Source organism: Haliotis cracherodii, unplaced genomic scaffold, assembly GCF_022045235.1.
Source record: "Haliotis cracherodii isolate W230 unplaced genomic scaffold, xgHalCrac1.p SCAF_13, whole genome shotgun sequence".
Lineage (NCBI taxonomy): Eukaryota > Metazoa > Mollusca > Gastropoda > Lepetellida > Haliotidae > Haliotis > Haliotis cracherodii.
In genome coordinates, this window is record NW_027266268.1 from 21,735,845 (window position 1) to 21,789,815 (window position 53,971).

The 53,971-nt window shown below is 41.1% G+C and overlaps 2 protein-coding genes across 2 annotated transcripts; one reads left to right on the forward strand and one right to left on the reverse strand.

Moving 5' to 3' along the window:
* Window positions 1-294: 294 nt before the first annotated feature.
* Window positions 295-8,016, reverse strand: LOC139459052 (polypeptide N-acetylgalactosaminyltransferase 13-like). The gene is made up of 4 exons (XM_071240494.1): window positions 7,930-8,016; window positions 4,647-4,943; window positions 3,417-4,112; window positions 295-1,225 (listed from the first exon to the last, which is right to left on the reverse strand). The coding sequence occupies exons 1-4, from the start codon at window positions 7,941-7,943 to the stop codon at window positions 295-297; spliced, it is 1,938 nt and encodes a 645-aa protein (XP_071096595.1). The 5' UTR covers window positions 7,944-8,016.
* Window positions 8,017-15,184: 7,168 nt separating this feature from the next.
* On the forward strand, window positions 15,185-28,224 carry LOC139459053 (beta-lactamase domain-containing protein 2-like). Its single transcript, XM_071240495.1, has 8 exons — window positions 15,185-15,459; window positions 18,990-19,181; window positions 20,111-20,210; window positions 20,776-20,884; window positions 21,542-21,664; window positions 22,965-23,149; window positions 24,401-24,661; window positions 26,279-28,224. The coding sequence occupies exons 1-8, from the start codon at window positions 15,317-15,319 to the stop codon at window positions 26,465-26,467; spliced, it is 1,302 nt and encodes a 433-aa protein (XP_071096596.1). The 5' UTR covers window positions 15,185-15,316; the 3' UTR covers window positions 26,468-28,224.
* Window positions 28,225-53,971: the final 25,747 nt, after the last annotated feature.

Sequence of the window (53,971 nt, forward strand, 5' to 3'; positions counted from 1 at the left end):
CATCGAGCTTCGACGTATACCTTGAGTAATACAGAGAGCGATCTTTCACTAAATGAGACGTGCTTGAATTCTTATCAACTTTCGTAACCGTTGCGTTAATGGTTAGAAATAGAAATCCAAGGAAAGAGTTTGGCATATGACATATATCAAGGAAACAGATGATTTAAGAGGCTAAAGTTGCCTATTGACAAACTACTGGATCACTGCAACGGCACCGACGTTGCAATAGAAACACTGTATTAAACAACTAACGCAAGTTTGATGATTAGTGGATTTACTTGTTGTCATATATGTTCAGTACACAAAATGATACATAAAATGCCACTTTTGATATTGATAATCTGTTTTACATTTGATCAACTGAACCACCTGTTCTGTCTTGTGCACGTGCGTCACAGAGGTCACGTGTGTGGCACACAACGTCCCGCTGGCATCAGTGTAGGTCAGCTGACTCTCCGAGTTGACCTCCCATTTCGGCCAAGACATGCCTTGAACCATACAAGGACACTCCATCAGTTTCAACAACTTCGAACTTTCATCATATCCAACACATGATCCATCATACAGCATCCGACCCATTACATCTATAGTAAACGTGTTCTCTGGAAGAATCCTAAACCTAAAACACAACGGCGTTACTCCAATGTATCCATCGTCCATGACATAGAAGCATCCTCGCGTCTGATGATTTGTCACCTCCCCAAAGAAGCGAGCATCCCGCGTTGGAATCTTTATCTCTGGCATGATGTGTTTCAGAAACCAACTGAAGTCTTTACACTTAAGGTCACGCCTCAGTTGACGTCGTTCCTCGATAGACGCCATTTCCGCTTTAGTGAACACGGGTAACTGGCCATTGAGGTGTCTAGATGTCGCGTAAACAATTTCTTTATATTCGTCCATCCAGACCTCCGCAACTCGGAGAAGATTCCTGGAAAGAATGTATCCCTTACCCTTTGGGCCATAGCTGTATTTATTGCTCTTGAAAAGGTGACCTACTTTCGAACACGGGATCGTCTCCACTCTGCCTCCACTCGTCCATACCTTGAAGGACAAATCAAAATGCTCCCCACCCCATATTTGGAGTCCTGGATCAAATCCACCAATCGAATTGAAATATTTTTTATTTACAGCTATGGCACAGCCAACCAGAACAGGGGTCGGAATTGGGTCAGTTCGTGAGGTCTGCATCTGATGAACGTATGGTGGAATAAACATCCAGGCATATCTGCAAGTGTAAAACAGAACAGTGTTACGAGCAAATGCAGTGAAAACATTAAAGGTTAGTATCGAAAAACACCGACAACGTGGTCTGGTGGTACAGCGCAGGCCTGGAGTTTGTGATGTCGGGGATTCAATCACCGCCCGCGTCATACCAAAAAGACGTTAAATAATATATGGTACTTGTCACCCTGTCTGGCGCTCGGCATATAGGGGTCAAAACAAAGACTGGTCGGCTCGGAGTCAGTATACTGGGTGAGGTATTCATGTTAAACTGCGGCATGGTATCTCAATGGGCTAGCACTATAGAATCGGCATTAATCCCACACATGCACGTCGCTATGTAAGTGCAATAATGTTGGACGTGACGTAAAACCCCAATTAACCTCACCTGCATCGAAGAAATAAAAGCGATACACCCTTCCCGTTATCAAGGTGAGGTGAAATGGGGTTTAACGTCGCGTCCAAGATTATTGCACTTATGTAGCGACGTTCATCCACGTGTATGTGTGTGTGTGTGTCTGTGTGTCTGTGTGGATGCTTGTACTAGTCCGGACTGATGCCGTTTTATAGTGCTAGCACACTGAGATATCATGCCGCAGTTTAACATGAATATCCAACTCAGACACTCCGAGCCGACCGGTTCTTGTTTTAGCCCCTTTATGCCGAGCGCCTGACAGGGTAACAACAAGTACCATCTTTTAACGTCTTTTGGTATGACGTGGCTGGGGATCGAACCCCGGACCTTCCGCTCTCCGGGCGGACGCTCTACCATTAGACCACTGAAACCACTCAATTATTTTGTCATACATATCTGTGATAATCTACTCGTTTTACTATCTATTGTCGACAAATTGTATGTAGTCAATCAATTATAATTTACGGTTATTGCTCCAGTTACTATATGGCTAACATACTGTCGATGTGACTTTAAATTGTAAATCACATGCTCACTCATGGTGCAAGGACACGCAATATTATTCAGGGATTTGCGTCGCCTTAGGGTGCATGGTTAACCAAGCGATTGTGAGTTGGTCAGGATGTATTTCTACGCCATTTTTAGCAATATTTAATCAATACAAAATATATTAATTAAAGAGGAACAAATCCGTTTGGTTAACTGAATCATCATGAGAGTGAGTGAGTTTGGTTTTACGCCGCTTTTAGCAATATTCTAGCAATATCAAGGCGGGGGACACCAGAAATGGGCTTCACACATTGTATCCATGTCGAGAATATGGAACCCGGGTCTTCGGCGTGACGAGCGAACGCTTTAACCACTAGGCTACCCGACCGCCCCGAATCATCATGAACATACCATTGTCAGCTACATGTACATTATGGAGAGTCCCGTGAAGAACCGGGTTAGAATAGGTCTCCTGCAACCGATGATTGTGGTAAAGGGCGACAATGTTTGTCGGAAGAGGCAACTAACGGGAAAGGGTGGTCAGACTGGGTGACTTTGTTGATGCAAGTCATCGCATCCCAATTGCGTTTGCCGATGCTCATGGTGTCAATCATTGGGTTGTCTGGTCCAGACTCGATAATATATAGACCGCCGTCAAATAGCTGGAATATTCCTGAGAACGGCGTTAAACAACAAACAAACCAAACAAGTAAGGAGAGTGAGTGAGTTAGGTTTAACCGCTTTGAAAATCATTGCAGTTATATCACAGCGTGTAAGCGCAATGTGGGAGGAAAGCCAGACGTGATGCAGGTCTCAAACGATTAGCACGTTGGTGAAACCAATAAGCACCGGTATGATGCTGACAGACGTAGAAATATACTACTCAAAAGAAGTTAAAGATCATCTGATTCTTTCATACTACTATAGTTAATCTCTCATGTCATGACAGATTAACTTTACCATTATAAAAGAATCGGGTGATGCTTAACTTCTTTTGAGTAGTATATAATAGAGGCGAACCGTGATTCGAACCAACAATCTTAGGTTTCTGGCGTGCCCAAGGGACGCAAACTCGCAACAGCGAATTGTGGCGCCTTAGACGAATGGGACATGAATGCACCCTGTACATGAATATGTTACTGCTGTGACGCTTTAAGCAACACGCCTTGGTGTGATACATAATGCTATACATCAAACCATCATGTTCGTGATGCACTGTAACAGATATAATTTTGTGTGCTAAAATATAGCATTTATAAGTAAAACAGACTGGTGTAAAGATCCTTCTTACCTCATGTCCCAACCAAACCCTCCTCTAAAGACAACATGACCACCAGTCTCTATATCAAACGTGTCGCCGTCGATGGTGGGCACATCCGGTTGCACAACGATAGCTGATTGGCTGTTGATTCTGTCCAAAAGAGGCTCCGACCAACCAGTGCACACCTCCATATGGGCGTCAAGGAAGACAACCACGTCTCCCCTGGCAATTTCAGCGCCATGCAACCTTGACATTACAAGCCCCTCTCGACCATTGTTGCGCAAAATCTTAATTCGTGGGTCAAGAATCCGAAAATAATTTTCTAAATCTTGACCTAAATAAGAAAACGTACTATTATCGTCGACCAAAATAATGTCTTTCAGCAGCTGATTAGGAGTGCGCAACAATATCGCAAACACGTGACGCACGAGAGTAGACAGGGCCTCGTTATGGACTGGCGTTACCACGGAAACTGTCGGTAGAGCGGAGTAGTTGAATGCGGCGTCCTTACACTGCTGTGGTCTTTTGTCTGGAATGTCCCTAGTGAAGGCAACTTCCTCGCTGCGGGTGATGTTGAAGCCGTAATAGTCCTCTCCGGGACGCGAGTGAGAGCGCATGATATTTTGGATAGCGACGTCAAGGCGAGCCATCTTCTTGGGACCGATGAGAAATTTCTCAAATGACGTTGTCTGCGTTGAAGGTTTGAAGTGGAGATTGATTCCTTTCCTGAATTGTAACACATGCAAGAATTACACAAGGCCTCACCAACAAAACTCGTTTACCTTATATCTTTCAGCCGACAATTTCGTCTTTCTCAAAGCCTGTTTTGCCGATTTCAGCGACGTCGACCCCAACCCATACAGAGGCTAATTCATAATGGAAGACCGGTTTAATTACCCTCAACGACTAGTGGTAGAGAGAATGTTGTTTTCAGGCACTGACATTCCTGCAACCGCAGGCGGTCTTTAAATATACGTGTCGAGAATTACCAACAATTCTTATGTTTCAAATGATTATTATTTGCAGTTTTAAGCATCTTAACACTGTGTCTAAAGTTTTAGAAAATATTGTTAAATTAACACTGGACAGTTAAGTAGGCGTCTCGTCCACGAACCTTACTCAATGACAGGCGTTATTGAGTCGAGAGTTTTAAATTGATTATTTAATAATTGGAATATTGAGGTTGAACCCACGACGGGGATGAAACGAAGCAAATGAACATAAGGCGTTTGTTGTCTATTTATCAATGAAAATGCAAACCTATCAACATCCATTCTTAACTGTTTCAAGTCATGTCCTGTGCGAGACGAAAGCAATGGTTTGGGTAAAGGATCTGGTGAAGGATGTCTCCCAGATCTCGTGGATCCCACCACATTCTCTCTTCTCTTCGCAGCCCGGCCATCTTCTTCCAATGGCCCGTATATGCCTGTCAGAACGAAGAGGAGCAGAATGGTGTGGATGAAGAACCAGATCACCACAGCTAGTGTCCACAGCATCACCTTCTTCCTCTGACCCATCTTCAGTGCACCGTGATAGTTACTGGTGCAGCTCTGGTACCTGGGATGGGTTGAAACGATTCGCATTTTAGTTGGTTGGTTGGTTTGTTGTTTAACGCCGCACTCAGCAATAGTCCAGCTATGTGACGGCGGTCTGTAAATAGTCGAGTCTGGGCCAGACAATCCAGTGATTAATATCATGAGCATCGATCCACGCAATTGGGATCGATGACATGCATCAACCAAGTCAGCGAACCTGACCACCCGATCCCGTTAGTCGCCTTTTACGACAAGCATAGTCGCCTCTTACGGCAAGCAGGGGTTGCTGAAGACCTATTCCTCCCCGAAATCTTCACGGGTCGATTCGCATTTTAACTGAATTCATTGTCCATTTTTTTTCATTCTGTACTCAATACAACACAAAATAGAGATTATAGCAATTTAACTCACCTGGTTTTAGATTATATATCTTTGATCTATGATCTTTCATCTCCTGATACAAGACATCACAATAAAGACTTCAGCCCCTTAGCATGTGTTTGTTTACTGTGTATGTATTAAGACATACACTAAACTGCTTATCGCTGCACTAAGTAATATTCCAGCTATATGGTGTGTAAGAAACAAATTACTGCACTCGTGCCTGAGTACCATTGATCTTAATATAAATATATGTTATCTGACCGACATTCTTTTAGAGAGGGACTGATTATTTAATATGTATGGGGGAGCGGTGAGGGCATGAAAAAAATGTTTTAAAAATGGGGGGTTAAATTCAGTCTAGACACCCAAATATCACCCCTACGACCCACACAACCATAATATTTAACCAATACCCAAACCATCTGTACGTCACTATATGCCCTCATTTGAGCTGACTTATTCTCCATCTTTTGGGTAAGCTGTATCGCGTGTGTGTGTGTGTGTGTGTGTGTGTGTGTGTGTGTGTGTGTGTGTGTGTGTGTGTGTGTGTGCGTACGTGCGTGTATGCGTGCGTGCGTGTGTTGTGTGTGTGTGGACTTCAGAGGTGTTTAGCGAACGAGGACATATCGGTCTAAGGGAGGTAACTCCTATATGGGTGACTCACCCAAACTACAAATTATCAGAGCACGGTTCGTGTCTGTGGTTTTTAGGCTAAATGGGGCGGTAGTGAATGGGCTGTGCAGTCGCGAGGTGTTAATGACTCACTGAGAGGTATCCTATGGAGCAGCTATACTTGATTGAGGGACAAAATGTGTGAGTTCTTTTGCCATTTTTCTTCGGGCGACCCGAGACATATTCCGCGAAAAAAGACAAATGAGGACAAATGTTTTGTTTTTTAACAATGCCCCTTTGGCATTAATTCTACAAAATAACGACGTGGGTCTTCCCATATTTTCCATGTGGGGAATAGAATCAGATTCTCCTGCTTGCTAATCCAAAACTTGAACTTAAACTTAACCCCTCATCCTGCCCTCATCCGTATGCATCTGTCAGTAGCCAATGAGGCTGTCAAAACACTATTTAAGTTACTTCTGCTGCCAATTAGAATTTCCGAGCGTACGATTGTTTATTTGTTTGTTTGTTGTTTAACGCCGCACGCAGCAATATTCCAGCTATATGACGGTGGTCTGTAAATAATCGAGTATGGACCAGACAATCCAATGATTGACATCATGAGCATCGATCTACACAATTGGGCTACGATGACATGCATCAACCATGTCAGCGAGCCTGACCACTCGATCCCGTTAGTCGCCTCTTACGACAAGCACAGTCACCTCTTACGACAATCGTGGGTTGCTGAAGACCTAATCTGACCCGGATCTTCACGAGGCCGGGGCGTAAAGTATCCCAGGTAACCCATGCTTGAAATAAATGTCGAAAACAATGAGAATCGAGAGGCCGACAACAGTGATAATCATCTTCCCGAGACAAGGGAGTAAACTGACTTTGAAGTCTAGTTTCCACCCTTGCCGAACAAGGCTGGAATCTCTGGACACGATCGTAGCGGCACTGGTGGTTATTAAGAGATACGTCCCTTCTATGTCCCTCCTATTGACCAATGAGACTCCACCTCTCATATCACTTACATTTGCTTTAAACACAACGAAGGGCCTCGTCAAGACGATTTGAAAGATAATCAAAATCCATATTGTAAGAAAATGGGTCTCACTTCGCGAAATGCATCAACTCACGTGAGCACCTTGATTAAAACATGAAGTTTATGAACCGGATGTCGATTTCGTTGAGCGATTTTTATTGGACTATGCATAGACTCGTTTGTCCACCCGAAAGATAACTCCATAATTCCAGCCTAGTTCGGCAAGGGTTGAAACTGGACCTTTATTGACAGTCAACTACCTTGCCTCGAGAAGATGGTGACAATCGCTGGCCACAATGGATCTGGGTGAGTATGTACCCTCGTACCACAGACTGATTTACAGGCTGATGTTACACCATCCCTGATTATTCAGTGCATCATATAGCAATTCTATTATGATACTTTTAACGCACTGAATAAAAGAGGATGCCCTTAAAGAAGGCCGATTACACATACCCAGCATGGACGAAAGACGAACTGTGTGTGTAAGCAAGGATTATATCCTACCTAAATATTATCCGGGGGAAGTTTTACTCTAGAGCAAAGTATCAATAGGATTATACACACTGGTATGGGTTCAAATTCACCAGGGAGAATTATCCTGACACCAGAGAATTTCATCCCCGGGATAAAAAATAGGGTAGGATAATATTCATTCTTACATATGCCCCCTCAAAAATATATTTGATTAAAAAGATCGAGCGGCAATGCATACATATACAACTTTTGTATACGGGCGGAAGTATTTCCCTATTCTGTAGGCTCTGTAATCAGCGAACATAACATCACCACAAATAAGACCCAACATACCAAAATTTCAATATCAAATGACATTGTCATTGATATTGTAACTCTCGACAGTGCAATATTTGATACTGGCTTTGTCAACTACGCAACATGATAATACCAGATAATAAACTCGAATAACTATAAATGACATACTTAGTGATAAATACATACATACCAGTATGCGGGCATACGTCAGTGCTACAGGCTGATACTTGTTGTCAGTGGAGAGGTCGCCACATCCATGTCGACAAGGACGTCCGAGATTACTCACCACGTGGACCAGCAGATGTCACTGTGACCCAACTTATCTGCGTGATCATCGAAAGAGAAAGGTGTGAATTTCAATCTGTCCTCGAGTGTCGCAACACCCACGTGCTGCACTTGATACACGAGATAAATCACCCTCGAGTGTTGTATCACTGGCTCGTGAATCGGGACAGTAACTTTGATTAAACCATAGGACCCAAAGCCATGTTTTCATTGTAAATAGTCAATGTACGTCACTCACGCCCGTCTAACATTTCGCCCGTAATACAAAAGGCCTGGTGTTAATGTGATTTTGTGACTCAGTCCCAGAACAACCAATTCTTGAAATCATTCAAAACGTAATTGGTGACAGATATAGGGGAGTGCATGTAACAGGTTGGGTTTAGAGCTAGATGTTGTCTTTCAAATACTGGACGGCGTTCAAGTCAAAGTTCATACAAACCCTGCCTACACAGTCATAGAGTGCATACAATAAATATAGGGCAGTGCATGAAACAGGTATAGGGAAGTGCTTGTAACAGGTATAGGGGAGTGCATGTAACAGGTATAGGGGAATGCATGTAACAGGTATAGGGGAGTACATGTAACAGGTATAGGGAAGTACATGTAACAGTTATAGGGGAGTACATGTAACAGGTATAGGGAAGTACATGTAACAGGTATAGGGGAGTGCATATAACAGGTATAGGGGAGTGCATGTAACAGGTATAGGGGAGTGCATGTAACAGGTATAGGGGAGTGCATTTAACAGGTTTAGGGGAGTGCATGTAACAGGTATAGGGGAGTGCATGCCACAGATATAGGGGAGTGCATGTTACAGGTATAGGGGAGTGTGTAACAGGTATAGGGGAGTATGTAACAGGTATAGGGGAGTGTAACAGGTATAGGGCTGCATGTAATAGGTATAGGGGAGAATGTAACAGGTATAGGGGAGTGTGTAACAGGTATAGGGGAGTATGTAACAGGTATAGGGGAGTGTTTAACAGGTATAGGGGAGAATGTAACAGGTATAGGGGAGTGTGTAACAGGTATAGGGGAGAATGTAACAGGTATAGGGGAGTGTGTAACAGGTATAGGGGAGTATGTAACAGGTATAGGGGAGTGTTTAACAGGTATAGGGGAGAATGTAACAGGTATAGGGGAGTGTGTAACAGGTATAGGGGAGAATGTAACAGGTATAGGGGAGTGTGTAACAGGTATAGGGGAGTATGTAACAGGTATAGGGGAGAATGTAACAGGTATAGGGGAGTGTGTAACAGGTATAGGGGAGTATGTAACAGGTATAGGGGAGAATGTAACAGGTATAGGGGAGTGTGTAACAGGTATAGGGGAGTATGTAACAGGTATAGGGGAGAATGTAACATGTATAGGGGAGTGTGTAACAGGTATAGGGGAGTGTGTAACAGGTATAGGGGTGCATGTAACAGGTATAGGGGAGTGTGTAACAGGTATAGGGGAGAATGTAACATGTATAGGGGTGCATGTAACATGTATAGGGGAGTGTGTAACAGGTATAGGGGAGTATGTAACAGGTATAGGGGAGTGTGTAACAGGTATAGGGGAGTGTGTAACATGTATAGGGGTGCATGTAACAGGTATAGGGGAGTGCATGTAACAGGTATAGGGGAGAATGTAACAGGTATAGGGGAGTGTGTAACAGGTATAGGGGAGAATGTAACAGGTATAGGGGAGTGTGTAACAGGTATAGGGGAGTATGTAACAGGTATAGGGGAGTGTGTAACAGGTATAGGGGAGTGTGTAACAGGTATAGGGGTGCATGTAACAGGTATAGGGGAGAATGTAACAGGTATAGGGGAGTATGTAACAGGTATAGGGGTGCATGTAACAGGTATAGGGGAGTGTGTAACAGGTATAGGGGAGTATGTAACAGGTATAGGGGAGTGTGTAACAGGTATAGGGGAGTATGTAACAGGTATAGGGGAGTATGTAACAGGTATAGGGGAGTGTGTAACAGGTATAGGGGAGTGTGTAACAGGTATAGGGGAGTATGTAACAGGTATAGGGGAGTGTGTAACAGGTATAGGGGAGTGTGTAACAGGTATAGGGGAGTATGTAACAGGTATAGGGGAGTGTGTAACAGGTATAGGGGAGTGTGTAACAGGTATAGGGGAGTGTGTAACAGGTATAGGGGAGTATGTAACAGGTATAGGGGAGTGTGTAACAGGTATAGGGGAGAATGTAACAGGTATAGGGGAGTATGTAACAGGTATAGGGGAGTGTGTAACAGGTATAGGGGAGTGCATGTAACAGGTATAGGGGTGCATGTAATAGGTATAGGGGAGTGTGTAACAGGTATAGGGGAGTGTGTAACAGGTATAGGGGAGTGTGTAACAGGTATAGGGGAGTATGTAACAGGTATAGGGGAGTGTGTAACAGGTATAGGGGTGCATGTAACAGGTATAGAGGAGAATGTAACAGGTATAGGGGAGTGTGTAACAGGTATAGGGGAGTATGTAACAGGTATAGGGGAGTGTGTAACAGGTATAGGGGAGTATGTAACAGGTATAGGGGAGTGTGTAACAGGTATAGGGGAGAATGTAACAGGTATAGGGGAGTGTGTAACAGGTATAGGGAAGTACATGTAACAGGTATAGGGGAGTATGTAACAGGTATAGGGAAGTACATGTAACAGGTATAGGGGAGTGCATATAACAGGTATAGGGGAGTGCATGTAACAGGTATAGGGGAGTGCATGTAACAGGTATAGGGGAGTGCATTTAACAGGTTTAGGGGAGTGCATGTAACAGGTATAGGGGAGTGCATGCCACAGATATAGGGGAGTGCATGTTACAGGTATAGGGGAGTGTGTAACAGGTATAGGGGAGTATGTAACAGGTATAGGGGAGTGTAACAGGTATAGGGCTGCATGTAATAGGTATAGGGGAGAATGTAACAGGTATAGGGGAGTGTGTAACAGGTATAGGGGAGTATGTAACAGGTATAGGGGAGTGTTTAACAGGTATAGGGGAGAATGTAACAGGTATAGGGGAGTGTGTAACAGGTATAGGGGAGAATGTAACAGGTATAGGGGAGTGTGTAACAGGTATAGGGGAGTATGTAACAGGTATAGGGGTGCATGTAACAGGTATAGGGGAGTGTGTAACAGGTATAGGGGAGTATGTAACATGTATAGGGGAGTGTGTAACAGGTATAGGGGTGCATGTAACAGGTATAGGGGAGTGTGTAACAGGTATAGGGGTGCATGTAACAGGTATAGGGGAGAATGTAACAGGTATAGGGGAGTGTGTAACAGGTATAGGGGAGTATGTAACAGGTATAGGGGAGTGTGTAACAGGTATAGGGGAGTATGTAACAGGTATAGGGGAGTGTGTAACAGGTATAGGGGTGCATGTAACAGGTATAGGGGAGTGTGTAACAGGTATAGGGGTGCATGTAACAGGTATAGGGGAGTGTGTAACAGGTATAGGGGAGTATGTAACAGGTATAGGGGAGTGTGTAACAGGTATAGGGGAGTGTGTAACAGGTATAGGGGAGTGTGTAACAGGTATAGGGGTGCATGTAACAGGTATAGGGGAGTGTGTAACAGGTATAGGGGTGCATGTAACAGGTATAGGGGTGCATGTAACAGGTATAGGGGAGTGTGTAACAGGTATAGGGGAGAATGTAACAGGTATAGGGGAGTGTGTAACAGGTATAAGGGTGCATGTAACAGGTATAGGGGAGTGTGTAACAGGTATAGGGGAGTATGTAACAGGTATAGGGGAGAATGTAACAGGTATAGGGGAGTGTGTAACAGGTATAGGGGAGTATGTAACAGGTATAGGGGAGTATGTAACAGGTATAGGGGAGTGTGTAACAGGTATAGGGGAGTGTGTAACAGGTATAGGGGAGTATGTAACAGGTATAGGGGAGTGTGTAACAGGTATAGGGGTGCATGTAACAGGTATAGGGGAGAATGTAACAGGTATAGGGGAGTGTGTAACAGGTATAGGGGAGTATGTAACAGGTATAGGGGAGTGTGTAACAGGTATAGGGGAGTGTGTAACAGGTATAGGGGTGCATGTAACAGGTATAGGGGAGTGTGTAACAGGTATAGGGGAGTATGTAACAGGTATAGGGGTGCATGTAACAGGTATAGGGGAGTGTGTAACAGGTATAGGGGTGCATGTAACAGGTATAGGGGAGTGTGTAACAGGTATAGGGGTGCATGTAACAGGTATAGGGGAGAATGTAACAGGTATAGGGGAGTGTGTAACAGGTATAGGGGAGTATGTAACAGGTATAGGGGAGTGTGTAACAGGTATAGGGGAGAATGTAACAGGTATAGGGGAGTGTGTAACAGGTATAGGGGAGTATGTAACAGGTATAGGGGTGCATGTAACAGGTATAGGGGAGTGTGTAACAGGTATAGGGGAGTATGTAACAGGTATAGGGGAGTGTGTAACAGGTATAGGGGTGCATGTAACAGGTATAGGGGAGTATGTAACAGGTATAGGGGAGTATGTAACAGGTATAGGGGAGTGTGTAACAGGTATAGGGGAGTATGTAACAGGTATAGGGGAGTATGTAACAGGTATAGGGGAGTATGTAACAGGTATAGGGGAGAATGTAACAGGTATAGGGGAGTGTGTAACAGGTATAGGGGAGTGTGTAACAGGTATAGGGGAGTGTGTAACAGGTATAGGGGTGCATGTAACAGGTATAGGGGAGTGTGTAACAGGTATAGGGGAGAATGTAACATGTATAGGGGAGTGTGTAACAGGTATAGGGGAGTGTGTAACAGGTATAGGGGAGTGTGTAACAGGTATAGGGGTGCATGTAACAGGTATAGGGGAGAATGTAACAGGTATAGGGGAGAATGTAACAGGTATAGGGGAGTGTGTAACAGGTATAGGGGAGTGTGTAACAGGTATAGGGGAGTATGTAACAGGTATAGGGGAGTATGTAACAGGTATAGGGGAGTGTGTAACAGGTATAGGGGAGTGTGTAACAGGTATAGGGGAGAATGTAACAGGTATAGGGGAGTGTGTAACAGGTATAGGGGAGTGTGTAACAGGTATAGGGGAGTGTGTAACAGGTATAGGGGAGTATGTAACAGGTATAGGGGAGTGTGTAAGAGGTATAGGGGAGTATGTAACAGGTATAGGGGAGTGTTAACAGGTATAGGGGAGTATGTAACAGGTATAGGGGAGTGTGTAACAGGTATAGGGGAGTGTGTAACAGGTATAGGGGAGAATGTAACAGGTATAGGGGAGTGTGTAACAGGTATAGGGGAGTGTGTAACAGGTATAGGGGAGTGTGTAACAGGTATAGGGGAGAATGTAACAGGTATAGGGGAGTGTGTAACAGGTATAGGGGAGAATGTAACAGGTATAGGGGAGTGTGTAACAGGTATAGGGGAGTATGTAACAGGTATAGGGGAGTGTGTAACAGGTATAGGGGAGTGCATGTGATAGGTATAGGGGAGAATGTAACAGGTATAGGGGAGTGTATAACAGGTATAGGGGAGTGCATGTAACAGGTATAGGGGAGAATGTAACAGGTATAGGGGAGTGCATGTAACATGTATAGGGGAGTATGTAACAGGTATAAGAAAGTGTATGTAACATATATAAAGGAACGTATGTAACAGGTATAGGGGAATGCATGTAACATGTATAGGAGAGAATGTAACAGGTATAGGGGAGTGTATAACAGGTATAAGGAAGTGTATGTAACATGTATAGGGGAGTATGTATCAGGTATAAAGAAGTGTATATAACAGATATAAAGGAGTGTATGTAACAGTTATAGGGGAGTATGTAACAAGTATAGTGGAGTGCATGCAGCAGGTATAGGGGAGTGCATGTAACAGGTATAGGGGAGTGCATGTAACAGGTATAGGGGAGAATGTAACAGGTATAGGATAATATATAACAGGTATAGAGGAGTGCGTGTAACAGTAATAGGGGAGAATGTATCAGGTATAGGGGAGTGCATGTAACAGGTATAGGGGAGTGTGTAACAGGTATAAGGAAGTGTATGTCTCAGGTATAGGGGTTGGTTGGTTGTTTTACGCTGCACTCAGCAATATTACAGCGATATGACGGCGGACTCTAAATAATCGAGTCTGGACCAGACAATCCACTGATTGATATCATGAGCATCGATTCACGCTTTTGGGATTGATGACATTCATCAAACAAGTCAGCTAGCCTGAACACCCGATCCCGTTAGTCGCCTAGGTAAAGGGGAGTACATGCAACATGTATAGGGGAGTGTATGTAACATGTATAGGGGAGTAGTATATGCAACAGGTATAGGGGAGTGTATGTAACAGGTATATGGAAGTGTATGTAACAGGTATAGGGGAGTACATGCAACATGTATAGGGGAGTGTATGTATAATGTATAGGGGAGTACATGCAGCAGGTATAGGGGAGCGTATGTTACAGGTATATGGAAGTGTATGTAACATGTATAGGGGAGTGCATGTAACAGGTATAGGGAAGTATGTAACAGGTATAGGGGAGTTCATGCAGCAGGTATAGGGGAGTGTATGTAACAGGTATAGGGGATGCATGTAACAGGTATAGGGGAGTGCATGTAACAGGTATAGGGGAGTGCATGTAACTCCCCAAGTTAACGTTCGAATAGCCCACGAAATTGTATGCCCCGAGGTTGGAATCGACAGCTGAGCTCGAATGACGTCATGCCATCGACGTATGATGACGTAATCCTTTCTTGACTGCGGGTTTCTGGGGCCCTGTTGTGTTGTTAGTTTCCAGGACAAATGCTTTGCTTTCGTTGCTCTGTCGATTTTAGCTGACGCAAATTTTTAGGGCATTATCATTTGCAGAAACCCTCGATCTGATCAACGGCCCTGATTTGACCCGGGAGGATTCCTGTTAGGAGCTCAGGTCCACGCAACACACATCAGTATATTATATTTCTGTAAGGAGGGATGTACATAGTTTCCCTGTAAAGATAAATTTGACGCTGATCTGCATAATCCTTATAAACAAGCAAAAAGCATATTCTCGCCTTACCCGTATAATGATATATATTATACGAGTGCTTACTTCAGTGTTACTACAGCGTTATCTGTCGAAAAATAAATACCTATTTATATAGTATCAAAGTATATCACAGTGTATGCTGCACAAAAGCCGAAGTTTACCGACTGCGTTCTTGAACCGGTTTTCATGTCATAAGGCCATTTCACCTACTGGGCACACGGAGATAAGCGTACAATCGCTCGGCGGAGCTAAAGCAAAGGCTCCCGAGAAAAATATATTGCGTTGCGAAGCACCTGAGCGGTTTGACAGTTGACGATGGGACTTATACAGTGGGGGGTTACCCTCGTCCTTTTCACCCTTGCGTTCACGTATCTGCCCAGACTGTTCGCTCCAAAACAGAATCCTATTGTCGAAGGGTATTTTCATCCGAAGTTTCGCAAAGTTGCTGACACCCTCAGGTGAGTTATGAAGTGGAGATGTATCTGTCATGGTTCATTTAGCGTTAGAATATTATGTGGGTCAATGAATTCAGGTCGAATATATTTTTTCCATTTTCAACCACCCGGTTGCACGCCCGGACTTTGGACCAAGACGGCAAGATTGATCATGTGTAGTGCATTATGTTTGTGTGAATGGTGACGGCCCAGCTTAAAGTAGGTTGATCTGATGTACACAGATAGCGTGGTTGCGTTGCTGTATACTATTCAGTATTTGTTTAGACAGAGAATTAAACGTTGAAGCCCATAGGTGCATACGCTTACGGAGACACGTCCTGCGTAACAGCTGCACTGACTCACAGTGACTCACAGACTTGAATAGTGTCTTCCCTCTACACACTTTGCTTCATTCGTACAATTATTGGTTCACTCGCAGGCATAAGAAATGTCTCACCTGTATATATATTGGCTTTCTTTCTACATATACTGCTCAACTTTTTATTGGGACATATATTTTCTTTTCACCTTTCAACTTCAACTTTCTAATTGTAACTAATGTTATATTTGGGATAACACTTTCTTAGTAAAGTACAGATTCTAGTACTTTTTGGGGTTGAGTCCCGTCCGGGATTCGAACCCACACCTGCCAGGGTGAGGCACCTAATCGCCAGCACACAAAGTCAGCGATCTAACCCACTCAGGCACCGAGGCTTCCACGTAATGGAAGTCCGACAACTGGTAGTCTAGATTACGTACTTTGAGTACCCCCCTGACAAGTGTAAATTGGCACGGCTCCCATGGCCGAAAGCTATGAATTCACAATGCCTGGCGATTAGGTGCCTCACCCTGGCAGGTGTGGGTTCGAATCCCGGACGGGACTCAACCCAAAACAGTACTAGAATCTGTACTTTACTAAGAAAGTGTTATCCCAAATATAACATTAGTTACATTTGACCACTTTCTAAATGGCATTGTGTATTCATAACTTTCTAATTGTCAACGTTCCCTTCATGTCGAGCAATCTTCCTGCAGCTCCAGCCCTTCGTGTCGTGATTTCACAATTTTGAGGTACAATCGAGCATGCTTTTTCTACCAGGATTCAAAGAGTGTCATTGAACTCAGAAGTTGCTTGATCAAGGTTACAACGTCCAAGGCCTAAGTAATGCTTATAAAATGTTTTATGGTAGACATGTGGAGGACATTTAAACGTTTGACGCGATCAGTGATTAAAGTTATGTCCGATGCATTTTCCTATTTTGACTTGTAACATATGTCCCCGTGTTTGTTTCAGGTAATTGACTTACCTTTACATGTGTTTGTGACGGGTGCAACCCGTGAGGCAGGATAAGCTCCCCTTTTCGCGAACACTTGATATCATCACTATTTGATAGTGATTCATGAGCACATGCTCATGATATAATCGTACATTAATCGCATATCCTTACCCATACATGTATTGCCTTAACCATACAAATATTACCTTACTCGTACACATATTGCCTTATCCGTACATATATTGCCTTACCCGTACATATATTGCCTTCCTCGTATACATATTGCCTTATCCGTACATATATTGCCTTACCCGTACATATATTGCCTTCCTCGTACATATATTGCTTTCCTGGTATACATATTGCCTTATCCGTACATATATTGCCTTACCCGTACACATATTGCCTCACCAGTGCACATTTTGCCTTACCCGTACATCTTTTGCCTTCATCGTACACATATTGCCTTATCCGTACATATATTGCCTTACTAATACACATATTGCCTCACTAATACAAATATTGCCTCACCAGTGCACATATTACCTAACTGATAAATAAATTGCCTTATCCGTACACATATTGCCTCACCAGTGCACATATTACCTAACTGATACATATACTGCCTTACTCGTACACATATTGCCTTATCCGTACACATATTGCCCTACTAATACACATATTGCCTCACCAGTGCACATATTACCTAACTGATACATATATTGCCTTACTCGGATATACATATCCCTACAAATATTGCCTTACTGGTGCACATATTGCCTACCCGTACACATATTGCCTTATCCGTACATATATTGCCTTACCTCTACAAATAATGCCTTACTCGTACATATAATGGTTTAGCCGTACACATGTTGCCTTACTGATATATATATCTTGCCTTTCCGTACATATATTGCCTTACTCATACACATATTGCCTTACCCGTAAACATATTGCCTTACCCCTACAAATATAGCCTTACCCGTCCACGTATTGGTTTATCCGTACACATGTTGCCTTACACATACATATATTGCCTCACCCGTACACATATTGCCTCACTTTTACACATATTCCCTTACCCGTACACAAATTGCCTTACCCATACATATATTTTCACACCCACATACATATTTCCTCACCCGTACACATATTTTATTGACTTACCCGTACAAAATTCGCATTGGTGTGTCGGCGAATACCTGTGTTTTTTGTCCTCTCTCCAGCCACATTCTGTTTCTTTGTCCTTTATCCTGCCACATTCTGTTTTTTTGTCTTTTATCCTGCCACATTCTGTTTCTTTGTACTTTCTCCTGCCATATTGTGGTTCTTTGTCCTTTATCCTGCCACATTCTGTTTCTTTGTACTTTATCCTGCCACGTTCTGTTTCTTTGTACTTTTTCCTGCCATATTGTGGTTCTTTGTCCTTTATCCTGCCACATTCTGTTTCTTTGTACTTTATCCTGCCACATTCTGTTTCTTTGTACTTTCTCCTGCCACATTCTGTTTCTTTGTACTTTCTCCTGCCACATTCTGTTTCTTTGTACTTTATCCTGCCACATTCTGTTTCTTTGTACTTTATCCTGCCACATTCTGTTTCTTTGTACTTTATCCTGCCACATTCTGTTTCTTTGTACTTTCTCCTGCCACATTCTGTTTCTTTGTACTTTATCATGCCACATTCTGTTTCTTTGTACTTTATCCTGCCACGTTCTGTTTCTTTGTACTTTATCCTGCCACGTTCTGTTTCTTTGTTCTTTCTCCTGCCATATTGTGGTTCTTTGTCCTTTATCCTGCCACGTTCTGTTTCTTTGTACTTTATCCTGCCACGTTCTGTTTCTTTGTACTTTTTCCTGCCACATTCTGTTTCTTTGTACTTTCCCTGCCACATTCTGTTTCTTTGTCCTTCTTCCTGCCATATTGTGGTTCTTTGTTCTTTCTACCGCCACAGTATGTTTCTATGTCATTTCAACTGCCTTTCTTTGTCCTTTCTCCTGCCACATTCTGTTTCTTTGTCCTTTTTCCTGCCATATTGTGGTTCTTTGTTCTCTCTACTGCCACAGTATGTTTCTATGCCGTTTCAACTGCCTTTCTTTGTCCTTTTTCCTGCCACATTCTGTTTCTTTGTCCTTTGTACTGCCACACTGTCGTTCTTTGTTCTTTCTACTGCCACATTGTGGTTGTGTCCTTTCTTTTGCCACATTGTTGTTCTTTGTACTTTCTCCTGAGACTTTACAACACTTTGTTTCTGCAACATCGTGTTTCTTTTAACAGAGCAAATATCGAAAATGGGAAGGAACAGGGTGCAGCGTTTACTGTGTATCACCGTGGAGAGGTTGTGGTTGACATGTGGGCTGGCTATGCTGATGAGGAGGCGGGGAGACACTGGTCCGGAGACACCATGTTCGTCGTCTTCTCAACTACGAAGGGCATCGCCGCTCTCACCGCGGCAAGGATGGTAGACAAGTGAGTGGAACCATAGTCCCCGGAAATTTAGTATGAGTGAGTGAGTGAGTTAGGTTTAACGCCCCTTTTAACATTATTCCAGTTATATAGCGGCGTGTCAGCTTAATGTGGGAGGAAAGCCCGAAGTGATGCAGGTCTCAGACGTTTACCACTTCGGTGAAACCCACGAGCACGGGTATGGTGCTGACAAACCTAGAAACATAATAGGGGCGAACCGGGATTCGAACCCACAATCATATGTTTCTGGCGTGCCCAAGGGCCGCAACTCTGCACAGCGAATTGCGGCACCTTCGACGGAGGCCACCCTTGCCCCCTCGGAAATTTAGAGAATACACACCAAGGAACAACGGATATGATATATATGTCCCGGTTAAATATATAGTGTGGGACTGACTCAAGCCCTCAAGTTATTTACAAAGTTAATTTAAAATATTAATCCGACTTGTAAGCAAATACATGTACTATCACAAGTCTTTGAAGGAAGTGTCACCTAGCTCAATGTCCAGTGCATTCTGGACTTCTATCTACTTTCCTCAAGTAATTTAAAACCGCAAATTCGGAATTTCAAATTATGTTCTGGTACTTTTACTGTCATTTATGAGACCCTTTGGAAATCCGTTTCATAATTCTTTGTCAAAAGGAATACAAAAGGAATACATCGTTTTTCCGCGTGCTTGGTCGTCTCGTGACGAAAACAGTGAATAGTTTAGTTATATCTATACTTCAGCTGGCAAAAAGCATACACATTTCTGGCTTATTTGTGTTTGTGCAGCCAACAAGTAATCCTCAATACATGGTTAAAATCTTAAATTTGAAACATGAAAACCTGTTCATATAATTTTGGAAGTTAACTGGTATAAAATTCTGTCACATGTGTTAATCGCCAACCAGATATAGTGATGTATGACTCTCAACATGGTTATATCCAGGGGCTGGCTAGACTACAAGAAGCCGGTGGCCCACTTTTGGCCGGGGTTTGCTCAGAACGGCAAAGGGGAGATAACTGTGGAACAACTACTTGGACATCAGGTAGGCTCACACAGACTCTTCCGAGGCAGTGACAAATTATGTAACTGGACAATCCGTCAAAATGTATTTAATAACATCATGAATAACCTTCACTAAGTGTGTTGACAGGGTGGCCTATTATTTGATGGGACAGCAAGACTAGTCAGTCTTGTTGACACGTACAAAATAAATACTTCAACTGAAAACAGCTGGCCAATTGGGTGTGTTTACTCGGAGGTAACATGGCACGTTTGTATCTATTTCAAGATATGTACGCAGCTGGAATAGTTAGACAATTGTGTTCACAGGGAGCCTGGTGGCCCTCGGAGGCAACATGGCACTTGTGTATGAATGTCAAGACATGTGCTGCAGCTGGAATAGTTAGACAATTGTGTTCAGAGGGTGGTCTGGTGTCCATCGGAGGCAACATGGCACGTGTGTATGAATGTCAAGACATGTGCTGCATCAGGAATAGTTCGACAGTTGTGTTCAGAGGGTGGTCTGGTGTCCATCGGAGGCAGCGTGGAACGTTTGTGTAAATACTGCATGTAATGCATCTGGAATAGTAAGACAATTGTGTTCTCAGGGTGGTCTGGTGGCCCTCGGGGGAAACATGACGAGTCTTCGTGAATATCGTGATAACCAGGAAGAGTTCACCCGACGACTGGAGAAGGTGACGCCACTCTGGGAACCAGGTTGGTATCACTGAGACCACCACCAGCAGCATACATAATATATACTCAGGGAGACCTGCCAACCAACATTTGCTCATGCGTGCTTCGAATCACAAATTCGACCTGATTAACATTTGCTCAACTAAAAGATGTATAGAGTAAAAGATATCAACAAATGTGCCAAAAATATGAACCGATTGAATGCATAACATAAATTCATTACTTGTGATATTTGTATCATTTTGGCTCTAAAACAACCAGGTAAAATAGTTTTCATGTTGAAAAAAGAACCAGACAAATGGGTTCATTTTCGTGTGAACTTACCCTTTTACATTTGGATACAAAAGGCAGTCAATTTCTACCGTGTGCGAAATACGCATCAGTCGGAAAGCGCACGTTAAATCTCCAAAGTAAGTAAGTAAGTAAGTACGAATGCTTTTCATGTCTTCGTGTATTTCCTTTGGTGAGATGTTCTTCTGATGCAGGTACTAAATCACACGCCAGCAACCTATGATCTTGGGTGCGAATCCCGTTTGTTTGTCTGCACTATACCCGTGCTCGTGGGTTTCCCCAAATTGGTAAACGACTAACGCCTGATGTATTACTAGGCATATAAAATAAGCCCGTATACATTGGTAAAACGACCCGACGACTAACTAGTATATGTACTGTTTGCAGGCACTGCTCACGGTTACCATGCCATCACATATGGTTTCTTTGTGGACACTCTTGTGAGGATGGCAGATCCCAAACACAGGAACATTACGCAGATATTCCGGGAGGAGATTGCCGAGCCTTTTGGTGAGTAAACGAATACATGCTGTCGGTTAAAACCAACTATTTCAAAGTACCAACTGCTTTATTGTACATTATGTATAATTAACGCGAGCAACTATACCTGGTGTTTGTTTTTTTGTTTGTTTGTTTGTTTGTTTGTTTACGCCGTAATATCCTCATCAAATCAGCGAATGACACAAACAGCCACGTGCAAGAACGTTGGTCTACGATTATGCTTAAGAAGACTGCTGATCTACTGATGTGATGAGTAACATGAGTTCACGGCTATAGGACAACGTTTTACATTACACCCCAAACATACCTTAGAGTCCATATTATCTACGTGAAAAACGAATTGGTCAAAGTCAAAGCGTGTCAATGACGATGAGCGGTGAATCAAATATGGTACATGTAATTATTATTCAGTCATGAATAAATATACAAGAATAACCACTCTCAATTATCTGGCATTGACGTTGACTAAATGTTATTTGACCAATAAGCAGTATACATCAATTACTTTGAAGCACTTAGATTAGATATGATTTCGCCAGCACGATGTGGTGATGCATATATTGGAATTTGGAACAGAATATTAAAACAGAGAACTCACAAATTCGCTGACTTGGTTGATTGTGTGTTTTTGTAAATGTAAGCAACACAACTCTTTTTTTTATTATACATCATACATAACGCCTTTGCTAAAAGCAAAATCCATTACATGAGCTCGACTATTTCAGAAGAGTGTGTTTATAAATCACTATAAAGTAGTGACGATACCAGCTGTTCGCGAAAAGGCGAGCATACTCCGCCCTACTGGCGTCAGATTTGGAAATGTCCTCCACATGTGTTCCATAATATGACATAATATTTTTGAAAGGTTTACTAAGGCCTTGAATTTTGTAACCCTCATCAAACACACATTTTGACGCTCTTTGAAATCTTCATAGAAAGATGCTCTATTGCATCTCAAAAGTAAAAGTGTATACACCGAAGGCTGGAGCTGCTGAAATATTGCTAAAAATAAATGGAGGTTGAATTTAAATGGTGTCAGGTTGGGCCGCTGCTGCGTTTTGTCTGTTTGTTGTTGTACATTTAGCCACAATAGTTCTCCAGTAGACCAGTTACCCATAAGAATGCACTAAAAGGGAGATCGTGTGACGGGTGTGTGTGACTTAACTGAGTTTGTTTCATCGTTCAACCATGAACAGGTTGGGCCGCTGCTGCGTTTTGTTTGTTTGTTGTTGTACATTTAGCCAAAATAGTTCACACACTTAGCTAAATCAGCGCTTCCAAAATAAGTGATTGTATCTTTTTGTTGCAGGCATCGACTTCCACATCGGCCTCCCAAAATCTCTGTCACATCGAGTAGCCCGTGGACATTTCTTGTCCGACATGGGGACGGTCATCGCTTCCATGGCGTCTTGGCGTTCGTTTCACCTCTTTGGCAGTACCTTGTTCTTACCAGAATCCATCACTGCCAAGGCCATGAATGTTATCGACTTGAAGGTAAGAGGCTGTTGGAATAGTGTCTGAGCTAGTGTAGGACACTTCTAAAATAAACTGATGAAAACGAATAAGGGAACGATGAAAAACATACATGTAAGGAGTGAGTGAGTGAGTATGGTTTTACGCCGCTTTTAGCAATATTCAAACAATATCGCGGCGGGGGACACCAGAAAGTGCTTCACACATTGTACCCATGTCGGGAATCGAACCCGGGTCTTCGGCGTGACGATCGAACGTTTTAACCACTAGGCTACCCTACCGCCCCCCAAAAACATAAGGAAATTAGATTTACTGTCAGTACATTTGAAATAACGAGCATACAATGTCAGAATCAAATGTTGAGATATGTTTGTGTGGATTGCTTCCAATGCGTATTTGGTGGACAAGGCTGGGAGTCCATGATAGCATATCATTTTACTATGTCTAAAACCTACAGTTCCCTTATCCATTTGCATCATTGTATTGTGGTTTTCAGTTGCTTTACATCAAGCATGCAGTGTTCGTTGTATCTAAAACATCTGATATGTCCTGACCTTAGGGAAGCTTCGGTAATACCGGACAGAAAGCGTTTTATTTTTAATTGAGAAATGGAATAGTACACTATAAACTAACAGAAGTAAAGAAATGTTCGACGTGGATTTCAACTTAGTCTTTTAAAGCAACGTTGTTGTTTTTGTTTAGGTGCTGGTATATCTATCAAGTCATTAAACTGATCACATCTTTGATAAAGGTACTCGCACCTGAACCGAAACGAGCACTGAAGGGATTAAGTGAGTCCCCGGAAATTTAGTATGAGTGAGTGAGTGAGTGAGTTGAGTTTAACGCCGCTTTTAACAGTATTCCAGTTTTATCACGGCGTGTCAGCTTAATGTGGGAGGAAAGCCCGAAGTGATGCAAGTCTCAGACGTGTACCACTTCGGTGAAACCCACGAGCACGGGTATGGTGCTGACAAACCTAGAAACATAATCGGGGCGAACCGGGATTCGAACCCACGATCATAGGTTTCTGGCGTGCCCAAGGGACGCAACTCTGCACAGCGAATCGCGGCGCCTTAGACGACTGGGCCACTCGTGCACCCCCGAGGGAATTAAGACTTTGAAATCCATATCATATATCTTCTCCCGCTCATAAGATCACATTAGATTCTTCACATGGAAGCACTCATGGTGTCCCTCTCTGTTATACGTCCATCTATAAGGTAAGCCATGCTCACCGGACTTCCTTACTTTACAGTGTATGTTTTTTGACAGTTCAATAAACTCAATGACCCCGAAGAGATGAGTATTGGGCAGTCAGCCTTAATTGGTATAGGGACGGCCCGCAGCATCGCCAAGCTGTACAGTTACATGGCCATGGGCGGAAGTATCAAAGGGAAACAGCTCATCAAACCGGAAACTTGGAAACTGGTGACAAGCAGTTTAAGAACCGGTCAGGATCTCGTACTTCCTACGCTCATTGCAGAGTGGGGCAGAGGAGTAGCATTTCGTGAACTCCCGTACCCCAAGTATAAGGTACGTGCAGAATACAATGATCTTATATTAGGATCTTCAATAGGCTAACCACTCCATATCCACCGCTTGTAGAACACAATTTCACAGGCTGCATCCTGTAAGATCACCAGATTGGCGTTGGTTATAACCCTTGGTCTTGTATTAAGTAATACCTTTGTCGACCCGTGAAGATCCGGGGTAGAATAGGTCTTCAGCAACCCATTCTAGCCGTAAAAGGCGACTATGCTTGTAGTAAGAGGCGACAAACGTTGCGAGTGGTCTTTGCTCGCATTATTAAACATCGCACACCTGCAAGTCCAGACAGACACGGTGCCTTTGTTCTTTGCGACTGCATCAAAGGCCGACAAGAGCCAGCTCTAACGTATTGTTTTAGCTGAAGTACTCTACTCAGCGCTAATAAGCGGTGCTATTTGGTGTGTGATTGGATTAATGTAAGGTTGGATTCAGGTGAGGATTCTCCTGTAAACCTGGTAAATTTTTTTAGATATAAATCTACTGATTCTTGAGAGGAGGGGGTGTCGCATTCATATTTAGTCGCATTTTTGGCTAGGGGCCAGCGGTCGCATTCTTTTGGAGACGCATTAATTTCACGTTTTACAGTACACATTTGGTGTGTTCTATTTCAGCATCTACACGGCATAGACACAGACCTCACAACATAAACACCACCTAAACACAACATCCCCATAATCTAAACATGTATACGACAAAATGTGCATGCCAATGTGTATTATCCTTATAATCTAAACATTGTTTAGAATTGAAACCGTTAGTCTGATAAATGATAAAGAGGCTTCTCACAAAGCGGTAAACTCCACACTCGTGTATGTTCAAAGTGCGGTCAGTGGATCAGTGTGCACCCAATGATTCATTTTCAGCTCCCTGTGGAATATACAACTGAAGTGAGTGAGTGAGTATGGTTTTACGCCGCTTCTAGCAATATTCCAGCAATATCACGGCGGGGGACGCCAGAAATGGGCTTCACACATTGTACTCATGTCGGGATTCGAACCCGGGTCTTCGGCGTGACGATCGAACGCTCTAACCACTAGGCTACCCGACCGCACCTACAATTGAAGCTACCTGTGAGGCGCTAGAACGTTAACAGTCACATTACCATACCATCCTCCAGGACGTGAACACTAAAATTATTACATATTTTTTGCGGTTTTTTTAAAGTAAAACTATTGAAGTCAAAGTTCACAATAATAACTTCTTGACATGTCAACTTATTTAATAATTAAAACAAACTATGTAGACAAGAAATACGAAATCAGTGACATCGTTCAACGCAAAACATCAACCGATGCCCCGCCCACCCTGTTATCTGCCAATCATGAAACAGTAGTATATTGGGGGACGTGGCCTATTCTTTTGGTTTATACATTTGAAATTGCTTGGATGGCCAATAAAACGCCATGGAATCACTTTTATTTATTTCACATCGACACAAATAAGCTTTATGAACATTACACTGCATACATGTATTCATTCAGAAATGAGCTTAACATATGTTTAGGCCTATACGTTGCCACCTAAATACTATTTGCATAATTGCGCTATAGGAACCAATACCAACAATATCCATGTATTATACTAACTGATCTTGTTTTTCAGGGCCAGAAACTTATTGGTCACCCAGGCTATGGAGGTCAAGTCGGACACTTTGACCCCGTCAACCAGCTCTCCGTGGGTTACATCACTAACTATGCCTCTCTGTATGGTTTATGGGACGATCCACGGTACCTCGACCTGGAGGCTGCCCTGTATGACTGTCTAGAAGATTATGTACGAGGAGAGAAATAGTAATTTTCTAGAAATAATCACCCTTTGGTCGAGTTTATCCCTAGCATATAATGCAGAGGCGTATAGCTGTTTGCACCTTTGTAATTCCGTTCGTCCGTTTCTTTTCGGGAGCAGAACTTTCAACGTTCCTTCATACAACGTTGCACATAGATTAATCAAGTAGTAAATTGATGCCTTCAGCTATTTTGGAATTTTATTAATATGTATTAATGTTTTACTGGGCATAGCTATGGGGTGACATGCAGTCTTGAATTAAGTTTTGAATGGGGTTCGTTTCAGGAAAGAACCAAAGCAATCTTCATTTACGAGAAAAAACATACACTGTGTTTTCAATGTAGAGCTAGGTTACCTGCGCTAAATTGAATTTGGAAACGAACGCGCAGCGGCGTTAATTTTAACATGCATCATACGCTGTTGATGTTGACATGGCAAACTCGGTTTGGTGTATTATGTATGGACACAATGTTTAGAATGCACTCTGGAAATCTTCAATCCAATATGGCTACATTACTTTTGACATGATATCAGGAAGAAAAGAATGGGATACATATGGCATCAAAACTTAACGCAAACTTCCACTCTTCCCTTTGAAGAACCTAACAAGAAATATGATCCCATATGGCCGCAAACCAAACAAGATATCAGAAAGCAGTGAGTGAGTGAGTGAGTGAGTTAATATTTAAAGTCACATCGGCAATATTTCAGGCATATCAACAGAAGCATGACGTGATTTGACGAGCGGGTCGGAGCAACAGGGTGAAATATGTCTTTAAAAAGGAATTTATTTTTATTTGTGTTTTGTTTCTTTATTTGTAACTGAGAAAACAACATGTGAACTGTTGGACTTCCTCATTGATAACATCCATGTATAACTTAAGGATTAGATATTTAGGCAAGAAGTAGGCATCCCCCCCTTCTCGAACTGGTTCTTTATGCATATGAATCGGAATTTCTGCTCGGATTGGCAAAGTAAAAACAAGGTAACTGTGCACAGAAATTTAACTTAAGCTTCAGGTATATCGATAATAGTATTACGATACCGTCCAGTATCAAATAACTCTAAGCTGATATTCTCACCTGAACCAGAAATAAAGACCACCGAGAGCGCCTCTTCCATTTCACATTTTGATCTATGCATAAAGATTCAGAGTGACACAAAACTGTATGACAAGAGGGATGACATTAACTTTCCAATAGTCTACTAAGATTTCACAGAGCCTTATAAGAATCTTGCTGAAAGGTGTTTGATGAAGGTTACAACATACAAAGCCTCGTTCCATGTGAATAATTGACTTTATTTTGCATGTGTTTGTTACGGGTGCCACCTATGGGGCAGGTTATGCTCACACCTCATGTCATCAGTATTGGAAAAGTATATGAAGACATGATCATGATGTAATGGGAATCGTACAATTGAGATTTCTTCTGAATATGAAAAGGGTTTTGTCGCTTTTATTTATACATGTTGGCGTGGCTGCGTTTTGATGATTCCCTATTGGGGCATTATTTGTTTGGTACAAAATAATATGTCCATTTTTCAGATGTCGTTTTGTGTAAATGCGGTTCGTATGTTTATCGAAATCACCTATGTGTTTCCTTTTGAAGGAGTACACGTGGTTCTCTCCTCTTCATCAGGTGAAAGTGTGTGGTTATTCAATTACCTTTGCTAACAAAATCCTCATTGCCAGTTTATTTTATGTCCTTTCAAACATATTTTATCATTATTTTTTCTACTCTGACGTGATTTACTATGGGAAATTTATTTAAAGTAATATATAAAAAGATAATTTTTTATGTCTTATCGTGTTATATATTTTATGTTTTGTTTATTGCTTTGTCAATTTCGTGAAGACGCCAATGAGACCTTGGTTCAAGGAGGTGACCAGTACCGGCGACTAGTTTGGTGATCGAGTTCTGTGACTTGTTTGTTCAATTGTGAGTCATCGTACCACGACGGCCCGGGACGTTCCTCGTAATGTCAACCGCTAGCTGGTTTTCTCAAGACCTGATTAATTACAGGTCGTCTATATTTAACAGGAATATTGCTGAATAAAAACGAATGACGCTATTTTGGGGGGAAATATCGTAAAACGATTTTTAGGTATATCAGCGTATCGGTACCAGCGGAAAAAATAACTGTGCTTCATTTAAATTCATTTAAATACATTTATTCTGACACTAAGTAATGCATCTTTCAGTATATATTCACGAAGACACGACCCTCGACTTGAAGGTCGCGATTCAATTTGCATGGGCATGTTAATGCACGGAGAACAATTTTGATGTTTGCGTATTTTTTGGGAGCAAGATACTTCCACACGTGGTTTTGTAATGTGAACAATACACAACGATTGTTTACCTATCAGGTTCTCATAACAAAACACAATACAAAACCGTAAATAACGGTTACGCAAAGCCACGGCTTGCTGGATATCAACGTCCACACGTTGTGGATATGCTGCAAACGGGAATGGCCTAAAACCCGGTTTCCATACATTTTAATGTTCATCGCAACACAATATCATCTTTTTGGAGACGTTTTCTACAGCAGGGCAACACTCGTGACTTTCAAGGGGTCGGTCGTCCATGTGTGATATCACGTCAACATGACAACCATATTCGGAATCTACGGAACCGATAACAAACTTCCTAATTACCAGCTCAGACAAGCAACTGGTTGAGGGAGCACCCAAATTTGCTTCCACGTCACCGTCATGCACGCCCAGCTTGGTTTAGACAGTTGATTGTACCCGGTTCATTCTTGATATTCAAACATTGGTGATTTCACCCAAATGTCCAACTTTGTTAGAATAGCAAGAACGATTAAATGGAATCAATTTAATAAAATAGCTACGCCGTGAACACACTGGTTCCTAGTCCCTAGCTCAGTTATGTATATAAGGACAAAGTGTGGGTTGCGATTTTATAAAAATAGAAAAACGTAAAAGACAATAAATGCCTCAAATTAAATTGTCTGCCACAAAAATTACATTGTTGCAAGGTGTTTTTAGGGTAAAATATTTGATTAATACTATGTGTTGATGAGTAAATATCTATTCTTCAGACAAAATCCCAGCACCTCTTCATTCTGAAAACTAGAAAAATAAGGGGCAATATTTAAGTGATACAGTGCTCACATTCAATACGTGCATTCACGTATGAAGACGCCGACTTTATCCTATCGTCGCAGGTATAGCATTAGCGCAGAGCCCAGAGCCTGCAGACAGGTATAGGATAGTGTGCGTAACAGGTGTAGGAAAATACACGCAACAGGAAAATACAACAAGTATCAATTTAGCATGGTTGAAAGCACGGTATGTATATCTCCTAATCAGTTGCCCTCTTTAAATGATGGCATGGGTTACTGAAAAGTTCAGAGCTTAACTACGAAAGACGTATATATGGCATAATAACCCTTAACAGTTTGCATGTATTAAGTACAACACTTCACACGCTTACATGCTACATTTGAACCAAAATACACAACAAGAAAACATATTTACGCAGTGATTAGGTATTCTCAGTTGATGAAAACGACTAGTGGATAGAGCGTCTGCCCGGAAAGCGGAAGGTTGGTGGTTCGATACACGGCTTCGTCCAACCAAATGACATTAAAAGATGGTACCATGCTTGGCGCTCGGCAAGGAGGAGGGAGACCTTCAACTACCACCACTAAGGGTGATGTTGATAAAGTTCATGATATGATAATGAACGATCGACGACTCACCACACATCACATAGCCACTGCTGTAGGCATCTCATGAGAGAGATGAGAACATCCTGAGGAATGAACAAAGGTTTCAGCACGTTGGGTTCAAAAGTTTCTGATTCATGATTAGAAACGCGCGAAGTTCATCATCACTCGTGAGAATTTATTTGAAGGAGGCACAGGCGATTTTATTGAGCGATTTGCAACCACAAATGGGTCTTTGGTTCACAACTGTCACAGTCAAAACAGTGGTAAAATCCTACCGTCATATCCAATGACGACAACGTCTGTTCAATCAGCTGGCAAGATGACGGCTTCAGTTTTCTGGGATTCCTATGGCATCCTACTGGTGCAGTCACCTCCGGAATGGCCAGTCCATTAATGGCTGAATGTCGTGGTAACCGCACTATCTAAACGTCTTGTACACCAACGGAATTCAGCGACACCAGCATCGTTGGCAGTGTGTGTGGATCTTGAAGGATTGTGTAAAATGAGCAACCAACTCAATCACGGCAGTCCATAATAGTTAGGCTCAGACCTTTTCAGCCACCCCACGTATACTGTATACGAGTATTTATCATTAAATCAAGAAGAAGTTAATATCAAGAAAGCTGGTTACACAACGATTGCAACATTATTTGTTTGTTTGCTTGACATCGCACTCAGCTGTACTACAGTTATATGACTGCGGTCTGCTGATAATAGAGTCAAGACCAGACAAGCCAGTGATTGACATCAAAAGCATCGTGTTCAATATACCCAGGTCGGTTTTAACAATAAAAAACAAACATGTGTCCAACAGATAGAAATATGTCAATCTCCTTCACATTCATTCCCTCGGATACGATACTTCTCTGCGTGAAGATCTTATCTCCGTGTGTGATTTCTGAATCTCTTAAAATTAACGTAGAAGTGTGTTTGTTTCCTGTTTAACGCCGTACTCAGCAATATCCCAGCTATATGACGGCGGTCTGTAAATGATTAAGTCTGGACCGGACAATCCAGTAATTAACATCAAGAGCATCAATCCACGCAATTGAGATACGATGACATGCATCAATCAGCGAGTCTGACCACCCGATCCCGTTAGTCGCCTCTTACGATAAGCCTAGTCGCCTTTTACGGCAAGCATGGGTTGCTGAAGACCTATTCTACCCCATATCTTCACGGGTCGAACGTAGAATTAAAGGTACAAATAGAAATATCAAATATTAGCAGTTTTCGTGTACTAAGACTGTATTTGAAGCAAATACACACACATTAGAACCATTAAATGTTCCTTGTTACTTAGAATTAAGAAGTCTTAATAGTCATATTTTTCACATTTACCGTGAGTTCTATTTCCATAATAAACAAACCATGGCTTATGTCCCTTGCAATATGACGTCATTGGTGCCAAATGATAAAGGAATGACGTCGTAAGACTTTACTAGACTTTTCACGTGGTGTAGGTACAGAAATGTCTTTTAGCAGGATTAAAGTAATATTTGGTCATAGTTTCTCCAGATAATCATAAATATCCACGATTGTGTCTTGTACTCATGTTCACTTCCTGGTTATGGCGATATTCCGTGATCAGCTGATCAATGCAATATACTGCTAATTCATGTAATTTTGGTTGGGAAGTTGTGTGTTAAGTAATTTCCATGTTTTTTTGTCTTATGTCTTATTCTCGTTCGCGAGCGGGGACAATGAGTATCACTAGTACTACCCCTCAATGTCAGAAGGCCGTTTGTGGAGGAGGGTCGGTTGTGGAGGAGGGCCCTTCCGAGGAACTGAACCGTGAAACTCGGTCGTCACGCACACGTACAGCTAGTATAGGGTTGCGAAAGCTGGAACTGACACAAACCATCTCATTTCGGTAATTAAAACTACATTATGATTCAGTAAAAACAATTATCATTTGAACTCATTGATATTGGAGGGGGGGGGGGGGGGGGGTGTAATACCCTCTATATTCTATATTGTAACATGATTGTAATTTCATATTAAAGTGTAGTGTAGCTGACATATAAAGGTATAGATAACATATATATCTAGTACCTTCTAAACTGACCATTGCCGACTATATTTACAATTAATTAGTCAGGATACAAAATTATAAGCTTTATTTTTTTACATTTTTTTCAGGTCTCTCAATGATCATTTTGAAAAGAAAGTGTACTATTCCATGTACATGTGTTTATGAATCACTATCAAATAGTGATGATACCAAATGTTCGTGAAAAGATGAGCGTATCCTGCCCCACTGATGACAGAAGACTATTCCTGGTGCTCAGATTCATTTTCGTCGTGTGCGAATTATGTTTATTTTCATTCAGAGCAACAATTCATAAAATATGTGTGTCTTGTGGTGTACAGTACTTCAGACACCAAGAGAACTGTAGCAAACAACAAACAGACAACCTGGAGGGAACCCTCTATGTACACGAAAGTATTATATGATTAACCAATTCCTTGTTTGTGGGATTCTTAGGTTATTCCTTTAGGACATCAACATGACTTCCCACTTTTCTGAGTATTTGATTCCTGGAAACTTCAATTGGAGCGAAAGCATTACATTCATAAGGCAAAGAAGTAATTCAAAGATTTCAGGGCACGTTTTCATATCAAATTTTCGCTCTGTTTCATCATCTCCTACTGGTCCACTTGATAAAATTAACTCATATAACGTATTAGGCCGACACACTGTATTTGCTGGGGGAGACCTCATGGAGGCCAAGGTGAGGGATGATGCAGCCGTAGCAGTCAGAGGTTCTTGTAGACGTGAGTTCTATTTCCATAATAAACAAATCATGGCTTATGTCCCTTGCAATATGACGTCATTGGTGCCAAATGATAAAGGAATGACGTCGTAAGACTTTACTAGACTTTTGGTGGTGTAGGTACAGAAATGTCTTTTAGCAGGATTAAAGTAATATTTGGTCATGGTTTCTCCAGATAATCATAAATATCCACGATTGTGTCTTGTACTCATGTTCACTTCCTGGTTATGGCGATATTCCGTGATCAGCTGATCAATGCAGTATGCTGCTTATTCGTGTAATTTTGGTTGGGAAGTTGTTTGTTAAGTAATTTCCATGTTTTTGTTGTCTTATGTCTTATTCTCGTTCACGAGCGGGGACAATGAGTATCACTACCCCTCAATGTCAGAAGGCCGTTTGTGGAGAAGGGTCGGTTGTGGAGGAGGGCCCTTCCGAGGAACTGAACCGTGAAACTCGGTCGTCACGCACACGTACAGCTAGTATAGGGTTGCGAAAGCTCGAACTGACACAAACCATCTCATTTCGGTAATTAAAACTACATGATGATTCAGTAAAAACAATTATCATTTGAACTCATTGATATTGGAGGGGGGGGGGGGGGGGTGTAATACCCTCTATATTCTATATTGTAACATGATTGTAATTTCATATTAAAGTGTAGTGTAGCTGACATATAAAAGTATAGATATCATATATATCTAGTACCTTCTAAACTGACCATTGCCGACTATTTTTACAATTAATTAGTCAGGATACAAAATTAAAAGCTATAATTTTTTACATTTTTTTCAGGTCTCTCAATGATCATTTTGAAAAGAAAGTGTACTATTCCATGTACATGTGTTTATGAATCACTATCAAATAGTGATGATACCAAATGTTCGTGAAAAGATGAGCGTATCCTGCCCCACTGATGATAGAAGACTATTCCTGGTGCACAGATTCATTTTCGTCGTGTGCGAATTATGTTTATTTTCATTCAGAGCAACAATTCATAACATATGTGTGTCTTGTGGTGTACAGTACTTCAGACACCAAGAGAACTGTAGCAAACAACAAACGAACAAACAACCTGGAGGGAACCCTCTATGTACACGAAAGTATTATATGATTAACCAATTCCTTGTTTGTGGGATTCCTTTAGGACATCAACATGAGTTCCCACTTTCCGAGTATTTGATTCCTGGAAACTTCAGTTGGAGCGAAAGCATTACATTCATAAGGCAAAGAAGTAATTCAAAGATTTCAGGGCACGTTTTCATATCAAATTTTCGCTCTGTTTCATCATCTCCTACTGGTCCACTTGATAAAATTAACTCATATAACGTATTAGGCCGACAAACTGTATTTGCTGGGGGAGACCTCATGGAGGCCATGGTGAGGGATGATGCAGCCGTAGCAGTCAGAGGTTCTTGTATCAAGCTTGTTGCTGATGGGAGCGACATCCAGACAGCACAGCTCCTCTGACTAGGACTGTGTACCAACATAGAAACAAGTGCACCTGTAACAAAATTGCATGAGGATAATAATATTTTATTTATTATATTATATCACCTAATTGACATAATTGATCCTAATCACCACACAGGTTGAATTACTTCTAAGTACATATACAACAGAATTAAAGCATATTAAGCATGTTCAGTGAAAACACATTTTTACTACATTATATAAGGTATGTTAACATTTAGAACACATACTTCATATGTGAAAGATAAAAACTATAATCATAACCATAAATAAGCATGTGAGAATGATGAGATCTGATTGGTCTACGCGATCTTGATAACATACTGTGTAGTCCGACTTGGAGGGTAATGCATTTATCAGAGGGAAAATAAATATTTTATACCCCACCACGACCAGAGCAGGCTGCACATGCGTTTCTGAGAATAAACCCCTAATACACCTCTTCAAAGCAAAAAGGCGCACGGGTCAATGGAAGTCACGTGACATGGCACAAGTTAACCTCAGCTCATTCAGCTCAGCTGTTTTCTATCATTTTTAAGTTTGTGTTAATTCTATTACAATGGCACATTAAATCACGTGGGTAAGATAAATTTATATTAAAAAACATCATTATCAAGTCAGTTGTTATCATGGTTATGGGGTAGATCTGCATGTTAATATTTCCAATCACTTATGACAGAGTTTGAGGGGGCGGTTGTTCGCCAAAAGAAATCAGGTCAGGTCAGAAGTTTAAAACAAAAATCAATATCAAATATATTTTTATTAATTTCCAATAAGTCTTTATTATAGTATTATAAATAATTTATACATATTGATAGTTACAGTAAATGTGATTTGAAACATTTTGTAAACATTTTAGATATTTCTTGTCCGTTCAATTAAACAACCCACTGTCTTTCATAATTATAATTATGTTTTTAACATTTCAGTTTAGTTTGTAAACATTTTTTCTTAAATCTGGCCTAATGCTGGATTATTGATAGTTTCCCTGCAACGTTGCAATGCATTTTCGATGAATGGTTGTCAAAACAAACCAATAACCAATGATATAGATAATATAACTGATTTCGAACACTAAACACATCAATGGAGTGATTTTCCGTTTCAAATGGGGCAGTTTTTGTCAGGTGGGTGCTGGTGTAAAATACGACATCCAGTTACGAATCGATAAAATATGGCAGTTATTTTTAATTTGGATGGTAAAAAGAATCAAAGAGAATCAATCTTTCCAGTATGTTTCCACTCGGCAACCGACTTCATATTCGTGTTTGTCAAGCATATGCTCACGTTATCACCTGGTAATGCATGTGTAATCTTGGTGTGACAAGGTTTGGCGATAGATCGTATTTGTTTCTTGATATTGCCATGTAACCTTCATCTGTGGCCTAAGGTAGCCTGGTGGAAATACTTATACCTAATATAGACGAGCTTAGACTGACGACACAGCCGATACTGGTTGAGTGTTTCGTTGATAATTCTGTTTGCTGTTGTATCAGAAGGAAGGAATGTATAGGGTCGTAACAGGGTGGGACAGGATGAATAGGCCAACTGAAGAAGCATGCGGGTTTCCAGGCGTGACAAATATCCCTTAAAATAAAATGTTTCCACTTCTGGAAATGTAATAATGAGCATATGGTTATACACATATCAAAGTGTTATTCTTACCACGGTGTTACTGGTTTTGTTTCTTTCTTTGTTGTTTAAAGCCGCAGCGTCTTGACACCGTGAAGATGTCAATCAATCGGTTGTCTGGTCCAGACACGATTATTTACAGACCGCTGTCATATAGCTGGAATATTGCTGATTGCAGCGTTAAACAAGAAACAAACAAACAAGATGTCAATCACTGGATTACCTGGTCAAGTTTCGATTATTTATAGACCTCCCTCAAGTAGCTGCAATATTGCAGAGTGCGGCGTCAAACCACAAACAAAGAATGTACACCTATAAGTAAAGTATATATAACATTACTTGATATGTCTAAGGTTATACACAATATATGCAGTTATACAGAATATACACCGAATTGTGGAGTACAAACACATCTATGCAAAATATAGACATCATTACAGAATATATACGGGTGTATTCTGATCATACTGACCCAAGCATTGGAGAGCTGGAAGAGTCCAAGTGAGGTTTCCAAGGCATGTGGTTTTGGCCGTCATCTCATTAGTGGATGAATGTATTCAGTTGTACAGAATAAACACAACATTGTGGAGTACAAACAGCTATACATGTGTATGTACAACTATGCAAAATATCGACATCTATACATAATATATACATAATATGTAGATCTAAAACATTTTCTGATTATACTGACACAAGTATTGGAGAGCTGGAGGACTCCAAGTGAGGTTTCCAAGGCATGCTGTATTGGCCGTCATCTCAATAGTGGACGTGTCACGGTAGCCATGGTGACACGTGTACGTCCGAATACTGCCAACAAGCTGACTTCCGTCACTGACAATGGCGTTTCTGATAGAGGGAGGTTGGCTAAGACATCTGGGAACTGGAATATGAAAATGCATATTTACTGACAATGCACTGCTGTACAGAATATAGAATCAACAGAAAAAATGACAATAGACAGGCAATATACAGCGACAAAACCCTTCCCGTATTCAAACAAATCTCGATTGTATGATTCCGACTGTATCGTAAGCATGTGTTTATGAATCACTATTAAATAGTGATGAGACGAAAAAGTGGACGTTTCCTGCCCCACTGGTGGCACCCGTCAAAAACACATGCAAAGGCAAGTCAATTGTTAACCTGAAAAGAAACTCTTCAAACACACACACGCACAAATTTGAAACATGCTAATCAGCAATACATTGTACATATTTGATCGGGTATACTAAACGTATTCGTATAACAATTCTTTGAGGGATGTAGGGATATATTTTTTTAATAAAATTACACATTACTAAACGTAAATTCTCTTCTTAACAAAGCTGTATCCAAGATTGCACTGGGCACACGTACAGCCTAAATTCTGACTCAAAAGCAATATTTTCAATACAGGTAGAAAAATACCGTCCTCCAATGGTACCCCTCCAATTTAAAAATAGAAGTTGATTATTCAATCGAAATTTATTTCCAGTCTTCCAGTCCATAATTTTGGTAATGTAAACTGACGCTAGATCCAACCGTTCTACCACCCTGTGATGTACCAGGTGTATACCTGGGGCGGATGTAATAATTCAACGCCTTCGGGTAAAATATGGGTATTTAAAATCATCCAAAGACATGACTTGTGTATCTAAAGAAGACGTCTTCTGAAAATGTATTCCTGAGCTTACATTATATCTTCAACAATCATTACAAAATAGAAGTAATTAATAGTTTATGTAAGTATAAATGTCCCTTTTAACCCGTAGAATGAAATCTATTTGCATAGGCCTTCCTGCTTCCGTTCAGTGTTTGTCAGCCCATGTGGTATTCGCACCGCTCCTCATTTCTTTATGGGAACCTACAGTATAGAGCTGGCATATGCGCATCTTACCAGATTTAGGTAGAACTTGGTATCACTTTCCATCAGATATTGTCAATAGCAACTTTGTTGTGTTTGTCGTGGTCCCCCCTTTTGCGCACGTCTATTGGCCTTTTGCTTTGTTTTTTCTCAACTTTTGTTGCTTCCACACGAGAACACAAAAACACTTACTCATTCTGATATCAACACTTCACAGTTTGAACGAAACGCACCACAAGTGCAGCTAAATAAATGTACTCTGAATAGCGACGCATCAGTTTATTTATACGGATACTCAACGTGACCTAGTCGAGGGAACATCATTTTTTAACAAGTGCGTAGATCATCGCTCACCATACAATATTCATGTGGCAGTCGAATTGGCAGACAGTTGACTGTTCAGCGCATCCACGGAAGATGTGGTCGCCAGTACTGAATACTGTCCTGAGTGTTTCGTTGATAATTCCGTTTGCTGTAGTATCAGAAAGAATGAATGTACAAGAGTGTAAATTCGAGGCTAATAACACAATAGCCTACTTGGCTGTTACAGCTTTAAAGCGGCAGCGGCTGGTCTCTCTCTTGAGGTGCGATGTTGAGTGCAGTCAAACCAAAGACTGTATGATAATTGTGTACAACCGTTCTATATCTTTGTGTGCCATGTTCCGTCTCTTCAGACCACAGGACGGCGCTCCAACCATTTTGCATGGTAACTTTGATGTCAGACAGTTTATGATGAATGGTAAGAAATTCTTTCCTTTTTGCATATTATTAACAATATGATTATTATACAGTCTGACAAAATGCAGTAGCTTTAACTACTCGAGCTGAGGTGAGTTGAAATGGGGTTTAACGTCGTCTCCGGCCGCGATATACCAAAACACGTTAAAAGATGGTACTTGCTGTTACCCTGCCTGACGCACGGCATTGAGGGGACATTACAACAAGGACTGGTCGGCTGGGAGTCAGTATACTATGTCTGGGTGGTGTATTCATTTTAAACAGCTACATGGTATCTCAGTGGGCTAGCATTATATATCGGCATTAGTCCGGAAAAGACACACACACACACGCACGCACGCACGCACGGACGCACGCACGCGCGCGCACGTCGCTATACAAGTGCACTATATGATCAGCATTAGTTGTGTCTAGTACAAGCAGCCAACCCCATTTCACCTCACTTCACAAATAACTGATGTGGTTGCGTCTGCATTTTGATTCGTGTGTGTGTGTGACTGTGTTTCAAACTTCGATATATTAAGAGAGACAGTTTTAGGAAGCCATTATCATCCTCGTGTGTTTCCTATCGTTTCTGACCCGTGAAGATCCGGGGTAGAATAGGTCTTCAGCAACCCATGCTTGCCGTAAAAGGCGACTGTTCTTGTTGTAAGAGCCGACTAACGGGATCGAGTGGTCAGACTCGCTGACTGATGCATGTCATCGTATCTCAATTGCGTGGATTGATGCTCTTGATGTTAATTACTGGATTGTCTGGTCCAGACTCGATTATTTACAGACCGCCGTCATATAGCTGGAATATTGCTGAGTGCGGCGTTAAACAACAAACAAACAAACCAACTTATCGTTACTGTCATATATTATGATTTATCTAACACGTGTTAGTTACGATTCGGAAACACTATCTCTATGAAATAATAAAGCGACGCTGCCTACCTGCTAGTTATTTTCAAATATATGATTCAATTTAAATTGCTAGATTGTACATAATTAATGCTGTTGCCTAGCTATATTACTGCCTTGTAAACATAAATGAATAATATATTACACACCTTTAAGATAGATAATATTAGTTACAAAGTAATAATAAATATGTATTTTAGTGACCTGCTCATATGTGATTTTTTTTGGTAAAGGTATTAAAATCAAAATTAGACATTGCTAATGTAAAGAAATGCGGTTTATGGTAAAATGTTATAAGATGAGCTCTTGTTGGTCATTTCTTCATCACCCATAAATTTGAGTTTTTCTTTAGTTACCATGTTCTGAAAATTTACACATTAGAATAATTTAAGGTGTCTGATTAAAATAGCGACACAGCTTTCCACTCCCAGGCAGCCAATAAGATTATGTGAAAAACAGAAAACTTTTAATGGGAGAATAATAAATAAAAATACATTTCTTATTTTGTCATATGTCCAGTTTATCATCCCAAGAAATGCTAAATAATTATCATTAAAATTAAGCTAGCTGTACATATTGGGGATCTTTATCTGCTATGATAATATAACAATTGCATTATAAAAGAAGTGTTGTTTTTTTAGAAAACATGGTAAATAACATGTATAACATGTTTAAATAATTGAAGTCTTCGCGTTTAAAAAAACACCAAATAATTATAGGCCAAAATACATCAATTATATTGATCTGGATAAACTCCACCCGTTGAAAGGGGAAACAACTGCTGTGGTTGCAAAACATGTTGGTCGTGAGATGTACGGTCCGTCCTGGAAATATTGATCGTTTCCTGCATTAAAATTGAGTGTTGCTTTAGATCCAAATTATCTGAGTGTTATTTTCTTAATATATGAATTTAAGTTTCGATTATTTTAATATAACTGTGTAATATGTTTTTGATCGATCGGCTCTAGATCAACACTTCGTTATAACGTGACATTTCTTATGTGGTTGATAGTTATTTTTTAAATAAATTCCAAACAATATGGTTTGTTTCACTATTTCATCGGTATTGTTACATGAATTAATTAACTGTTTCATTAGCTTTGTTATTAGCCCTGAAAACGCCCAGTAAAGAATGTACCGGAGTTGCTCACCTGGTCCCGTAATATCGATGCGGTATCTCGCTTCGGTTACCGTCTTCTCATTCTGACACTGAATCTGGAACATTAGGAAGCCGAAATTCTCTGATATATCTCCACATTTCACACCCCTTCTTCCCCCACAAATTTTCTCTCGGTCACCAACTTTCGCGGAGATGGAAAACATCGTCACTACGGTAATTTTTTGCCAGCTGGGGATTTCCTGTACTTGACGACCTCGGGTATCCCCGATCTGAAAATAGTGCCGTCAATTATTTTAGCCAGCCAATCAAAACGCGATGACACAACTTTCCACTGTAAGCCAGCCAATCAGATTGGGTGACCAACAATAAACCACTGCGAATAAACCACTGCTGGCGATTGAAGGTCAAGCCCTGTTATTGAATATTGCTTAATGGTACGCGGATTGGTTGAAATTGCCTTGATCTCTGTTGATTGATGGCTTGGGGCGGCAATTGTTACTCTTGCACAAATAGCAACCGCCGTCATATAGCTGGAATATTGCTAAGTGCTGCGTTAAACAACAAACGAACTACTAACAAATATTTCAAACGTTTTTTTTTGTTTTCACCACCAAAACAATTAGCCATTACCTGAGACAAGGTACGTTTTACCAGTTATCAGTGTTTCGTGATCAATATCTTCAGTAAGATATGGGGAGTTTATAAGCGCATTGCTTCTCAAATGTTTGATTTTCTAACACAGTTTAATTGATCTTTGTCTTCATAGATGGTTAACTAACAACAACTAAACCATTTCCATAATCATTTGAAATTTCCACTAAAAGCTGTACGATTCCGACAATATCATAAGCATGTGTTTATGAATCACTATCAAATAGTGATGATACCAGGTGTTCGCGAAAGGTAAGCGTATCCTGCCCCACTGGAGGCACCCGTCACAAACACATGCAAAGCCAAGTCAATTGTTCACCTGAACAGAATATAACAAGTCAAAATAGGACATTGCATCAGACAGTATTTTTGTCACTGATGCGTCAAACTTAGGAATGTCCTCCACATATCTACCATAAAACGTTTTGAAATCTTTACTGAACAACTTTTGAGCAAGAGTCGCATGACACGGTTTGAAAACATCTTAGAGTATACTTGATTGTACCTCAAAAGTACACGCTGAAGGTGAAAAAGCAGAAAGTTGTCTGTTGGAATGTTGACGTCATCCCTCTTGTCATGCAGTATTGTGGAAAGTTTTGTCATTCTGAATGTTTATGCGTGGATCTAAATATGAAACAGATAAGGCGGATCGACCTGTCTTATTTTTAATCCAGGTGGGTAAATCGCTGGAAGGGGATAGGCTATTTGACCATTATTGAACGATATCAGATCATCGATAAACCTGAATCTGCAGTTCAACTTCTTGGCAAATTTTGTTTGAACTTGACCACCCGTGCAGAATGCCCTATTTATATGCATAACGAAACAGATCAGCAAAACAGGGAGCACAGATTATGTCCATGGGGATGCAAAGAAAAAAAAAGGAGGCATTAGAAAGTCTAAGGAAAATCGTCATGCAAGAAACAAATTGGCACATTCCTGTTTGCTGGCAACTGATATTTAAGCATTGGGCAGATAGTTATTCACATTAAAGAAACGAGGGAAGTTGGGTGCTAAGTTTTAGCATACTTCCGCGTGGTCTTCTCACTTCTGCCAATGATGCTTGGGTTCCTGGATCCAACTGGTACGGTGTTTTTGTTGTTGTTGTTTTGGGGGATTTTTCTTTGATATATTAGGGATGGGGGTGGTGATACAATGCGGTAGTCACTTTGGTGCCTGCAGTAATATTATGCCTGGTTGTGTATTTGATTCAAATCCAACATGTTCGTGTACGCATGGAAAATATGATTCTTAACACACGGAAACTGTAAAGGTCGTCCTATTCATTATTTGTGGATAGGCTCAGAACATTTTAGCCATCCCTCGTATTTGTAACACAAGGCCAAATATTTTTTCACTTAATTCACGGAAATCATAATATTGAAGGTATATTTATACGTTGTAATAGATTACTGAAGAATATCAATATTTAATGTAAGAATGTTCTGAATAATACCCCATATATAAACATCTATGTCTTGGAGATTTTGAGAGGTTGTCATGCTTTTTTCAATCGCCTATAACATGAAGATTTTACATAGCGCACCTTTGGCATGTCTGAATAAAAAGTTTCTGCATTCGCCTTCCTTATTCGTCTTGAATAGGAATTTTGGGTTGTCTGTGCCATGGCCGTGCATAGGGTTTCAGCAAAAGGCTAAGCGTCATTCTCTTTAAGAACATGTCATGGTGAATGTTACATGTATGTCTGTATGTGTAATATGTAACATATCCGTTATAGTCGCCTAATGGTCAACGTTACTATTCCAGCTGAAACCCCAATGTATCCCAGTTGTGTAAGCCAACCTCCATCTCTCAAAAACGCCAACGTTAGCTAAAGAAGTCAGATTGTTGGGAGCGTGCGCACGTACACGTGTCACCAAGGTTACCGTGACATGTCTAGTAATGAGATGACCGCCAACACCAGGTGCCTTCGAAACCTCACTTGGAATTACCCAACTCTCCGATGTTCAGGTTAGAATATAGTAAAAGTTCACTTGTATATATATTATGTAAAAGGACATGTTCAATATTGCTGTAAATAGTCTATTTAACAGCATACATGAGGTACACATGAAAACATTCTGTATTGCTGTGAATATTCTGTACATGTGTACATTTTCCTAATCCAGTCCTGAAATGTCCAAGCCAACCTCCATCTCTCAAAAATGCTGACATCAGTGACAGACCTAAGATTCTTGGCAGTATTCGAACGTACACGTGTCGCCATGGATACCGTGACACGTCTACTAATGAGATCACGGCCAATACTACATGCCTTGGGAACCTCACTTGGAGTCACCCAGCCCTCAAATGTTCAAGTGAGTATACTTAGAAATACAAAAAGCTGTACATATTCTGCACAAATGTGTAAATTCTGTTTAGCTTTACATACTCTGTTTAGCTAAAACTAATCTATATACCTGTATTTATTGTGTATTGTCTGTCTTTCTTGTCATATTTTCTGTCTATTAATATTCTGTAAAGCAATGCATTGTAGGTAAATATGCATGTTCCTATTCCAGTTCCCAGTTGTCTTAAGCAATCTCCATCTCTCAAAAACGATGACATCAGCGACGGACCTAAGGTTGTTGGCAGTATCCGGACGTACACATGTCACCATGATTACCGTGACACGTCTACAAATGGCATGACGGCCAATACCACATTACCATATATTGTGCATAGACTTAGACAGTAATGTTATGTATATTTTCCTTATAGGTGCACATAGTATGTTTGTTGTTTGACGCCGCACTTGGCAATATTGCATCAAAATCAGGGAAATCTATAGATAATCGAGACTGGACCAGACAGACAGTCAAGTGATTGACATCATGAGCATCGATCTACGTAACTGTGATACGATTAGGTGCATCAACCAAGTCAGGGAACTTGATCAACCGATCCGGTTAGTCGCCTCATACGATAAGCATCAGTTGCTGAAGATCAATCTAACCCTTTTCTTCACGGGTCATACAGTCTGTATTGATTCTATATTCTGTACAGAAGTGCATTGTCGGTATATATGTATTTTCATATTCCAGTTCCCAGTTGTCTTAGCCAACCTCCCTCGATCAGAAACGCCAATGTCAGTGACGGAAGTCAGCTTGTTGGCAGTGTTCGGACGTACACGTGTCACCATGGCTACCGTGACACGTCCACTAATGAGATGACGGCCAACACCACATGCCTTGGAAACCTCACTTGGAGTCACCCAGCTCTCCAATGCCTTGGTCAGTATAATCAGAAAAAAATAGCTCTCCATATTCTGTATATTCACATTCACAACACAGTCTCTAGAACTATCACTACCGCTACTACTTGTAGTCAAGTGGTCCTCTTCAGCTTTCGGTGATTGATGACACGTGAGCGTCCATTTCTTTCACAGGGGTGAATACGGTAAGTATTTTCAACGATTTGCCTATCGACGCGGAAAGGCCCTTCCCATCTTTCTGAGATGAGTTTCCAAGATGTTCCGCGCACTTGCTGAGAATGATGTAGCCACACGTTTTCGCCTTCTTTGAATGGAGTAAACGTGGTATGTTGTTTCTTTTCACAGCTCACTGAGATTGACATGTGAAAAAGAGGGATATGATACCAAGTTTACAGAATTAGATGAAACATGTTGGAGAACTTCTATTCTACAATGCCAACCAATCACTAACAAGGCAAAAGAATCAGGGAGATCTTGGATTGCCCCGCCATGGTTCACTTGATTGTGGTGTGTATGTTTAACATGTCTCTCGGGAGAGATCTTGGATCAGACTACAGGTCTACCTACTTGGAGAGTAGGGCTAAAGCACTCTTGGGCACGACAGGAAATATGATCCAGCCTGACAAACCAAACTGGTACATTGACACTCTGCCAGACCCCCAGTTATGTAGCAAGGTCTATACCATCTTAGATGGTAGGACACGACTTGCTAGATGGTTATTGGAGTGTTTGTTGGACGCAATGGACAATGCTACATCTCAGTTTCGTCTTCCTCTCCTTTACACTCCTTGGGAGGCATAGGTCAGCTGTATTACATCAGAAACTCAGCTAATTCAGTTTCAGAAAACATAACCCTTGTGGTCCCTTGATGACCAAAGCTCCTATTCCAGCTCACAGTTGTCCCAGCCAATCTCCACCTATCAACAAAGCCGACGTCAGTGGCAAAAGTAGGGTTCTGGGGAGTGTCTGGAAGTACAAGTGTCACCGTGGTTACATTGACACTAAAACTAAGATCGCAAAAACCAGATGCCTTGAAAACCTCAGTCTGACAGGTCTCAAATGCTCGGGTAAGTATAGTGAGAAGTAGGATAGCTTTTCATGTTCTTTGCAGTTGTACATATGTTTTACACCAATAGTGAGTGAGTGAGTATGGTTTTACGCCGCTTTTAGCAATATTCCAGCAATATCACGGCGGGGGACACCAGAAATGGGCTTCACACATTGTACCCATGTCGGGAATCGAACCCGGATCTTCGGCGTTACGAGCAAATGCTTTAACCACTTGGCTACCCGACCGCCCTTTACATCAATAGCTGTAGATGTTTTTTATATCTTTTTTTGTAAAGAACTATATATTACAAGGAAAATATATTACTGGTACAGTTAAAGAGATTTGATTACATGTGCTAATTCATGTTCGAATTAAGAAGGGGTAAATAAACATGTAGCATCACTACACAAACAGATCATAGGCATGAATAGTCGTTTCATGGTGGTTGTTTCATAGAAATGTACACACACTGACTCGTTAGGATTGTCTGGTCTAGACTCGATTATTTACAGACCGCCGTCATATAGCTGGAATATTGCTGAGTGCGACGTTAAACAAACAAATCAAAATGGCCGCTGCAACAACACATTTCAGTGAAATAGACAGCCTAACTACTCGGGAATCATTGAATATATGTGTATTATTTTTTCCCTCATTAAGGTATAGTTGTCTGCTCATACAATCAACACAATAGGATCATATGAACACAATAATCTGATACGTTCTCATATGATATTCACGAAACACATTAATGCTTAGATAGGTATCTAATAGAGTAAAATACGGTTGACTGTTGTCAAAAGTTGCCGGAATTCAATACGTCAATCGTCATGGGTAACTTTTGTTGATATAATAGAAGTTGTAAAAACAAAATGTAAAATAATTCGCACTTGATGTTTTTGAAGATTATTGGCTGCAATGTTTTAGTTCATTATTGCCTAGAACTTAAGAGAGAACTTAACATTTGTTTTATAGCAATTTCGTCGTATTAATGTTTCATATCAATTGAATTTATGCATCTTATTTGTTCTCAATGAACCTTCACTCCAACTGCGCCGGCATTAAACTTTCACTGCAAATACATCACCTAATTGCAAATCCAGCATACAATTGTGTTTTTAACTCTCAGTATTAAAACCTGTTTCGAAATCTATCAAACCTTGTTCCACCATTTGGAATCAGAATTCAACCACACATCACCGCAGCTAAAATTTATCTAAATATGATATCACCTTACTGTCTTCTCGTTCCTGGCAGATAAGTCAGGTCGCGTTCACCACTCTGCGCACATCTATTGGCCTTTTGTTACTTTGGGTTGGGTTTTTTAACTGAACGTTTTTTTAACATGATAAAACAAAATCAACCACTCCATCTGATATCAATATTTCACATTTTGAACGAAACGCACAGCAAGTGCAGCAACATGTCCTATGAATAATGATGCATCATTTCATTTGTTCAGATACCCCACGTGACCAATTAACAAAGCCTCTCAATCGAAGAAGCGGGTAGAGCATCGCTCACAATACAATATTACTGTGGCAGTCATTAGGTGACGGACTGTTCAGCGCATCAACGGAGATGTGGTCGCCAGTACTGACAACTGTCCTTAGTATTTTGTTTATTCGAGCATTAGAAGGAAGGAATATACAAGAGTGGAAATTCGAGGCAGATGACACAATAGCCCACTTGGCTGTTACTGCTGTAAATCAACAGCAGGTACTTTCTCTCTTGATGTGCGATGTGGAGTGCAGCCATTGCACAGACTGTACAGTAACTGTGTACAACCGTTCCACCAACTTGTGTGCCATGTTCCGTCTCTTCAGTGCACAGGACGGCGCTTCAACCATTTTAAATGTAAACTTTGATGTTAGACATTTTGCTGTGAATGGTAAACAAACTTCACTTTTTTCATATGATTTACAATACATTTTATGACAACAATCACTGAATAACCATGATAATTGAAATTGTATTCAGCAGCATTAATGTCAGTTGGAAAAATGTGAACAGCTTATACATAAAATCCCAAATGACTCTGCATAATTTGAGCCATTCTGCCCCAATTCTGCCGTTGGCATTCAACGACATTCCATACCTGTTGTATAAATAACGGGCGAACGCTATTAACCTTAGACTTTCCACTTGCCCGCCACTCCACTTAATAAATCCACAATCATGTCATCGTGAACCGACCATACGAATCATTCCTCAAGGTATCAAACGGCAGTTTGCCAAAAGATGTCTGTATTATTCAAAGTTAAGTTAATTGTACATATTCCCTCAGCTGTACCAAATTCCCTTCATTTCAAAAATGACCTTTGCCACAAATGTATTCATTTTCTCTTAATCTATACTGAACCGCCAAAGGAACGTCACCATGGATATATATGAGAAACCTTATTTGTCCAAACACTGTAAACATACTTTAAGACATATCCAAAAGATGAAACTTGGCAAAACTTATGATCAAGGTTGAAATTAAAGTGACAAATGTTCTGAAAGTGAAACACAACACCTGTCTGAAATCACAAGTCAGTATCTCGTGTGTCCGCCATGTGCATTGATGACTGCCGTGCAACGTCGATACATGGAATGGATGAGGCGGTTGATGAAGGCCATAGGCACTTGAGCCCACACTCTGAGGAACGCCTGACGAACTTCAGCTGTCTTCAGTCATTCAGCCGTCTTTGAAACTCGTCCCACAGGTGATCAATGATATTTAAATCGGGACTGAGGGCAGGCCACTGCATGGTACTGATGCCATTCTGCTGGAGGAAGTCTCTTGTTGATCTCGCAGTGTGGGCACGGGCGTTATCATGCTGAAACTCGTGGTTGCGGCGACGTGCCAAATGAGGTATGACGTGTGTGGTCTCAAGACTTGATCAATGTACCGAGCTGCTGTGACACCATTCCCTCTCCCTGGACCGATGTTCTGGAAGACCACAGGGCCCACCCTCTGGGCTAGACCAATTCCACCCCACACCATGATGCTCCGACCACCCCACGAGTCTCAACAACACAAGCATCTGCTGTTGAGATACAGTAACGGCTCTCGTCTGAGAAGACGACTCTTCTCCACTGCTGGTGGCGCCAATGCTGGTGCAGTGTTGCCCACTGAAGACGGTCCCGGCGATGACGTGGTGTCAGAATGGGTCCTCGGTGTGGCCTGTGACAGTGGAGGTGTCTGCTCGTCAATCGTCGACGCACGGTGTCCGCACTAATGTGTCTGGTGTCTCCCCATGGTCTGTCGAGCAGTTTCCGCAGCAGTAAACGAAGCGATCTTGAAGATGCTTTCGCACAATCTGACGATCCTGACGTCGGGTGATGCCCCCTGGTCTTCCACTACGTGATCGGTCATCTGTAGTGTTGGTGGTCTGGTACCGTTGCTGGAGCCTGTATATGGTCCTCACGTGGACTTGGCTACTTGCCGGGCGGTTCGTCCAGCTTGCAATCGTCCAAGGGCTTGGTGTTGCTGATTTCTTGTCAATCTTGGCATGTGGTAGCAATTCAATAACGAATGAATGTTATCCGATCTGGAGGGATTTTTTATAAGGCAAGAAATGGGGGAACGCATGTTCAATTTTCACGGAAACTCACGTGCACCGGGTTACAATGGCCATTGCCGTGATGCGTTTGGGCGATCGATTTTATTGTCATCTGATTTTTTTTTTTTATCATCAAATTTCATTTTTCAGGACAAGGTAATGTTAAATTTTAGAAACTTTGACAAAAATTACCCAGATATTTAAATGACAGCTTTTCATGCAATATTACTTGGGGTCACGTTTCTTTTGCGGTTTAGTATATATTTAGCATGCAATAGACAAGGTTCAGACACAGCATTAGTACATTTAACTAACTTCTCGTTTGCTTAGACCTGATATTTAAGCATTGGTCAGATAAGAAAATTATTTAATATTAAAGATACGAGGGGTGGCCAAAACGTTCTGAGCCTAACTATGTTTGACTACATTGACGGAGTTGTGTGCTAATTATGCTTCAACATGATACCCTAGAGATCTACTCACGTTTGCCAATGAAGCTGGCGTGCCTGGATCCAGCTGGTGCAGGAGGTGTCCTGTTTGGGGTGTAAACAAGTCCTCCTCTGCAGAAATTACGTCATCATCAATGCTTGCCACACAGTTTTTGCTTCAAGTTTGGGGGGGGGGGGGGGGGGGGGGGGGCTTAGGTTCTGTGAGGGTAGGGTTCGTTTCCAGAGCATAACTCATAAACCGTTCAATATGTTTTCATCAAACTTTGCAGGTCTGTCAGGTACATGCTGAAATAGTGCCTTCTGCTATTGAGAAATTTTAGAAATATTTATTTTTTACGTTTCAATGGCAACAAGATGGACTTAGGTTCTGTGAGGGTAGGGTTCGTTTCCAGAGCATAACTCATAAACCGTTCAATATGTTTTCATCAAACTTTGCAGGTCTGTCAGGTACATGCTGAAATAGTGCCTTCTGCTATTGAGAAATTTTAGAAATATTTATTTTTTACGTTTCAATGGCAACAAGATGGACTTAGGTTCTGTGAGGGTAGGGTTTGTTTCCAGAGCATAACTCATAAACCGTTCAATATTTTTTCATCAAACTTTTCAGGTCTGTCATGTACATGCTGAACTGGTGCCTTTTGCTATTGAGAAATTTTAGAAATATTTATTTTTTATAATTTCCATGACAAGTTCCACCTCGGTTAAAAAAAGGTTAGGGTTTGTTTAGATTTAATTATGTCATAAATTCTGCAACAGGGGCAGGGGATATAGCCACGTTAGTGGCAAACCCTTGTTTTAATTAATTCAAGGACAAACATCATATCAAAGGTGTCATTATAATTGATTACTGAAGAATATCCTTATTCTGTTCTGTTCTGAATAATATCATATCTTTAAACGTCTATGACTTAGGGATATTGAGGGGTAGTCATGTATTTTTTACAAACGCCTATTATATAAAGATCTGAAAGAGAATATACAGGTATAAATCGCTACACTCAGGCATGTCCCCATCACGTGTTTGTGGGTTCGAATTTCAGATTCGCCCTGATTAGAATGCTTGGTTTTTCGGGACCGTACTCATGCTCGGGGTTTCAGCAAAATGCTAAACGTCATTCTTCAAAAAGGTGTCCTCGCAAAATTGTATGTCTGTATGTGTAATATGTAACGTATTGGTTATAGTCACCTGATGATCAACGCTACTATTCCAGGTGAAACCCGAATAAATCCCAGTTGTCTTAGTCAACCTCCATCTCTCAAAAACGCCAACGTCAGTGACGGAAGTCAGATTGTTGGGAGTGTGCGTTCGTACACGTGTCATCATGGTTACCATGACTTGTCTACTAATGAGATGGCCGCCAACACCAAGTGCCTTGGAAACCTCACTTGGAGTCAAACCGCTCTCAAATGTTCAGGTTTGAATATTAGTAAAAGTTGACTTACAGTCGTATATATTTTGGAAAAATGATATACTCAGTATTGAGGTAGATATTTCATCAGTTTATAGTATGGAAAATGTTCTGTATAGATGAACATATTCTGTGTATCTGTACGTGTTCCTATTCCAGTTCCCAATTGTCTTAGCCAACCTCCATCTCTCAAAAACGCAAATGTTAGTGACGGAAGTCAGCTTGTGGGGAGTATTCGGACTTACACGTGTCACCATGGCAACCGTGACACGTCTACTGATGTGATGACTGCAAATACCACATGCCTTTCAAACCTCACTTGTAGTCACCCTACACTCAAATGTTCGGGTGAGTATGATGATACATGTAAGTCAAAGATCTCCTTATATTCTGTATTTATGTCCATACTCTGTATGGAGGTATTCAGGATAAAAGCGACATCACCCTTTCCACAATCATGAAAGATCTCTGCTTAATGCAGAGTCCTTTGTACGATTATGAGAGCATTTGACAACACGTACATGCAGTTAGTCCCACAGTCTTAATTAGATAGGCGTACATAGACATGCTGGGTCACGACACAGGGCCTCTAACTGAATTATTATTATCACCGGAAGGAGTGAGTTTACGTCATTTTGAACAGTTATATCTCGATTGTTAGATTAATGTGGAGTGGAAAGCCAAGAGCGATACTGTCATAAACAATTAGCACGGTATTTGGTCGACAAATAAATAATCATAACCAAGGCGAATCGGGTATTCGAGTCAATGATGAGCGGACGCTGGCATGACAAAGGGACGCAACTATCCGCAGTGAACTGTGGCGCCTTAGACCAACGATGCCTCCTATATTACAATATAGAAGTATTGGTAATCATGTATCTTAGGTTGAGGTATATTGTCCTAAGTCACATTTTTTATAGTTTGGGCCATATTTGAATAACCGAAGAATAAAATTATTGTCAACAATACAGTCGCCTGTAGTTACATGACAAGAAGGTTGCAGTATTATTAGTCTTGGCAGCTAGGAGTAGTATAGTTTACACCGCGGCGTTAAACAACAAACAAACAAAAACTACCTGCACCATCTGACCCGTGAAGATGCGGGGTAGGACAGGTCTTCAGCAACCCATGCTTGCCGTCAAAGGTGGCCATGCTTGTCGTAAGAGGCGACTAACGGGATCGGGTGGTCAGGCTCGCTGACTTGGTTGATGCATGTCATCGTAACCCAGTAGCATGGATCGATGCTCATGATATCAATCACTGGATTGTCTGGTCCAGATTATTTACAGACCGCCGTCATACAGCTGAAATATTGCCGAGTGCGTTAAACAACTGACAAACAACAAACAAACAAACAAACAAACAAATATTGTAATGCATAAAATACCCATGCATTACTGTCACGTAGACGCTCAAAAATGTACACCTATAATCTAAATCATGAATTCATATTAGATAACCCAAAAACAATTTACAATGGTGCACTTTATTATGTTCAACTTGTTTTCCAAATATGTAACCCCCAACACACACAGACCTAAATATAATAGCCGTTCTCATGTACCTATTTGCAAGCTGTATTCTAATGACAGTTTATGTAACATTAGGTTACATGAACAAAGAAGGTTAACCAGACGGATGTTATCTGTTGCTTGGCCCCACGCGCTGGTACATACTCCATCGTCAAGAGAAGGCACACCTCGAGCAATATAATGGGCCCCGGATACTCTTTGTGCTCAATTTTCTCATGAACGGACGCCACTTTGGGCGCCAATGTTGCGACCATAAACTTTCAGATTCCCGTGATGGGAGTCAAACCACGGACTGATGACCATCAAATGAACAAAGATGGTTGTACATATCTTGGAGTTCATACATCGTTGTTGTCGAATTATCTGTTTCCTCCCCCCCCCCCCCCCCCCCCCAACAACAAAAAAATCGATGCTCATGATGTCAATGATGCATACATAAGAGTTCGTCAAGGACGCCCTAAAACAGATACATCTATGTCTACCTTTTATGTAACATATAACACAGAAGCTTCTACTGCATTCTCATTGTAATCATCGAGTGAAATCATACTATGTATACATGTGTATTTCTACTATTTCATGATGTGTCAAATTTGGGTTGATGAAGGTGTTAGACGTTTTGAACCACTGGGCAATGCATTCCCCTGCAATGTGACATGGAAGTATTAATAGCTATATTCGAAGCTGAGATTTTAGGAATGGTGTTTTTTTTCGTAAGAATACATCATTAGATATGGACACATACACCCTGTAGTGACTACTATAAAATATTTATGAACATGATATTCACCTTAATGCTTTTATCATGTTGAAGTTTTACATTAAATAATTGTTCACGTGCCAAAGACATATTTAATATGTTATTTTCTATTAAAATATTGCAAGATGTGAATACATACGAAAACAGGAAACGGACTCGTAAGCTTTTTTATGAGAAGCATTCTGTGTACTTTGGTCCAAGAAAATCAGTGATATTGGATCTATGAAGAAATACAAGAAGGGGACAATTATTCACTGTACATTGGTCAATCAGCTCAGCAAAGCACTCAGTGGTTCCAACTGTTTGCGTGATACGCGCGTGAAACAGTGCTGTTCCTCAAAACATATCTGAGACAGTCTAAAGACGTTGTAGACATGTGCTTGCATTTGTTGAGGGCGTCCTTGACTAGTTGGAGGAGGAAGATGACATGCTTGTCTAACCTTTTTTTGTGAAAAATAGGTCACGTCAGTATAATGAAAAGTAGACTAGATGTTTGGAACACCTGGCATCGTCACTATTTAATAGTGATTCAGAAACACATACATATGATATAGTCGGAATCATACAAAGGATTCCGCGTTTATTGTTTGTACCACTAACAGATCAGAAGTATGATACAGACCGAGAGTTAGATTGAAAGTAAGATGAAACATGCTTCTTATCATGCAAACACATTGTACGAAGGTTGATCGATTAGTTCTTGG

Bases quoted from the DNA above. Each gene is read 5' to 3' on its own strand.
- LOC139459052 (XM_071240494.1), bottom strand. The intron at 4,113-4,646 runs GTTTGCATTTTC...GTTACAATTCAG, and splicing joins TTAAGAATGGATGTTGATAG to GAAAGGAATCAATCTCCACT. The intron at 1,226-3,416 runs GTAAGAAGGATC...TTACACTTGCAG, and splicing joins GGGTTTGGTTGGGACATGAG to ATATGCCTGGATGTTTATTC.
- LOC139459053 (XM_071240495.1), top strand. From the start codon at position 15,317: ATGGGACTTATACAGTGGGGGGTTACCCTCGTCCTTTTCACCCTTGCG. The intron at 19,182-20,110 runs GTGAGTGGAACC...GGTTATATCCAG, and splicing joins GCGGCAAGGATGGTAGACAA to GGGCTGGCTAGACTACAAGA. The intron at 24,662-26,278 runs GTACGTGCAGAA...CTTGTTTTTCAG, and splicing joins TCCCGTACCCCAAGTATAAG to GGCCAGAAACTTATTGGTCA.